Below are 72,089 nucleotides of genomic sequence, written 5' to 3' on the forward strand. Positions count from 1 at the left end.
GTCTCTGCCATTTTTTTTTTAATTTTTTTTTTATTTTTAAACTTTACATAATTGTATTAGTTTTGCCAAATATCAAAATGAATCCACCACAGGTATACATGTGTTCCCCATCCTGAACCCTCCTCCCTCCTCCCTCCCCATACCATCCCTCTGGGTCGTCCCAGTGCACTAGCCCCAAGCATCCAGTATCGTGCATTGAACCTGGACTGGCATCTCGTTTCATACATGATATTTTACATGTTTCAATGCCATTCTCCCAAATCTTCCCACCCTCTCCCTCTCCCACAGAGTCCATAAGACTGTTCTATACATCAGTGTCTCTTTTGCTGTCTAGTACACAGGATTATTGTTACCATCTTTCTAAATTCCATATATATGCGTTAGTATTCTGTATTGGTGTTTTTCTTTCTGGCTTACTTCACTCTGTATAATAGGCTCCAGTTTCATCCACCTCATTAGAACTGATTCAAATGTACAGCTCAACTCCACAAAAATAAATGACCCAATTAAAAAAATGTCTCTGCTTTTTAATATGTTGTCTGGGTTGGTCATAACTTTCCTTCCAAGGAGATAGCATCTTTTAATTTCATGGCTGCAGTCACCATCTTGCAGTGATTTTGGAGCCCATAAAATCAAAGTCTGTCACTGTTTCCCCATCTTTTTGCCATGAAGTGATGGAACCAGATGCCATGATTTTAGTTTACTGAATGTTGAGTTTTAAGCCAACTTTTCCACTCTCCTCTTTCACTTTCATCAAGAGGCTCTTAAGATTCTTTACCAACTGAGCTACAGAGACATGTGGACTAGAGCCTAGCGAAGTCATCTAGCAAATAGGGAAGAGCAGCAAATCAAGCCCCAGAAGAAGAGAAGGTGAATCAGTATCCAGAGTTGCTACACTATATTACCTAAAATGTCAAGTTTTAAACAAAAACTACAAGACACAGAAAACTATGATCCATATACTGGAAAAAAATCAGACAACAGAAACTGCCTGTTAGAGGGACCAGATACTGGATTTGAAGACAAGGCATCAAAGCAGCAAATATAAACATATTTAAAGAACAGAAAGAATCACACCTAAAAAATTAGGGAAGTTATGATGACAATATCTCATCAAGTAGAGAATGTCAATAAAGAGATAGAAATTATATTTTAAGAAAGAAAAAAATAAATATTCTGATATTTGAAAATAGAACTGAAATTTAAAATTTTACTTCTAGGGGCTTAATGACAGATATGAACCAACAGATGAATGATTCAATGAATTTGAAAATATAACAATTACAAACATATGAATGTAACAACTGGGCCCTGAAACACATGAAGCAGAAAATAACCAAAATCAAGGGGAGATAGATTATTCCACAATAATAGCTGTAAACTCCAATATTCCACTATGAATAATGCATACATCAGTTAATCAGGTCAACAAAGAAATAAAAGATGTGACAAACACTATAAATCAACGAGGTCTAATACAAGAATACTCCACCACCTGCAGCAGATTACACATTTTTTTCAAGTACACAAGGAATATTCTCCTAATTAGATCATTTCCACCTCATGAGAAGAGTTGACTCATTGGAAAAGTCTCTCTGATGCTGGGAGGGATTGGGGGCAGGAGGAGAAGGGGACGACAGAGGATGAGATGGCTGGATGGCATCACTGACTTGATGGACGTGAGTCTGAGTGAACTCTGGGAGTTGGTGATGGACAGGGAGGACTGGCATGCTGCGATTCATGGGGTTGCAAATAGTAGGACACGACTGAGTGACTGAACTGAACTGACTGATAAGGACATGAAACAAACTTCAATAAGTTTGTGTTGTTGTCACTGTTGTTTAGTTGCTAAGTCGTGTCTGACTCTTTTGTGATCCCATGGACTGTAGCCCACTAGGCTCCTCTTTCCATGGAATTTCCCAGGCAAGAATACTGGAATGGGTTGCCACTTCCCTCTCCAGGGGATCTTCCCAACCCAGGGATCAAACCTATGTCTCCTGCATTAGCAGGTAGAGTCTTTACCACTGAGTCACCAGGGAAGCCCAAGAGGCTTGAAATCATACATAGTAAGTTTTCCAGACAAAATAGAGTAAAATAACAGAAAAAATGAAGAATTCAGTAATATATGGATATTAAACTACACAATCTTAAATAACCAGTGAGTCAAAAAAGAGATCAAACAGGAAATTATAAATACTTTGAGATGAATGAAAATGAAAAACCAACATGGCAGAACTTAGAGAGTGCAGCTGAAACAATGCTTGGAGGAGATTTCATAGTTGGGAATACCTATATTAAACAAAGATTTCAAACCAGTAACATGATATTTCACACTGAAATAGTAATAAAAGCAAACTAAATCTAAAGCAACCAGAAGAGGGATATAGTAAAGATTAGAATGGAAAATATTGATCTAGAAAATAGAAAATTAACAAAACAAAAACTTGTTTTTTTAAAAAATATGAACAAACTGATAAATCTCTAGATAGCTTGTCCAAAAATATATGGAAGATAATTAAATAAGTAAAATCATATGTGAAAGAGGAAACTTTATTACTGAGCTTTCAGAAATGAAACAATTACATGGAAATATCATGAACAGTTTTATGCTCCCAAGATTAGATAACTTAGATAAAATGAACAAATTAATAAACTATCAAAATTGAATCAGGAAGAAATAGAAAGTCTGAATAGATCTATAATTCATAAAGAAATTCAAGTACCAATAAAAAGTATTTCTACCAAAAAACCCAAAGCAAAAGAACATGCAGACCCAAATGATTTCACTAATAAATCATGCCAGGTATCTAAGAATTAATATCAATTCTTCACAAACTCTTCTAAAAACAGAAAAATACACTTTTAAATTCATTCCATGATGCCAGTATTATTCTGATACCAAGTCAGAAAAAGACACAACAATATAATAAAATTACGTGCCAATATATATTATGAATATAGATGCAAAAATCACCCACAAAATAAAAGCAAAGTGAACCCAGCAATTATATGAAAAGTATACACCAAGAACAAGTGAAATTTATCTTAGGAAGAAATATTGGCTCAATATCAGTTGATATAATAATTAATATAGCAAGCCATATCAATAGTATAAAGAAAGATTATTTCAATAGATTTAGAAAAGTATTTGAGAAAAATGAATGCCATTTCATAGTATAATAAAAACACTCAAACTAGAAAGAGAAAGAAATTTCCAACCTGGTAAAAAGTCATCTGTGAAAATTCTAACTAGTACCATACTTAATGATGAGAGACTGAAAAATTTCCTGCTAAGATTAGGTATAAGACAAGGATATCTGCTCTCATCACTTCAACTTTTTACCAGAGGTTCTAACTAGAGCAATTAGGTAAGAAAATACACTATTCAAAAACAAGGAAATGAGGGCTACAAAGATGGTTCAACATCCACAATGTGATTCACTACACTAACACAGTGAAGAATAAAAACCATGTGATCATTTCAATAGATACAGAAAAAGTATTTGACAAAATTCAATGTCCTTTCATGATACAGACTCTGAACAACCTGGATACAAAGGGAACATACCTGTCATAGCAAAGGCCATATACAACAAGACTACAGCTGTCATACTCAACAGTGAAAAGCTTTTCCTTTAAACTCAGGAAAATTACAAGGATGCTCACTCTTGCCACTTTTATTCAATATAGTACTGGGAGTCCTAGGCAGGGCAATTAAGTAAGAGAGAGAAATAAAGGACATCTAGGTCAGAAGGAAGTGAAACTGTCTCTATTTTCAAATGACATGATCTTATATACAGGAAATTTTAAGACCCCACCAAAAATGTGATACATAATAAACACATTAAGTAAAATTGCAGGTTAAAAAACCATATACAAAAATCAGTTGCATTTCTGTACACTGATAATGATTTATCAGAAAGAGAAAACAATCTCATTTACAATAGCATCAGAAGGAATAACTCACCTGGGAATAAATTTAACCAAAGAGGTGAAAGACCTGTACACTGAAAACAAGACATTGATGAAAGAAATTAAAAGCCACAAATAAATGAAAAGGTATTCTATGTTCATGAATTGAAAGAATTAATATTGTAAAAATGTCCATTCTACCCAGAGAGATCTACAGATTCAATGCAATTCCTATCAGAATTCCAATGGTGCTTTTCACAGAAATAGAAAAAAAAAAAAAACAATGCTAAAACCTGTAGGAAGCACAAAAGATCTCAAATAGGCAAAGCAGTTTTAAGAAAGAAGAACAAAACTAGAGGCATCACACTTTCTGATTTCAAACCATATTACAAAGCTATACTAATCAAAATGGTATAGTATTGGCACAAAAACACACACATTGAACAGAACACAGACCTCAGAAATAAACCCATGTATACATGGTCCATCAGTTTACTACAAATGAGCCAAGAGTATACAGTGGGGAAATAAGTATCTTTTCAATAAATGGTTTTGGAAAAACTAGACAGCCACATGCAAAAGAATGAAATTGGATGCCTATGCTGCTGCTGCTGCTAAGTCGCTTCAGTCATGTCTGACTCTGTGCGACCCCATAGACAGCAGCCCACCAGGATCCCCCATCCCTGGGATTCTCCAGGCAAGAACACTGGAGTGGGTTGCCATATCATACACCAAAAACAAAAATCAATTCAAAATGCACTGATATTTGAACGTATGACTTAAAACCACAAAACTCCTAGAAGAAAACATAGTGGGTGAGATCCTTGACATCAGGTTGGCAATGATATTTTGGATTTGACATCAAAAGCGCAAGTGACAAAAGCAAAAATCTTAGACTCGGTGCAGTCAAATAAATAAATACTGGGGAAAAAATCTTAAAAAAAAAAAAAGCAAAAGTCAGTAAGTGAGATTATATCAATGTAAAAAATTTCTGCACAACAAAAGAAACAATTAACAAAATGTGAAGGCAACTTATGAAACAGGAGAAAATAGTTGTTAAATCAAATATCTGATAAGGGGTAAAAGTAAAAAAGTATACCAGGAATTCCTACAGCTCTCTAACAAGAGAAATAAGCAATTCAATTTAAAAATGAGCAGACAAACTTAATAGACATTTCCCCAAAGAAGACATGCACATGGCCAACAGATAATCGAAAAAATTCTCAACACTGCTAATCATTCAGGAAATGCAAATCAAAACCACAATGAGATATCACTTCATACCTGTTAGAATGGCCATCATCAACAAGACAATCAATAATAAGGTAAACCTATGGCTGATTCATGTTGATGTTTGGCAGAAACCAACACAATACTGTAAAGCAAGTGAGTCAGTTCAGTTCAGTCACTTAGTCGTGCCCGACCCTTGGCGACCCCATGAACTGCAGCACGGGGGCCTCTCTGTCCATCACCAACTCCTGGGAGTTTACTCAAACTCATGTCCATTGAGTTGGTGATGCCATCCAACCATCTCATCCTCTGTCATCCCCTTCTCCTCCCACCTTCAATCTTTCCCAGCATCAGGGTCTTCTCAAATGAGTCAGTTCTTTGTATCAGGTGGCCAAAGTATTGGAGTTTTAGCTTCAGCATCAGTCCTTCCAATGAATATTCAAGACTGCTTTCCTTTAGGTTGGATCTCACAGTCCAAGTGACTGTCAAGAGTCTTCTTCAAGACCACAGTTCAAAAGCATCAATTTTCAATGCTCAGCTTTCTTTACGGTTCAAGTCTCCATACATTACTACTGGAAAAACCATAGCTTTGACTAGATGGACCTTTGTTGGCAAAGTAATGTCTCTGCTTTTTATTATGCTGTCTAGGTTGGTCATAACTTTTCTTCCAAGGAGCAAATGTCTTTTAATTTCATGGCTGCAGTCACCATCTGCAGTGATTTTGGAGCCCCCCAAAACAAAGTCTGTCACTATTTCCACTGTTTCTCCACCTATTTGCCATGAAGTGATGGGACTAGACCGGAGAAGGCAATAGCAACCCACTCCAGTACTCTTGCCTGGAAAATCCCATGGGTGGAGGAGCCTGGTAGGCTCCAGTCCATGGGGTCGCTAAGAGTCGGACACGACTGAGCGGCTTCACTTTCACTTTTCACTTTAATGCATTGAAGAAGGCAATGGCAACCCACTCCAGTGTTCTTGCCTGGAGAATCCCAGGGACGGGGGAGCCTGGTGGGCTGCCATCTATGGGGTCGCACAGAGTCGGACACGACTGAAGCGACTTAGCAGCAGCAGCAGATGGGACCAGATGCCATGATCTTAGTTTTCTGAATGTTGAGTTTTAAGCCAGCTTTTTCACTCTCCTCTTTCAACTTCATCAAGAGGCTCTTTAGTTCTTCTTTGCTTTCTTCCATAAGGGTGGTGTCATCTGCATATCAGAAGGGATTGATATTTCTCCCGGCTATCTTGATTCCAGCTTGTGCTTCACCAACCCAGCATTTCTCATGATGTACTCTGCATATAAGATAAATAAGCAGGGTGACAATATACAGCAATTATCTTGCAATTAAAAATAAATTTTAAAAAAGACAAGCAATAGCAAGTGTTGACGAGGATATGGAGAAAAGGGAACCTTTGTGCACTGTTAGTAAGAAAGCAAATTAGTGCAGTCACTATGGGAAACAGTACGGAGATTCCTCCAAAAATTAAAAACATAACTACTATATGTTGAACAATCCTACTTCTGGATATCTATCCAAAGGACAGGAAAACAGAATCTTGATGTGGTATTTGCACTCCCATCTTCACTGCAATATTATTCACGTAGCCAAGATACATAAACAACCTAAGGTTCTGTCTATGGATGAATAGATAAAGGTGATGTAGAGTGTGTGCATATATATATGTGTGTGCTCAGTGGGGTCTGACTCTTTGTGACCCCATGAACTGCAGCCCACCAGGATCTTCTGTCCATGGAATTTTCCAGACAGGAATACTGGAGTGGGTTCTCATTTCCTCCTCAAGGGAGTCTTTCTGACCCAGGGATTGAACCCATGTCTCTTGCAGCTCCTGCATTGCAGGCAGATTCTTTACCACTGAGCCATCGGGGAAGCTGTGTATATATATGTATGTGTGTGTATATATATATATATATATATGTATATATATATATATGTATATATATATATATATGTATATATATAAACACACACACACACACACAGAATATTATTCAGCCACAAGAGAGAAAGACATCTTGCTGTTTACAACAACATGGATGGAACTTGAGAGTATTTCAGTTCAGTTTGGTTCAGTAACTCAGTTATGTCTGACTCTTTGTGATCCCATGGACTGCAGCATGCCAGGCTTCCCTGCCCATCACAAACTCCTGGAGCTTGTTCAAACTCATGTCCATTGAGTCAGTGATGCCATCCAAACATCTCATCCTCTGTCATCCCCTTCTCCTCCTGCCTTCAGTATTTCCCAGCATCAGGGTCTTTTCCAATGAGTTAGTTCTTCACATCAGGTGGCCAAAGTATTGGAGTTTCAGCTTCAGCATTGGTCCTTCCAATGAATATTCAGGACTGATTTCCTATAGGATGGACTGGTTGGATCTCTTTGCAGTCCAAGGGACTCTCAAGAGTCTTCTCCAACACCACAGTTCAAAAGCATCAATTCTGCAGTGCTCAGCTTTCTTTATGGTCCAACTCTCCCATCCATATATAACTACTAAAAAAACCATAGCTTTGACTAGATGGACCTTTGTTGGCAGAGTAATGTCTCTGTTTTTTAATACACTGCCTGGGTTGGTCATAGCTTTTCTTCCAAGGAGCAAGCTTCTTTTAATTTCATGGCTGCAGTCACCATCTGCAGTGATTTTGGAGCTCAAGAAAATGAAGTCTGTCACTGTTTCCATTGTTTCCCCATCTATTTGCCATGAAGTGATGGGACCAGGTGCCATGATCTTCATTTTTTGAATGTTGAGTTTTAAGCCAGCTTTTTCAATTTCCTCTTTCACCCTCACCAAGGGGTTCTTTAGTTCCTCTTCACTGTCTGCCATAAGAGTGGTATCATCTGTATATTTGAGGTTATTGATATTTCTCCCAGTGATCTTGATTCCAGCTTGTGATTCATCCAGCCTGGCATTTCGCATGATGTACTCTGCATATAAGTCAAATAAGCAGGGTGACAATATACAGCCTTGACATACTCCTTTCCCAATTTGAAACCAGTCCGTTGTTCCACATCCAGTTCTAACTGTTGCTCCTTGCTTTCTCAGGAGGCATGTATGGTGGTCTGGTAGTCTCATCTCTTTCAAAATTTTCCACAGTTGTTTGTGATCCACACAGTCAAAGGTTTTAGTGTCATCAATGAAGCAGAAGTACATGTTTTTCTGGAATTCTGTTGTTTTTTCTATGATCCAATGGGTGTTGGAAATTTGATCTCTAGTTCCTCTGCTTTTTCTAAATCCAGCTTCAACATGTGGAAGTTCATGGTTCATGCACTGTTGAAGCCTCGCTTGGAGAATTTTCAGCATTACTTTGCTAGCATGTGCGATGAGTGCAAATGTGTGCAGTTGAGAGCATTTACTAAGTGAAATAAGTCAGACAGAGAACCAAAAATACTATATGGTATCACTTTTTAATGTGCAATTTAAAAAGGTCAAATTCCTTGAAATGGAGAGTAGAATGGTGGTTACTAAGGGCTGGTAGAGGGGGGAGGTGGGAGAAATTTGAAGATGTTGGTCAAAGAGTACAAACCTCCAGGGAGAAGATGAGTAGGTACACACACAGTGATTCTAGTGCAATTTGGTATTACCTACTTGAACATTTTCTTGGCAAAACTCTATTAGTCTTTGTGCTGCTTATTCCGTATTCCAAGGCCAAATTTGCCTGTTACTCCAGGTGTTTCTTGACTTCCTACTTTTGCATTCCAGTCCCCTATAATGAAAAGGACATCTTTTTTTGGGTGTTAGTTCTAAAAGGTCTTTTAGGTCTTCAGAGAACCGTTCAACTTCAGCTTCTTCAGCGTTACTGGTTGGGGCATAGACTTGGATTACTGTGATATTGAATGGTTTGGCTTGGAAATGAACAGAGATCATTCTGTCGTTTTTGAGATTGCATCCAAGTACTGCATTACAGACTCTTTTGTTGACCATGATGGCTACTCCATTTCTTCTGAGGGATTCTTGCCTGCAGTAGTAGATATAATGGTCATCTGAGTTAAATTCACCCATTCCAGTCCATTTGAGCTTGCTGATTCCTAGAATGTCGACATTCACTCTTGCCATCTCGTTTGACCACTTCCAATTTGCCCTGATTCATGGACCTGACATTCCAGGTTCCTATGCAATATTGCTCTTTACAGCATTGGACCTTGCTTCTATCACCAGTCACATCCATAGCTGGGTATTCTTTTTGCTTTGGCTCCATCCCTTCATTCTTTCTGGAGTTATTTCTCCACTGATCTCCAGTAGCATATTGGGCACCTACTGACCTGGGGAGTTCCTCTTTCAGTATCCTGTCATTTTGCCTTTTCATACTGTTCATGGGGTTCTCAAGGCAAGAATACTGAAGTGGTTTGCCATTCCTTTCTCCAGTGGACCATATTCTGTCCTATCTCTCCACCATGACCCGCCCATCTTGGGTTGCCCCACAGACATGGTTTAGTTTCATTGAGTTAGACAAGGCTGTGGTCCTACTGCGATTAGATTGACTAGTTTTCTGTGAGTATGGTTTCAGTGTGTCTGCCCTCTGATGCCCTCTTGCAACACCTACCACCTTACTTGGGTTTCTCTTGCCTTGGGCATGGGTTATCTCTCCACGGCTGCTCCAGCAAAGTGCAGCCATCGCTCCTTACCTTGGACGAGGGGTGTCTCCTCACCATGGGCCTTCCTGACCTTCAATGTGGGATAGCTCCTCTAGGCCCTCCTGCACCCGCACAGCCATGGCTCTCTGGACGTGGGGTTGGTCCTCCCAGCCACCGCTCCTGATCTCAGACTCGGGGTAGGTCCTCTTGGCTGCCCCCCCTGACCTCGGATGCAGGGTAGCTCCTCTCGGCCGTTCCTGCGCCATCACAGCCTGGCACTCTTGGCTGCTGCCCCTGACCTCGGATTTGGGGTAACTCCTCTTGGCCCCCGACCTTCGGGCATGGGGTCCTCTCGGCTTCTGCCCCTGACCTCAGACATGGGGTAGCTCCTCTCTGCCGCACTTAGTGAGCCAGTCGCAGCCGCCTGCGCTTAGTGTGCTGGTCGCAGCCGTCTGGTCATAACAAACACCCTCTTCCAACAACACAAGAGAAGACTCTACACATGGACATCACCAGATGGTCAACACCAAAATCAGATTGATTATATTCTTTGCAGCCAAAGAGGGAGAAGCTCTAGACAGTCAGCAAAAACAAGACCAGGAGCTGACTGTGGCTCAGACCATGAACTCCTTATTGCCAAATTCAGACTTAAATTGAAGAAAGTAGGGAAAACCACGAGACCATTCAGGTATGACCTAAATCAAATCCCTTATGATTATACAGTGGAAGCGAGAAATAGATTTAAGGGACTAGATCTGATAGACAGAGTGCCTGATGAACTATGGAATGAGGTTCGTGACATTGTACAGGAGACAGGGATCAAGACCATCCCCATGGAAAAGAAATGCAAAAAAGCAAAATGGCTGTCTGAGGAGGCCTTACAAAGAGTTGTGAAAAGAAGAGAAGCGAAAAGCAAAGGAGAAAAGGAAAGACATATGCATCTGAATGCAGAGTTCCAAAGAATACCAAGAAGAGATAAGAAAGCCTTCCTCAGCAATCAATGCAAAGAAATAGAGGAAAACAACACAATGGGAAAGACTAGAGATCTCTTTTAAAAAATTAGAGATACCAAGGGAATATTTCATGCAAAGATGGGCTCGATAAAGGACAGAAATGGTATGGACCTAACAGAAGCAGAAGATATTAAGAAGAGATGGCAAGAATATACAGAAGAACTGTACAAAAAAGATCTTCACAACCCAGATAATCACGATGGTGTGATCACTCACCTAGAGCCAGACATCCTGGAATATGAATTCAAATAGGCCTTAGAAAGCATCATTACGAACAAAGCTAGTGGAGGTGATGGAATTCCAGTTGAGCTATTTCAAATCCTGAAAGATGATGCTATGAAAGTGCTGCACTCAATATGCCAGCAAATTTGGAAAACTCAGCAATGGCTACAGGACTGGAAAATGTCAGTTTTCATTCCAATCCCAAAGAAAGGCAATGCCAAAGAAAGCTCAAACTACTGCACAATTGCACTCATCTCACACGTTAGTAAAGTAATGCTCAAAATTCTCCAAGCCAGGCTTCAGCAATACATGAACTGTGAACTTTCAGATGTTCAAGCTGGTTTTAGAAAAGGCAGAGGAACCAGAGATCAAATTGCCAACATCCACTGGATCATGGAAAAAGCAAGAAAGTTCCAGAAAAACATCTATTTCTGCTTTACTGACTATGCCAAAGCCTTTGACTGTGTGGATCACAATCAACTGTGGAAAATTCTGAAAGAGATGGGAATACCAGACCACCTGATCTGCCTCTTGAGAAATTTGTATGCAGGTCAGGAAGCAACAGTTAGAACTGGACATGGAACAACAGACTGGTTCCAAATAGGAAAAGGAGTACGTCAAGGCTGTATATTGTCACTGTGGTTATTTAACTTCTATGCAGAGTACATCATGAGAAACGCTGGACTGGAAGAAACACAAGCTGGAATCAAGATTGCTGGGAGAAATATCAATAACCCCATATATGCAGATGACACCACCCTTATGGCAGAAAGTGAAGAGGAACTAAAAAGCCCCTTGATGAAAGTGAAAGAGGAGAGTGAAAAAGTTGGCTTAAAGCTCAACATTCAGAAAACGAAGATCATGGCATCTGGTCCCATCACTTCACAGGAAATGGATGGGGAAACAGTGGACACAGTGTCAGACTTTATTTTTTGGGGCTCCAAAATCACTGCAGATGGTGACTGCAGCCATGAAATTAAAAGACACTTACTCCTTGGAAAGAAAGTTATGACCAACCTAGATAGCATATTGAAAAGCAGAGACATTACTTTGCCATAAAAGTTTCATCTAGTCAAAGCTATGGTTTTTCCTGTGGTCATATATGGATGTGAGAGTTGGACTGTGAAGAAGGCTGAGTGCCGAAGAATTGATGCTTTTGAACTGTGGTGTTGGAGAAGACTCTTGAGAGTCCCTTGGACTGCAAAGAGATCCAACCAGTCCATTCTGAAGGAGATCAGCCCTGGGATTTCTTTGGAAGGAATGATGCTAAAGCTGAAACTCCAGTACTTTGGCCACCTCATGCAAAGAGTTGACTCATTGGAAAAGACTCTGATGCTGGGAGGGATTGGGGGCAGGAGGAGAAGGGGATGACAGAGGATGAGATAGCTGGATGGCATCACTGACTAGATGGACGTGAGTCTGGGTGAACTCCGGAAGTTGGTGATGGACAGGGAGGCCTGGCGTGCTGGGATTCATGGGGCCGCAAAGAGTCAGACACGACTGAGCGACTGAACTGAACTGAACTGAACTTGAACATTGCCAAGATAGTACATCTCACCACCAAAAAGAAATGGTAATTATGTGAAGTGATGCAAATATTAGCTAATGTTGTGATGGTAATCATTTTGCAATATATAAGCATATCAAATCAATACATCATGGCTTTTAAATGTAGATGATATTACATTCAATTATGTCTCAATAAACCTAGAAGGTGATGTTCCTGGCAGGTAGAACCACTTTTGTGGCATTATTCACTCAAAAATTCCTGTCCTGGGTTAGGAGACACTCAAGGGGCCATTTTATTTAAAAATACCTAAAAAGCAAGAGACAACTGGAGATAAGATTATTGGTCAAAAGTTGGAAATAAAAAGAGATCTCAGAAACCTAAAATGCTCTTCCTCACTGATGTTATAGCCCCTGTTGGGGACAAGATGCTGGTGTCACAGGAACCTTTGGAAAACATTACCATAGCCCAGAGCTATGGGATAGGATGTTCTTAGTTGCTCAGTCATGTCCGACTCTTTGTGACCCCACGAACTGCAGCCCTCCAGGTTGCTGTGTCTGTGAGGATTCTCCAGGTAAGAATACTGGAGTAGGTTGCCATGCCCTCTTCCAGGAACCTCCCCATACCAAGGATTGAACCCAGGTTTCCTGCATTGCAGGCAGATTCTTTACTGACTGAGCTAACCAGGGAAGCCCAAGAAGACTGGAGTGGGTAGCTTATCTCTTCTCCAGGGTATCTTCCTGACCCAGGGTCTCCTGCATTGCAGGCAGATTCTTTACCAGCTGAGCTACCAGGGAATCAGCATCGGATAGGATATGCAGGGACAATACTGCATACCCACCGGTTCACTGGTTAATGTTGCTGTCTCTTTAAGTCATCACCACTGGGCCCTCCCCTCTCTGAGCTTCTTGAGCTCTGAGTGGCACAGAGACTTCCTCATTGGTGGGGAGGAAACCAGTCACTGCACCCATAGCCAAGGGCAGGCAGCAGATCAGGAGCTTCTTGGATCTAACGTTAGAGCCTGTCACCAATTCTGCAGGAAAGGTGAGTGTAAGGGAAAGGGAGTCAGTCCGGGAGTAGGACCTGTGGGGAACAGGAAGAGCCCATGTGAAACTGACTAGCGAGCATGTGCATTCTAGTAAGTATGAGAAAGGAAAGCAAGACCTAGAAACAGTAACTTCACATGCATAGGTTAGTAAGGATGTTTTGAGTGTCAAATAGAGTAAGTTCAGAAGTGGTAAGCATCACTCTCCAGCTCTTGTTGCACATGCTCCTATTGTTGTTTAGTCATTCAGTCATGTCTAACTCTTTGCAACCCCTGGACTGTAGCCAACCAGTCTCCTCTGTCCTCTACTATCTCCCAGAGTTTGCTCAAAATTCATGTTCCTTGAATCAGTGATGCTACATGATGCATATACTCTTGAAAGTGAAAGTGAAGTCACACAGTCATGTCCGACTCTTTGGGACCCCATGGACTGTATCCCACCAGGCTCCTCCATCCATGAAATTTTCCAGGAAGGAGTACTGGAGTGGGTTGCCATTTCCTTCTCTAGGCACATACTCTTATGTGGGACTAAATTCTCTCTCTTTCTCTGTATGTGTGCATGCTCAGTCACTTTTGTTCGACTCTTTATGACCCCCTGGACTGTAGCACACCAGGCTCTGTCCATGGAATTTTCCAGGCAAGAATACTGGAATGGGTTGCCATTTCCTACTTCAGGGGATCCTCCTGACCCAGGAATCAAGCCCACGTCTCTTGTGACTCCTGCATTGGCAGCAAGATTCTTTACCACTGAGCCACCTGGGAAGCCCCTATCCTTCCCTAGTCCCCTAGTAAATAAGAAGGGCGATTGCTAGAACTACTGCAGACACCAAAACACATTTTCAAAGTCAACAAACACACCCCAAAAGCATATTCAGCGCAGGCAAAAGGTACTGCTGGGGAGTTATAAGGAAAGCTAACCTCAGAACAAGTTACAAAGTGAAAATTCTGCAATTCTCCTAAAACCTCCACTCTCCTTAACACTATCCACAATAGTGCAGGAAACAACTAAGGTTATGAACTTGGCCTTCACCCCTTGCCCTGCAGGGACTCTTGAATATCTTCTCCCCAAGTCAAACTGGGTACTTTGCGGGCTGCTGTACCATGTTAATTTCCTCATCGCAACTGTGTACTGAGGGATGGGACTAGGATAACTGATTGAAAAACTCAAGTCATGGGCTGAATGATTAAAAATAATTTGGCATGGAGGGGAACTTAATATTTTTAAGTACAGATGTAGGAATATAAATCTAAGAAATACACATTTTTATATACTGTGAATCACCACAATGGCATTTCTGCAGCCATAAAATAAAGATTGGAGCAATATGGCAAGTGTGTATAACATTAAGAAAAAACACAGATTGTGAATAGTGTATGTGATTGCGTTGCAGCTACATAAAAATGCACATTGCACATGGACAATAAGATCAAAGGAACTATAGAAAATAAAAAGTATTGCAAAAGATAAAAATACATACATTTTTAACAATCTCCTAAATAATTCCAAAAGATGTCAGGTTCAATGAGTACTGGACTAGCTAAATAAAACTTGACTCCTTGAAATTTTAAAAGAAAGGATTGTACAAGTTTTACTTTTTCCAATAACTGTATACCTTTGTAACCCCAGATTTTAGCTGTTAAGAACCTCAGAAGAACTTTCCAAATTCCATTTCAAACTTTGCAGGAAGTTCCAAACAGCATACCCAAGAGTTTTGTGGATTTCCTGTAGCACACATTCTCATTTCCACCTTTGAAGGGGACACCTTGCTTCAGGTAAAGTCTTCTTCTTGGTTGTGAATCTTGTAGCTCTTTCTTCATTTCACCTCTGGTGTCAATTAAGGGAGCCTGTTGATTTCTAGATACAACATAACTAATCACATCAAGGGATTTGCCCCTGGGACAAACTTTACTGAAAGCTTTGGAGGGTGGGGGGTGCAGGAGAGATACTGTAGAAATGCAAACAGCTTTGGCTTGAGTTTAGACAAAACTGCCCTCTGAGTTCTTTGAGACGGGTTACTGAGCCAGCCTCTCTTTGCTTTTCCTTTGTTGTTGGAGCCAATGGGGGAGAACACAGCTATCTGTAAGAACACAGCTATCTGTAAGAGGTAGAGTTTGAAATGGACGGTAAAGCAGACAGGACTCAGGCAGAAATGTGGGGTGGGATGAAGGGTCCTAGGAGGGAAAGCACGAGGTGGGTTGGGAAAGGTGCTGAAATCTGTGTCTGGAGTGGCTGACTGGTGGGGTGGGGGTGGGCGGGGATTCACTGGAAATGAGGCTGGAGAAGTAGGCTGAGGAGAGACTGTGCTCTCTTGTTCAGGTGCTCACGGGATCAGGCAAACTTGATCACAGAATGTTTAATTGTATTAAATAATGTTTGAATGAGTATAATCACTTTACTTTGAGAAACCTCAAATTTGAGTTTTGAGAAGCCTCAGATATGAGGGCAAGAGGATAAAGAGGGGGAGGGGAGCATCCCAGTCTCTCTAGCACACAGATCGTACTTAGACTTATTTGTTTACTTATTTTTAATTGACATACAGTTGACTTAAAATATTATAGTACTTTCAAGTGTACAACATAGTGATTTGACATTTTTTATAGGTTATGCTTCATGTAAAGTTAATATAAAATATTAACTATATTTTTTGTACATTACATTTTTGTATCTTTTATTTCTTGGCCACACCCTGTGACTTCTGGGATTTAGTTCCCCAAACAGGGTTCAAATCCTTGCCCTTGGCAGTGAAATCTCCAACTACTGGACTGCCAGGGAATTCCTTATCTTAATTTTATACCTAATAGTTTTTACCTCTTAATCCTTTTCTCCGATCTTGCCTCCCCCTTCAGCCCTGTCCTCAGTGGTAACCACTAATTCATTCTTTGTACTGGTGAGTCTGTTTCTCTTTTGTTATATTCAACTTTTTTTTTTTTTTTTCAGATTGTGAAAACATACAGCATTTTTTCTTTCATATGACTTATTTCAATAAGCATAATACGACTTATTGCAATAAGTATGACCTATTTCAGTAAATGTAATACCCTCTAGGTCCATGCATGTTGTTGCAAATGGAAAGATTTCATCCTTTTTTATGGCTGAGGATTATTCCATTATATATATATATATATCAAAAAAAGAGAGAATCAAAAATGAAAGTGTTAATCACTCAGTCGTGTCCAACTCTTTAGGATCCCATGGACTGTAGCCCACCAGGCTTCTCTGTCCATGGAATTCTCCAGGCAAGGACACTGGTGTGGGTAGCCTTTCCCTTCTCCAGGGGGATCCTCAACCCAGGGATTAAACCCAGGTCTCCTGCACTGCAGGCAAATTCTTTACTGTCTGAACACCAGGGAAGCCAATACACATGTATATATAAAACACCTTCTTTACCCAATCATCTATTGATGGACATTTAGGTTGCTTTCCTATCTTGGTTATTATCAATAATGCTGCTATGAATATTGGAGTGCATACATCTTTCTGAAGTAGTGTTTTCGTTTCCTTTGGATATATACCCAGAGGTAAAACTGCTAGATCATATGAAGTTCTATTTTTAATTTTTCAAGGAACCACCACACTGTTTTCTACCATTACTGTAGCAACTGACATTCCCACTATCAGTGCACTAGGGATCCCTTTTCTCTATATCCTTGCCAACATGTGTTATTTCTTGTTTTCTGATGACAGCCATTCTGACAGCGGTGCCCCATGCCTCTTGTACCCAAATATCTGTTTTCTTCCTCAAGTTAGGAAACTTTTCAATTATAATTTCACCAAACACATTTTTGACCCACTTCTCTCTCGTCTCTACCTATAACGTGAATGTTAGTACACTTGATGTTGTCCTGGAGGACCCATAAACTATCATCCATTTTTTAAACGTGTTTTCTTGTTGCTGTTCTGGTTAGGTGATTTCCACTCTTCTGTCTTATGTGTTCTTCTGTGTCACCTCAGCTGGCCTGAATTCCTTCTAGCACGTTTTTCATTTCAGTTATCATAATCGTCAGCTCTGACTGGTTTTTATATTCTCTAGTTCTTTGCTGAAGTTTCCACTGTGTTTAGCTATTGTTTTCTCAAGTTCAGTTAGCATTTTCATTACTGTTGCTTTGGACTCTTTGGCAGGCAAATTATTTGTCTCTGTTATCTTGTTCTTTCATTTAAAATATAGGCCTCTGTTTCTCATTTTCTTTAACTTTCTCAGTCTGCTGCTATGAAGTTAGGTGAAACAGTCACCTATCCTGGTCTTGAAGGCATGTCCTTGCGTGGAAGTGTCCCTTTGCAGTGTGCATGTGCCTGGTGGCTTTGGTGGGAGAGCTGGACCAGAAGTGAGCGGTGACTGTGTCTTCTCCCAGGGTGTGCTGGCAGCCAACGCAGCGGTGGGAGGCAGGGCTGGAGTCGGAGGGGCGACAGCCAGAGCCAGGTGCCAGCCAGGGCTTCTCCTAGGCTCCATACCAGTTGCCACCCTATTGTGGGAGGAGTCAAAAGCCAAGTGGCAGGAGCGGGAGTCTTAAGGGAGCTTAATCTTCCCCCAGATTGATGACTGTCTTCACCTTGGCTGGGGTCATAGTCAGGGCCTGAGGGCTTGGGGCCTCACTTCTGAGCTGGTTTCATTTTTTCCTCAGTGTGTACCAAGGGGTACACACTGAGGCAGGATGGGGAACCAAAGAGTTGGAGCCAGACCACAGAGCTTTCTCTGCTCCTTCCCTGGTGCTCACCTACCCATTGGCAGTGGTGGCCTCTGCCTTTGAGGGGAGCAGTAAGGGATGGAATAAGATATCGGGTGCTGGGAGGTGCTCTGGGGGCAGTCCTGGCAGGCTGGCCAGAACACCAGGCAGTGTTCAGTCTACTGCCTCTGCACTGGGACTGGGGGCAAGCAAGCTGTACATGCTCTTCAAGACCAGGGTCTCAGTATCTTACAGCCCCCACAATAAGCCCTACTGATTTCCAGACCAGCTAAGGGGCTCGTCTTGACACAGAGTAAATGTTATCATCTCCCCTCTGCTCTTTGCATTTGGGGGCCCTGAGAAGACAAAGTCAAGCTTACCAGGTGCTCTCACAGCATCATCCCAACCCCAGACTAGGCTCCTCCAAATGTCTTTGCTGAACATTTCCTCCAATCTCTTTCCAATGCCCCAGGGAAGGCAGGAACTACGACCTTCTCACTGTAGGGTCACCAGCATTTTAGACCTGGCCTGACAGACTGTAAGCAGTTACATCTATTTGATAAATGAGTGAATGAACAAATTGTATCTGGGACTCTTTCAGGTAATCATGGGAGGACGGAAGGTGGCAAGAGATGAAGAAAATGCCTATGGTAAGAACACGTCTCAATGCATATTTGCCCCCAGGTGTGAACCCTGGATGGTAGGGGGATGGGCTAATTCAAGACTGAACAAGAGAAGCCAAGAGGTGACTTGATGCTGGGGTGAAGCAGCAAGAGCCCTGGGGATGGCACTTCATCTGGATCTTTACCCCCACCCTGCTGTGAGATATCAAGTTCTTTGACTAACCTGTATCTCCATTTCCAAAATAAAATGAATAAACAGAAGTGGATGTAGAGGGCATCAAGTCGTGTATTAGAGGGAACATGGTTCACCAGGTAGAAGATGTTAGGGAACAAGGATGGAGGGCTACACAAGTGTCTTATTAGGCAGCAGGTTTAAGAGTCAAGAGAGGAGGAGGAGGGAGGCAGGAAGGTAAGGAAGAGAGTTGATCTCATCTTATTTTCTGACAGTGTCCTATGAGGACAGTGCTACAGTATTGATTGCGTTTGTGTAGAAGAGGTTTAACACTTAGATTAAGCAGCTCCCCAGGGTTACAAGGCTGGTAGAGGACAGGTCTATGATTCAAACCCCGGCTATGGGACTCCAGATAGCCCTCTCGGCTGGGCCCACTGCCCCACCCCTTTCCCCAGTGGGAGGGCAGCAGGGAAAAGAAGGACCAGCTTCGCATAGCCTGGATGACAGATCATATCAGACGAAGTAATGGCCTGTATTACAAAGGCGCATCCTCTAGAAAGAGGTTCAGCAGCTGCTGGAGCACCTATAGGCGCACGTGTGACGCCAAAGAGAGGAGAAACAGACGGATAGAGACCCCCTTGGAGTGCCCAAATCTCACACCAGGTCACTCAGTAGAGGGAAAGTGAAAGTCGCTGTCATGTCTGACTCTTTGTGACCCCATGGATGATACAGTCCATGGAATTCTACAGGCCAGAATACTGGAGTGGGTAGCCTTTCCCTTCTCCAGGGGATTTTTCCAAACCAGGGATCCAACCCAGGTCTCCAGCACTGCAGGTAGATTCTTTACCAGCTGAGCCACAAGGGAAACCAGTAAAGGGTTGGTCCCAAAGACAACCGTGGAAGCGCTCTGTTCTCCTTTGCTCACAAAGCGTCCAGGAGACCCAGGAACCGGGACACGTTGCTCTCAGGTTCCGAAGCTTACAGACCACCGTTGCCCACAGGTTTCCAGGAGTTCAGGTCCGCCCTGCAGGAGCGCCGGCTGCGCCTCCTCCTGGCCGGGAGGTCGGGGACCGGGAAGAGCGCCACGGGCAACAGCATCCTCCAGCGGAAGCACTTCCTCTCCAGGCTCGCGACCACAGCGGTGACCAGGGCCTGCGCCACGGGGAGCTGCTGCTGGGCCTCGTGGGACGTGGAAGTCCTCGACACCCCGGACCTCTTCAGCCCTGAGGTCGCCCAGGCAGACCCGGGTTTCAAGGAGAGAGGCCGCTGCTACCTGCTGTCGGCCCCGGGGCCCCACGCCGTGCTCCTGGTGACCCAGCTCGGCCGCTTCACCGCCCAGGACCTGCAGGCCTGGCGCGGGGTGAAGGCGCTCTTCGGGGCGGGCATCGCGGCGCGCGCCGTCGTGGTCTTCACCCGCAGGGAGGACCTGGACGGGGGCTCGCTGCAGCAGTACGTGCGCGACACCGACAACCGCGCGCTCCGGGAGCTGGTGGCCGAGTGCGGGGGCCGCTGCTGCGCCTTCGACAACCGAGCGGCTGACGGGGAGCGGGAGGCGCAGGTCAGGGAGCTGATGGGGCTGGTGGAGGAGCTGGTGAGGGACCACGGCGGCGCCCCCTACACCAACGACGTGTACCGCCTGGCGCAGACCCTGGGCGGGCTGAGTCCCGAGGAGAGGCTGCGCAGGGTGGCGGAGCGACTGGCCGCCCGAGCGCCGTCGTGGTCGGAGCGCTGGCCGCTGGCCGGGCTGTGGCGGTGGCCCAAAGCAGCGCCGGAGACCTGGTGTAAGCTGGGCCTGGTGGCCCTGCTGGGCGCCCTGTTCCTGCTGTACCTGCTCTGCAGGTAGCTGCCTGATGCCTTTGGTGGGTCAGCCCTGACACATTGTAAATAACACTTCGTCCCTTGCAGTGATAATCACGGTCATCTCAGGTGCGCTGCTGCTTCAGGGCACGCATTCCCTTCTTTTCTCCCTCACCTCGCCTAATCTACCAACCTCAGAGGCGTGCCAGGCAAATCTCCCACCTGAAACCTTCCTCTGTTACCTGGTGGTCCCTGAACTCCCCTTTCCTCAGAGCCCAACAGCCACTGTTAATTTTAGGTGTTTTCCACCTGACCTCAGACTGCCTTTGACTCCATCCTGTCACTGAACTGCTTTTACTCCTGAAAGCAGATGAGGACCATTTTCCCTCTCACCCCTGGACTCCCCGGTGAACCAAGGGCAGAACTGCCCCAGGGCAGAGTCTGAGTACATATTCATTTGTTTGAATTGAACTGAATGGAAGAAATAAATGTACTGGACAGTCACATTGTGTTGAAAGAAATCAGTATTTGCAGCTGTTTCTTCATCCACTTCATATACTCATTGAACACAGATGCTGCTGTCTCATTCCTGACCCCACTGGCAAACAACCATGCACCCACACACTCACTCAGGTGTGTGATGGCAAGGAGGGAAGACATTAGTGCAGACCTGGCCCTCTGTACCGGCAGGGGATTGTCGCCCCCCAGCAGCTTGAATGCAGATGTTTCTGCACGTCCAAAGAGACTGTCATTGGAGCCTTGGTTCCCTAGGGCCCATGGAGGTCCTTCAGAAAGTCTCCTCCCAAGGAGGGGTTTTCTCACTAGCTGACCAACTCACAGGGTAAGCAAGGGTATGGCTTTTCAATTCAGGGATAAATTTAAAGGTTTAAGCGGATTGGAGATTTTATTTTGTGTGAATCTCAAAAGGCAAATAGGTCTTTGTGGGCTGAGAACTGGTGATATGATCATGGAGTAGAGAGTCACCCCTGTGCCAGGCATGCCTGGGAGAATCAGGTGTCTGGCACAGGTAAGTGAGCCAGGTTAGCCTGTGTCATCAGTCCTAGGTGTGCCTCCCTATCTCTTTATTCACATTTGCTTTATCCCCAACACCACCGTCTTCACACACCAACAGAAGCCCATCTCTAATACAGCTTTGCACTTCCAGGTCTCTCCCTACAGTATCCTCTACCTATTGCCTACCAGCCAGAGATTCTCAGGCTACTGATGACCTCAGATCACTAAGTGAAAGTCGCTCAGTTGTGTCCGATTCTTTGTGACCCCATGGATTATAAAGCCCATGCAATTCTCCAGGCCACAATACTGGAGTGGGTAGCCTTTCTCTTCTCCAGGGCATCCTCCCAACCAGGGGTCAAACCCAGGTCTCCCACATTACCGGCAGATTCTTTACCAGCTGAACCACCAGGGAAGCCCTGAGATCACTAAAGAGATGTGTAAAAAGGAAAAATGATCTGCAACAACTGGGCCCACAAATCCTAAGAGGCCCTCAAATCCTGTGAGGGTTTGTGAGGCCCACAAACTCTGCATGGATGCCATTGCAAACACTAATAGGAACACCAATGCCCAATGCTGAGGCTTGAAATTTCCTCAGCTGCAAAGGTCATTTTGGTTTAAGGAGTTGTGTGCGGATCTCAGTAGAGGTCCTAATAGGGGATCTTGCTTTTTTTCTTGTTCACTTTTCGATACACTCTTAGAGTAAACAGAGAAATATTCTGCCATTGTCACTCCTCTGAGAAAAGGGATGGTGATTGGTGAAAATAAATGTGAAAAAAGGATGAAAATAGAATGACAAAGTGCCCCATGTGAACAATGGATAGTTTTAATCTATGACTCAAATAATGAGAAACATCTGATTCTTGCTTCTGCTTTGGGAAGGAATGAAGGCTAGGAAGTTCCTAAGTGACCCTGGTTGAGCTGATGGGCATGTGGGGAGGAACATGCCAGGGATCCCAGAGGGTAGGTAATTGCCTAGTTCAACACTAGAGAGCTGTCTGTATATATGTGGGATATACACAAGAGGATAAAGAATGCCATGAAGAATGTCTGTAACAAATTAATGGATAGAAACAACATATAGTGTTGGGACCACTGGATATTCACAAGCAAAGTAGTAAATTTGGATGCTTATCTTGCATGATATAAAACCATTAACTCAAAATGGATCCAAGACCTAAATATGAGTTAAAACTATAAAACTCTTAGAAGAAAACAAGTGCAAATCTTCATGACCATGTATCAGACAACAGTTTCTAATATATGACATCAAAAGCACCAAAGAAAAACAGGTGTTATATTTAATCAAAATTAAAAACCTTTTCTCATTAAGTAACACTATCTAGAAAGTGAAAACACAGCCTAAAGAATGGGAGAAAATATTTGCCAACCTGATAAAGATCTCATATCCAGAATATATAATGAACTCTTACAACTCTGCAACAAGAAGACAAATAATCCAATTTTTAAATGAGTGAAAGATTTGATTAGGAGTTTTTTCAAATAAGATACACAAATGGCCAATAAAAACATGAAAAAAAAATAATGAACATCATTTGTCATTGGGGAAATGCAAATCAAAACAAGATACCACTTCATACTCCCTGGGTTTTTTTAAAAGAGAAAAAATAACAAATACTGATGAGTATGTGGATAAATTTAACCCTTGTCCACTGCTGGTGGGAATGTAAAATGACACAACTGCTGTAGAAAACCGTTTGGCATTGCCTCAAAAAGTTAAACATAGATTACCATATGATGCAGTAATTTCACTTCCTGGGTATATATCCAAGAGGACTGACAACACATGTTCAGTCCAAACATTCTACACGAATGGTAAAGTATCATAGTGATGCTTTCTAAGGCCCGCTTGACTTCACATTCCAGGATGTCTGGCTCTATCTTGGTCGTGTAACTCTTTTTTGTATAGTTCTTCTGTGTATTCTTGCCACCTCTTCTTAATATCTTCTGCTTCTGTTAGGTCCATACCATTTCTGTCCTTTATCGAGCCCATCTTTGCATGAAATGTTCCCTTGGTATTTCTAATTTTCTTGAAGAGATCTCTAGTCCCATTATGTTGTTTTCCTCTATTTCTTTGCATTGATTGCTGAGGAAGGCTTTCTTATCTCTTCTTGCTATTCTTTGGAACTCTGCATTCAGATGCTTATATCTTTCCTTTTCTCCTTTGCTTTTTGCTTCTCTTCTTTTCACAGCTCTTTGTAAGGCCTCCCCAGACAGCCATTTTGCTTTTTTGCATTTATTTTCCATGGGGATGGTCTTGATCCCTGTCTCCTGTACAATGTCACGAACTTCCGTCCATAGTTCATCAGGCACTCTGTCTATCAGATCTAGTCCCTTAAATCTATTTCTCGCTTCCACTGTATAATCATAAGGGATTTGATTTAGGTCATACCCGAATGGTCTAGTGGTTTTCCCTACTTTCTTCAATTTCAGCCTGAATTTGGCAATAAGGAGTTCATGGTCTGAGCCACAGTCAGCTCCTGGTCTTGTTTTTGCTGACTGTCTAGAGCTTCTCCATCTTTGGCTGCAAAGAATATAATCAATCTGATTTTGGTGTTGACCATCTGGTGATGTCCATGTGTAGAGGCTTCTCTTGTGTTGTTGGAAGAGGGTGTTTGCTATGACCAGTGTTTCTCTTGGCCAAACTCTGTTAGCCTTTGCCCTGCTTCATTCCATACTCCAAGGCCAAATTTGCCTGTTACACCAGGGGTTTCTTGACTTCCTACTTTTGCATTTCAGTCTCCTATAATGAAAAGGGCATATTTTTTGGATGTTAGTTCTAAAAGGTCTTATAGGTCTTCATAGAACCATTCAACTTTAGCTTTTTCAGCATTACTGGTTGGAGCATAGACTTGGATTACCATGATATTGAATGGTTTGCCTTGGAAACGAACAGAGATCATTCTGTCATTTTTGAGATTGCATCCAAATACTGCATTTTGGACTCTTTTGTTGACCATGATGGCTACTCCATTTCTTCTAAGGAATTCCTGCCCACAGTCATAGATATAATGGTCATCTGAGTTAAATTCATCCATTCCAGTCCATTTCAGTTTGCTGATTCCTAGAATGTCGATGTTCACTCTTGCCATCTCCTGTTTGACCACTTCCAATTTGCCTTGATTCATGGACCTGACATTCCAGGTTCCTATGCAATATTGCTCTTTACAGCATCAGACCTTGCTTCTATCACCAGTCGCATCCACAACTGGGTATTGTTTTTGCTTTGGCCCCATCACTACATTCTTTCTGGAGTTATTTCTCCACTGATCTCCAATAACATATTTGGCACCTACTGACCCAGGGAGTTCCTCTTCCAGTATCCTATTGTTTTGCCTTTTCATACTGTTCATGGGGTTCTCAAGGAAAGAATACTGAAGTAGTTTGCCATTCCCTTCTCCAGTGGACCACATCCGTCAGACCTCACCACCATGACCGGTTCATCTTGGGTGGCCCCACATGGCATGGCTTAGTTTCACTGAGTTAAGACAAGGCTGTGGTCCATGTGATCAGATTGGATAGTAGTTTCCAGTCCGGTCACTTCATGGCAAATAGATGGAGAAAAAGTGGAAACAGTGGAAGACTTTATTCTTTTTTGGCTCCAAAATCACTGCAGATGGTGATTGCAGTCATGAAATTAAAAGACCCTTACTCCTTGGAAGAAAAGTTATGACCAACCTAGACAGCATAAAAAAAGCAGAGACATTCTGTAAGGCTGATTACTTTGCCAACAAAGGTCCGTCTAGTCAAGGCTATGGTTTTTCCAGTAGTCATGTATGGATGTGAGAGTTGGACTGTGAAGAAAGCTGAGCACCAAAGAATTGATTCTTTTGAACTGTGGTTTTGGAGAAGACTCTTGAGAGTCCCTTGGACTGCAAGGATATCCAACCAGTCCATCCTAAAGGAAATCAGTCCTGAATGTTCATTGAAAGGACTGATGTTGAAGGTGAAACTCCAATACTTTGGCCACATGATGCAAAGAGCTGACTCATTTGAAAAGACCATGATGCTGGGAAAGATTGAAGGCAGGAGGAGAAGGGGATGATAGAGGATGAGATGGTTGGATGGCATCACCGACTCAGTGGACATGAGTTTGAGCAAACTCCGGGAGTTGGTGATGGACAGGGAGGTCTGGCATGCTGCAGTCCATGGGGTCCCAAAGAGTCAGACACGACTGAGTGATTGAACGAAACTAAACTGAACATTAGCCTCTCTGTATCTTTATATTCAGCATGGGATTTCCTTTAGACAGCATGAAGGTAGGCCTTACTTTTTTGTTCCATCTGTCTTATACTTGAAAAATGTAGATAATTTACATCTACTATGATTACTTCTATGGCTGTGTTTGGGGCTTCCCTGATGTTTCAGCGGGTAAAGAATCTGCCTGCCAATGCAGGAGACATGGATTTGATTCCTGGGCTGGGAAGATCCCCTGGAGAAGGAAATGGCAACACACTGCAGTGTTCTTGCCTGGAGAATCTCTTGGATAGAGGAGCCTAGTGGGCTACAGTCCATGGGGTCACAGAAAAGTTGGACACAACTTAGTGGCTAAACAACAACAACAACAACAACAGTTGTGTTTAAATTCATCATCTTGCTATTTGTTTCTGTTTGTCCCATCTAATTTGTTCTTTTTTCCCCCCTTTTCTCTACTTTTTTTCTGGGTAATTTTAAAATTTTTATTTCTACTATTGCTTTATTATCTGTACCTCATTTTATTATTTTAGCGGTTGTTTCATAATTGCAATACGCACCTTTAACTTATCACATCCTACCTTCAGAGAATATTATAAAACTACTTCACACTGGAAGTTTTTTAAAATTAATTTTTACTGGAGCATAGTTTCTTTACAGTATTGTGTTAGTTACTGTTGTGTGGGTGTACATGCTAAGTCACTTCAGTCATGTCCAACTCTTTGCCACCTATAGACTGTAGCCTGCCAGGCTCCTCTGTGTGTGGGATTCTCCAGGCAAGAGTACTGGAATGGGTTGCCATGCCCTCCTCCAGGGGATCCTCTAGACCCAAGAATCGAACCCATGGCTGAACAATCATCCATTGACAGGGGAATACTGGATCCCACCAAAAAAAAAAGGTACCCCACACCCAAGGGCAAAGGAAAAGCCCTGGAAAGATGGTAGGAGGGGCGAAATTGTGTTTAGACTCAAATCTCATACCCGCCAGAGATGCTTGGAGGGCTCAAACAAAACCTCATGCTCACCAGGACCCATAGACCCCACAGATACTGGGCCAGATCTCTGTTTGAGTCTCTTGTGGAAGTACAGGACAGCAATGGCCTGTCACAGGGACAGGGGTTCTGAGTGCAGCTACCTGAGCCTGTGGCATAAGCCCTCTTGGAGGAGATCACCATTAACCCTGCCATAGAGCCATGGAGCAGATGACCTGAAAACTGCAGAACAATTATACCAAAGAAATTCTCATGCTATTAAGAAAGTTCTAGGGCCCACAACAGATTTCTCAACCTGGGTATCTGGCAAAGGGACTGAGAACTCACAGAGAAGTTGACTTTGGAGGCCAGTGGGATTTGATTACAGAACTTACACAGGACTGGGGAAATAGACTCTTGGAGGGCACAAACAAAACCTTGTGTGCACCAGGATCCAGGAGAAAGGAGCAGTGACTCCACAAGAGACTAACCCAAACTTGCCTGTGAGTGTCCAGGAATCTCTGGCAGAGGCATGGGTCTGTGGTGGCCTGCTGCAGGGTCGGGGGCAATGAGTGTGGCAGTGTGTGCATGAGACCTTTTGAAGTAGGTCACCATTATCTTCACTACCTCCACCATAGTTTGCTCTCAAGTCAAATACAGGGAGGGAACACATCCCCACCCATCAACAGAAAATTGGATTAAAGATTTACTGAGCATGGCCTGCCCATCAGAACAAGACCTAGTTTCCACCCCCACAGTCAGTCTCTCCCATCAGGAAGCTTCCATAAACCTCTTATCCTTATCCCTCAGAGGGCAGAGAGAATGAAATCCACAACCACAGAAAACTAAATAAACTGATCACATGGACCACAGCCTTGTCTAACCCAATGAAACTATGAACCATGCCATGTAGGGCCACCCAAGATTGATGGGTCATGGTGGAGACATCTGAAAAAATGTGGTCCACTGGAGAAGGGAATGGCAAACCACTTCCATATTCATGACTTGAGAACCCTATAAACAGTATGAAAAAGCAAAAAGATATGACACTGAAAAATGAATTCCCCAGGTCAATAGGCACCCAATATGCTACTGGAGAAGAGTGGAGAAATAACTCCAGAAAGAATGAAGAGATGGGGCCAAAGTGAAAACAATGCCCAGTTGTGGGTGTGAATGATGGTGGAAGTAAAGTCCAATACCATAAAGAGCAATACTGCATAGGAACCTGGAATATTAGGTGTATGAATCAAGGTAAATTAGAAGTGGTCAAATAGGAGATGGCAAGAGTGAACATCAACATTTTAGGAGTGAGTGAACTAAAATGGACTGGAATAGGTGAATTTAACTCAGATGACCATTATATCTACTACTGTGGCCAAGAATCCCTTAGAAAAAATGGAGTAGCCCTCATAGTAGACAAAAGAGTCCAAAATGTGATACTTGGGTGCATTCTCAAAAATGACGGAACGATCTCTGACTTTCCAAGGCAAACCATTCAGTATCACAGTAATCTAAGTCTATGCCCCAACCACTAATGCTGAAGAAGCTGAAGTTGAACGGTTCTATGAAGACCTACAAGACCTTCTAGAACTAACACACAAAAAAGATGTCCTTTTCATTGAGGGGACTGAAATGCAAAAGTAGGAAGTCAAGAAACACCTGGAGTAACAGGCAAATTTAGTCTTGGAGTACAGAACGAAGCAGGGCAAAGGCTAACAGAATTTTGACAAGAGAATGCATAGATCATAGCAAACACCATCTTCCAACAACACAAGAGAAGACTCTACACATGGACATCACCAGATGGTCAATATCAAAATCAGCTGGATTATATTTTTTGCAGCCAAATATGAAGAATCTCTATACAGACAGCAAAAACAAGACTGGGAGCTGACTGTGGCTCAGATAATGAACTCCTTATTGAAAAATTTTGACTTAAGTTGAAGAAAGTGGAGAAAACCACTAGACCATTCACGTATGACCTAAATTAAATTCCTTACGATTATACAGTGGAAGTGACAAATAGATTCAAGGGATTAGATTTAATAGAAGTATGGATGAAGGTTGGTGACATTGTACAGGAGACAGTGATCAAGACCATCCCCAAGAAAAAGAAATGCAAAAAGGCAGAATGGTTGTCTGAGGAGGCTTTACAAATAGCTGAGAAAAGAAGAGAAGTGAAAGGCAAATGAGAAAAGGAAAGATATACCTATTTGAATGCAGAGTTCCAAAGAATAGCAAGGAGAGATAAGAAAGCCTTCCTCGGTGATCAGTGCAAAGAAATAGAGGAAAAGAGTAGAATGGGAAAGACTAGAAATCTCTTCAAGAAAATTAGAGATACCAAGGGAATATTTCATGCAAAGATGAGCTCAATAAAGAACAGAAATGTTATGGACCTAACAGAAACAAAAGATATTAAGAAGACTTGGCAAGAATACACAGAACTATATAAAAAAGATCTTCATGACCTAGATAGCCATGATGATGTGATCACTCACCTAGAGCCAGACATCCTGGAATAAGAAGTCAAGTGGGCCTTAGAAAGCATCACTATGAACCAAGCTAGTGGAGGTGATGGAATTCCCATTGAGCTATTTGAAATTCTAAAAGATGATGCTGTGAAAGTGTTACACTCAATATGCCAGCAAATTTGGAAAACTCAGCGGTGGCCACAGGACTGGAAAAGGTCAGTTTTCATTCCAACCCCAAAGAAAGGCAATGCCAAAAAATGCTCAAACTACCACACAATTGCACTCATCTCACACGCTAGCAAAGTAATGCTCAAGATTCTCCAAGCCAGGCTTCAACAGTACATGAACTGTGAACTTCCAGATGTTCAGGCTCGTTTTAGAAAAGGCAGAGGAACCAGAGATCAAATTGCCTATATCTGCTGGGTCATAGAAAAAGCCAGAGAATTCCAGAAAAGCATCTACTTCTGCTTCATTGACTATGCTAAATCCTTTGACTGTATAGATCCGAACAAACCATGGAAAATTCTTCAAGAGATGGGAGTCCCAGATCACCTTACCTGCCTCCTGAGAACTCTGTATGCTGGTCAAGAAGCAATAGTTAGAACTGGACATGGAACAATAGACTGGTTCCAAATTGGGAAAGGAGTACATCAAGGCTGTGTATTTTCATTCTGCTTATTTAACTTATATGGTGAGTTTATCACAAGAAATGTTGGGCTGGAAGAAGCACAAGCTGGAATCAAGATTTCTGGGAGAAATATCAGTAACCCTAGATATGCAAATGACACAATCCTCATGGTAGAAAGCGAAGAGGAACTAAAGAGCCTCTTGATGAAAGTGAAAGAGGAGAGTGAGAAAGCTGGGTTAAACCTCACCATTCAAAAAACAAAGATCATGGCATCCAGTCCCATTACTTCATGGCAAATAGATGGGGAAACAATGGAAACAGTGACATACTTTCTTTTCTTGGACTCCAAAGTCACTGCAGATGGTGACTGAAGCCATGAAATTAAAAGATGCTTGCTCCTTGAAAGAAAAGCTATGAGCAACCTAGATAGCATATTAAAAAGCAGAGCCATTACTTTGCCGAAAAAGGTCCATCTAGTGAAAGCTATGGTTTTTCTAGTAGTCATGTATGGATGTGAGAGTTGGACTGTACAGAAAACCGAGAGCTGAAGAATTGATGCTTTTGAACTGTTGTGTTGGACAAGACTCTTGAGAGTCCCTTGGACTGCAAGGTGATCAAACCAGTCAGTCCTAAAGGAAATCAGTCCTGAATATTCATTGGAAGGACTGATGCTGAAGCTGAAACTCTAATCCTTTGGCCACCTGATGTGAAGAACTGACTCATTGGAACAGATCCTGATGCTGGAAAAGATTGAAGATGGGAGGAGAAGTGGATGACAGAGGATGAGATGGTTGGATGGCATCACCAACTCATGGACATGAGTTTGAGTAAGCTCTGTGAGTTGCTGATGGACAGAGAAGCCTGGCGTGCTGCAGTCCATGGGGTCACAAAGAGTCAGATGCGACTGAACGACTGAACTGAATTGAACTGAATGGAGCTTGAAAGGGCTTCCCTGATAGCACAGTTGGTAGAATCCACCTGGAATGCAGGAGACTCTGGTTCGATTCCTAGGTTGGGAAGTTCCACTGGAGAAGGGATAGGCTACCTACCCCAGTATTCTTGGGTTTCCCTGGTGGCTCAGCTAGTAAAGAATCCGCTGGCAATGTGGGAGACCTGGGTTCGATCCTGGGGTTGGGAAGATCCCCTGGAGAAGGGAAAGGCTACCCACTCCAGTATTCTTGCCTGGAGAATTCCATGGACTGTATAGTACATGTCGTCCCAAAGAGTGGGATATGACTGAACAACTTTCACTTTCACTATGGAGCTTAAAATAAAGACATTTATTACCTCCTAGTTCTGGGAGTTCAAACTCAAGATGCTGGCAGAGCCGTGCTCTCTGAAGAGTCTTAGGGAGGCTGCTTTCTGGCCTCTTCCAGGCTTCTGGGGCTGCCGGCAATCCTCAGCTTCTAGACGCATCACTGCAACCTCTTTCCTCTTGCATTTCACTATAAGCAGAAGGAGGAACCAGGCTGCACCTTCCACACTTTGCTTGGAAATCACTTCAGCTAAATGGTCAGGTTCATCAGTTACAAGTTCTACTTTCCACCCAACAGTAAAACAGGCAGTATCCCAAGGAAACAGCGAGCCATGTGTCTGACTTACTTCTTTCCTGAAGCGCCCTGTGATCTCTCACAGCTCCCAGGAGAGATGATCAGACACTGTGTCTGGCTTTCCGGGCAAGATTTAAGTCATTTACTATAACCCCAAACAACAAGTGTAATTTTGGGAAATTTTGCTGTGACTGCAGGCACATGGAGGAAAAGCTTCCAACCTGGAAAACCTAAACATTATGGGCAATATTTCTGTCTCTTTAAAAAAAAAAAAAAAGTGTCTTCACTAACCACACCCAATTTGCTTCCTGGCTCTGAGGTCTCAGATGCAGCAGTTAAAGCAAAAACAGGGGCTCAAACAGCTCTCTGGAAGAAACCGGACAGCTCATCAAATCCTTCAAAAGCAGGTGAGTCTGGCTGAGAAGAGGTTCCAGAGCACAGAGCTGTAGGGGCAGTAGGATATCTGGAGTTGGAGAGGGCGTGGATTCTGGCCTGAGAAGGGGCCACGTGCTGTGCAAGCAACTCCACCGAGAGGATGCTGCCAGAGCGGGAGTGGTGGAGGGTAGGGAGGGGAGTAATGGTGTTTGTTAGCATAATATCCACGCATCTCATTTTAACATGACAAACTTGCTGAATACTACACCTTCCATCCAGTTGTTGTTGGGATAGACATTGAGTACACTTGATAACCCAGACATGTCTCTTAAGAGGAAATGCGTTCCCAAGGCGGGTCTTTAGAGCTGGAAGGCAAATAGAGGCCACTTAGTCCTAATCTCTCTTTTTTAAAATTTAGTTTCTATTTTATATTGCAGTATAGTTGATTGTAAATCAACTACTTTTTTGGGGGTAAATGGTATTTGAAGACTGAAATCTGGCACTAAGAGTGCTTGTTGCTACTTGGCTCATTGTTTTTATGCCTTTTCAATGAAGTTCAAAACTATACAAACATACACAACCAAGAATAGGATTCCTGAAAATAATTTTTTGCAGGTCTTTCTGCGGGGAGAGTAGTGGGAGAAATTAAATACATCCCACTGGGGATGGACAAAGAAATGACCGCTTTGTCAGGTCTCTTGGAACGATTTTTTGTGTGGCTCATTCACAACACAAAATACAATTAGGCTCGTTTGCTTCATTTGCTTTTGATTTTCACTAGTATTTTGAAACATAACTTTTCTGTATAATTGTTTAAACTATTTATATGGCTTTAAGATCAAATCTGTGAAATGTAAGTATATCCCAACAAGTCTAGTTCCCAGCATCTATCCCCGTGCCCTCCTTCCTCTTTTTCCCATCCCCATCTAAGTAACTTATTATTTGTTTAGTTTTCAGATTATTCTGCCATTGCTTGTACAGATGAATGAAAAACACATATATTACATTTATACATGTAGGTCACATTCCTCCTTGTTAGAGAAATGCTCATAAACTGTACATTATTTTCTTCACTTTGCTTTTTTTTTGCTTAATCATGTATTCTACAGATGTCTCCATACTGGGATATAGAGATATACTTCATTCCTTCTTACAGTTGGCTAGTACTTCACTGTGTGAATATACTTTAGTTAATTCAATCAGGTCCCTAATGATGGTCATTTGATAAGTTTTTGGTCTTTTGAGGTTTCAAACAGTGGTGCAGTTAACAGCCTTCTGCATAATTTTCTTCTTCTTCTTCTTCTTTTTTTTTTATCGGTGTACCTTTGGGATAAGTCCTAAAACTGTGATTGATAATCAAAGAGTAAATGCTTAGGTACCGTTGCAATTTCTTGCTAACTTCTCCTCTGGTTCTTTTAGACTGTTTTTCTCTTCCCAATAGTCATGCAGGAGAGGACCTGTCTTCCTTAATCTTTTTGTTTTTAAATAGTTATCTATCTATTTGCCTGCATTGGGTCTTAGTTGCAGCATGCGGGATCTTTGTTGCCTCTTGTGGGATCTTTCCTTGGGACACACGGACTCTCTGGTTGTGGTGTGATTAGCTGCTCCATGGCATGTGGGATCTTAGTTCCCCAACCAGGGGTAGAACCTTCATCCTCAGCATTTCAAGGCGGATTCTTAACCACTGGACCATCAGGGAGTCCCTCCCCTATACCGTTTACCTATAGATTATGCCAACAAAGTTGAATTTTGCCAAACCTGTATGTGAGAAATAGTGTCATAGTATTACTTTAATTAATTAATTAATTTAATGGTTTTTTATGTTTTGATATGTTTTTCTATGAGTGAATGTTAATATCTTTTCATATATTCAAAGGATTTTTACATTTTTTCATGAACTTGTTCATTCATATCTCTTATCTCATTTTCTATTGAGTTATTGGTCTTTTGTTTCTCTACTTTTAGATATTGTTTGTTTTCTAAAATATTTTTATTGAAGTATAGTCAATTTACTATAATTGCAGCAAAGTGATTTAGTTTTATATATATGTATACATTTCTGGTTCTTTTCCATTATAGTTATTACAAGATTTTTAATATAGTTCCCTTTTCAGTTCAGTTCAGTCACTCAGTTGTGTCTGACTCTTTGTGACCCCATGAATTGCAGCACGCCAGGCCTCCCTGTCCATCACCAACTCCCGCAGTTCACTCAAACTCATGTCCATGGAGTCAGTGATGCCATCCAGCCATCTCATCCTCTGTCGTCCCCTTCTCCTCCTGCCCCCAGTCCCTCCCAGCATCAGGGTCTTTCCCAATGAGTGAACTCTTCGCATGAGGTGGCCAAAGTATTGGAGTTTCAGCTTTAGCATCAGTCCTTCCACAGACACCCAGGACTGATCTCCTTTAGAATGGACTGGTTGGATAGTTCCTTTTTACTATACAGTAAATCCTTGTTACTTATGTATTTGATATATAGTGGTGAGTGAAAGTCACTCAGTCGTGTCTGACTCATTGTGACCCCATGAACTGCAGCACGCCAGGCTTCCCTGTCCATCACCAACTTCCGGAGTCTACCCAAACCCATGTCCATCCAGTCAGTGATGCCATCCAGCCATCTTATTCTCTGTCATCCCCTTCTCCTCTGGCTCTCAATCTTTCCCAGCATCAGGGTCTTTTCAAATGAGTTAGCTCTTTGCATCAGGTGGCCAAAGTATTGGAGTTTCAGCTTCAACATCAGTCCTTCAGATGAACACCTAAGACTGATCTCCTTTAGGATGGACTGGTTGGATCTCTTTGCAGTCCAAGGGATTCTCAATAGTCTTCTCCAACACCACAGTTCAAAAGCATCAATTCTTCAGTGCTCAGCTTTCTTTATAGTCCAACTCTTACATCCATACATGACCACTGGAAAAACCGTAGCCTTGACTAGACAGACCTTTGTCGGCAAAGTAATGTCTCTGCTTTTTAATATGCTGTCTAGGTTGGTCATAACTTTCCTTCCAAGGAGTAAGCGTCTTTTAATTTCATGGCTGCAGTCACCATCTGCAGTGATTTTGGAGCCCAGAAATAAAGTCAGCCGTGGTCTCCACTGTTTCCCCATCTATTTCTCATGAAGTGATGGGACCAGATGCCATGATCTTCGTTTTCTGAATGTTGAGCTTTAAGCCAACTTTTTCACTCTCCTCTTTCACTTTCATCAAGAGGCTCTTTAGTTCTTCTTCACTTTCTGCCATAAGGGTGGTATCATCTGCATATCTGAGGTTATTGATATTTCTCCCAGCAATCTTGATTCCAGCTTGTGCTTCTTCTAGCCCAGCATTTCTCACGATGTACTCTGCATATAAGTTAAATAAGCAGGGTGACAATACACAGCCTTGACATACTCCTTTTCTTATTTGGAACCAGTCTGTTGTTCCACATCCAGTTCTAACTGTTGCTTCCTGACCTGCATACCGATTTCTCAAAAGGCAGATCAGGTGGTCTGATATTCCCATCTCTTTCAGAATTTTCCACAGTTGATTGTGATCCACACAGTCAAAGGCTTTGGCATAGTCAATAAAGCAGAAATAGATGTTTTTCTGGAACTCTCTTGCTTCTTCCATGAACCAGTGGATGTTGGCAATTTGATCTCTGGTTCCTCTGCTTTTTCTAAAACCAGCTTGAACATCTGGAAGTTCACAGTTCGTGTATTGCTGAAGCCTGGCTTGGAGAATTTTGAGCATTACTTTACTAGCGTGTGAGATGAGTGCAATTGTGCGGTAGTTTGAGCATTCTTTGGCATTGCCTTTCTTTGGGATTGGAATGAAAACTGACCTTTTCCAGTCCTGTGGCCACTGTTGAGGTTTCCAAATTTGCTTGCATATTGAGTGCATCACTTTCACAGTGTCATCTTTCAGGATCTGAAATAGCTCAACTGGAATTCCATCACCTCCACTAGCTTTGTAGTGATGCTTTCTAAGGCCCACTTGACTTCATATTCCAGGATATCTGGCTCCAGGTGAGTGATCACACCATCGTGATTATCTGGGTCATGAAGAACTTTTTTGTGCAATTCTTCTGTAATCCATGGAATTTTCCAGGCCAGAATACTAGAGTGGGTAGCCTTTCCCTTCTCTAGGGGATCTTCCTAACCCACGGATAGATCCCAGGTCTCCCACATTGCAGGCGGATTCTTATCCGCTGAGCCACAAGGAATATATAGTGGTATGTATCCATAAATTTGATACTCTTAATTTATCCCTTTTCCCAGTACCCTTGCCTGGAGAATCCCATGGACAGAGGAGCCTGATAGGCTTTAGTCCATGGGGTCATTGAGAGTCAGACACGACTGAGCAGCTTCACTTTCACTTTTCACTTTCATGCTTTAGAGAAGGACATGGCAACCCACTCCAGTGTTCTTGCCAGGAGGATCCCAGGGATGGGGGAGCCTGGTGGACTGCTGTTTATGCGGTCGCACAGAGTCAGACACGACTGAAGTGACTTAGCAGCAGCAGCTGACTTTGCTATTTGGTAATCATAAGTTTGTTTTCTGTGTTAGTGAGTCTGTTCCTGTTTTGTAAATAAGGTAATTTATTTTTTTAGATTCCACATATAAATTGTACCATATAATATTTGTTTTTTTCTGACTGACTTACTTCACTTAATGTGAAAACATCTCGTTTTATCCATGTTGCTGCAAATGGCATTATTTCATTCTCTTTTATGGCTGAGTAATATACGATTGTACATACAAACCAGAGTTCTTTACACATTCATCTGTAGACGAACAATTAGTTTGTTTGCACGTCTGGGCTATTGTAAATAGTGCTGCATGTATCTTTTCAAATTAGAGCTTTATCTGGATAATATGCCCAGGAGTTGGATTGCTGGATCATATGGCAACTCTATTTCTAAATTCTTGAGGATCTTCCATACTGTTCTTCATAGAGGCTATACCAATTTATGTATCCACCAACAGTGGAGGAGGATTCCCTTTTCTTCACACTCTCTTCAGCATTATTTGTAGACTTTCTGATGGTGGCAATTCTGACTGCTGTGAGGTGATACACCAAGGTATTTTTGACTGCATTTCCTGAGTAGTTACTAATGCTGAGCATCTTTTAATGTGCTTATTGACCACTTGTACATATATTATTTGTATAAAAGGGAAATGACCCTTCTTTTATAAAAGTAGGAAAATTTTTTCCTCTGGTTTGACATTTGTGTTTTAATTTGTATATTCCCACAATATCTGTTTGATTTTTATGTAATCAAATTTAGGAGTCTCTTTCCTTACTCTAGACTTCCCTGTGGCTCAGCTCATAAAGAATCCACCTCCAACGTGGGATTGGGTTCAATCCCTGGGTTGGGAAGATAACCTGGAGAAGGGAAAGGCTACCCACTCCAGTATTCTGGCGTGGAAAATTCCATGGGTGGTATAGTCCATGGGATCACAAAGTGTGGTACATGACTAAGTGATTTTCACACAACCTTACTCTATTCCAAATCTTATAAATATTTTACCTATACCTAGGTTACAAAGATTTACTCATGTTTCTTCTATTATTTATATGGATTAAATTTTTCTACATTTAAATTTCTAATCTATTTGGAAGTTGAACAGCAAGAAGAAATGGACACAGTTTTATTTTTTCTATATGGTTGTCTCAATGTTCCTTATTAGTCCATCTTTCTTTGCATTGATGTGAGATGCTACCTTACTGAATATAAATGTAGCATAATGTAAATGATTTGAATATAATTGAATATTGTGTGATCAACTTGGCCTATATTTGAATTTTCTGTTTTTGTTTCACTGTTCTGTCTATCCATGCATCAATATCATACTGCTTTAATTATAGAAACTGTTATATTCTACTATCTGGCAAAGCTAGTCTTACCTCATTTTTTTTTTTTTTTTTTTGGCTTGTTTGCCCAGGCTAATTATTTTTCCTTCATCCAAATAAATTTTATAATCAACTGTTTTAGTTGCTGAGTTCCCTAGGTGGCTCAATGGCAAAGAATCCACCTGCCAATGCAGGAGGCTCGGGTTTGATCCCTGGATCTGTAAGATCCTCTGGAGAAGAAAATGACAAACCACTCTAGTATTCTTGCCTGGGTAATGCCACGGACAGAGGAGCCAGGCAGGCTATAAAAAATGGGGTCACAAAAGAGTTTGACACAACTTAGTGCCCAAAAAACAATCTTAGTTGCATGGAAAAAAAAGTGATAACAAAATTTTTAATTTTATATATACATACAATCGTGTTAAAGAAGAATCAATTAATTTAAATTTGATGAACTTCTTTAAACATGAATCAGGATTGAATTTGGCCAAATGACTCTTCTGCACCTACTTTTCTTCTTAATCTCTTGATGGGATGTATTGTACAATGAAAATCCTCATGTTGAATCACCCTAGTATATTTGACAATCGTACTTACTCATGTGATGCTGCTTTTCGCATCTAATAATGTATTTAGGACTTTTGTATCAATATTTACACATGAGACATGTCTATAGCTTTATTTATTGTGAAATCTTTGTTAGCTTTGAAATCAACATTACACTTGCTTCATAAAAAAAACTGAAAATTTTCCTTTATTGCTATGTGATCAGGAATAGTTTGAGTAGCACTGAGATTATCAGGTCTTTAAAGGTTTCAGTGAGTTCCCTATGAAACTATCAGGACCTGACATTTTTGTGGAGATACTCTTAACTACTTGGTTATTTCTTCAATAACAATTGAACTGTTTAAATTTTCTGTCGCTACCGGGGTCAATATGCATAAGCAAATATTAGAAACTATCAGTGAGGAAAAGAAGAAGAAGAAGAAGAAGAAGAAGAAGAAGAAGAAAGAGATGGAAAAGGTTCCTACTTACCTAAATTGACCCTTTCCCCCCTCCCTCCTTTTCTTAGGTGGTGTGGGTGCCTGCGCGCCAGAGTCTCTTGATATAAACATGGCTGCCATTCCAAACAGCACTCTGAGGATCGTGCTGGTCGGGAAGACCGGAAGTGGGAAAAGTGCAACTGCAAACACCATCCTCGGGGAAAAAGTATTCAAGTCTAGGATTGCTGCGGAAGCTGTTACCAAAACTTGTCAGAAAGCGGTCCGGGAATGGAAGGGGAGAGAGCTTCTTGTTGTTGACACCCCAGGGCTCTTTGACACCAAGGACAGCCTGAACACCACCTGCAGGGAAATCAGCCAATGTGTCCTCGCCTCCTGTCCCGGGCCTCACGCCATCGTCTTGGTCCTGAGGCTGGGCCGTTACACACAGGAAGAGCAGCAAACCGTGGCGTTGGTCAAGAATCTGTTTGGGAAAGCAGCCATGAAGTATATGATCATCTTATTCACTCGCAGAGATGAACTGGAGGACCAGAGCCTGAGCGACTTTTTGAAGTATGCAGATGTAAACCTACGAAGCCTCCTCCAGGAATGTGGAGACCGCTGCTGTGCCATCAGTAACAGCATGAACACAGAGCAGGCTGAGAAGGAAGCTCAGGTGCAGGAGCTGGTGGAGCTGATAGACAAGATGGTGCAGAACAACCAAGGGGCTTACTTTTCTGACCCCATTTACAAGGACATAGACCAAAAGCTGAGACAGCAGGAGGAACACTTGAAGAAAGTCTATGTTGATGAATTACAAAACAAAATTAAACTAGTAGAAAAGGAATATGCCCATAAACAACCAGCAGAAAAGGAGAAACAAATAATGTTGCTAATGCAGAAGCATGAGGAACGAATGAAAAATATAAGGGGAGAAGCTGAGATGAATATATTTCAAGTTGCATTCAACATGATTAGAAATACACTTTCACACATATGGCACATGTTCTGGTAGTACAAAGTTTATTTTTACTCCTCATTTTACTATAACTTGTTAATACGGTAGTTTATAGTTTCCAAGGATGGTTAAAACAATATTTTCTGACTTCTTACAATCTGACTTCCTCTTATGATCTCTCTCCCTTGCACTATGCGTCTATGTCCCTAACCTTGAAATTGGAGGGATTTTGTGACTGCTTTGAGAAATAGTAGGTGGTTGAAGGAACACCATATGACTTCTAAGATTAGATAGGGAAAATGCCTCCTTGCTCTTCCACATTGGTTACCCTTGGAATTTGCCCACCCTGTTGTGAGGAAGCCTGAGTAGAAGCCCAAGTCGCCCCCATGAAGAGAACCTGAAGTCACTGCTGCACTCCCCTGGCTGATATTTCATCTGCCATCTAGAATCAGCTTGATGGCCTTGCAAGTGAGGCAACATAGAGTGGATTCTTCAGCTGCCAACTGATGAAACTGCAAAAAGCAAGGATGAGCCATCCCCACGGGGTCCTACCCAAATTGCAGATTCATGAGAAAAATAAATGATTGCTATTCTTTTAAACCACTATGTTTTGGGATGATTTGTTATGCAGTGAGGACTGCATGCAAGCAGGCTAAGTTGTTTCAATCCTGTCCTACTCTTTGCAACCCTATGGACTGTAGCCCACCAGGCTCCTCTGTCCGTGGGATTCTCCAGGCAAGAATATTGGAGTGGGTTGCCATGCCACCTTCCAGGGGATCTTCCTGAACCAGGGGTCAAACCCACATCACTTACATCTCACACATTGATAGGGGGATTCTTTACCACTAGCATCATCTGGGAAACCCATGCAGTAAGAGTTAACCAGAATTAAATAACTTTCCAGCTCATTCCCCAGCACTCCTGGTTCCCACCTGTCCTTCCACACAATGCCAATAAATTTAAGAGTTTATGAAATTGACATAACCAGGTAATGATCCATTTTGTAGAGTTCAAAGATTCAATTTGGGAAAATTCCAATGAGAAACCTTGCCTATGTTAAGTGTAGGCTCCACTGATGTAATAATTGATGTATTATTTGAATCCACACCTATGAGAACTTTGTTTGTGAAGCATGGGCTTCTCTGGCACCATTATTCTATGGTTCATGGAGATGTGGAAGTTGGCAAATTCTCTTGTTTTATTCTCTCCTCTTTTTGCTATTAAATGTATCTCTTTTTTTGCTATCAATGCCATCTAAGTATAGTACAGATTAACATGACTGTTATTCTATACATAAATATTTTATATGTCATTTTATTTAAATTAATTATTATAACAACCTTATAGAAAAGATGACAGTGAGTCTCAGGATTATAAGTAATTTGACTAGAGCCATCTGAATTCTTGCCTAGAGATCAATAGAGCTGAATTTTGATTCATATCTGCTGGCTTTTAAAGTTAAAGCTCTTTCAAAGGCACTAGTTCGATCTTTTTAGACATCTTAATTTTTTTAATTGGAAGAAATTGCTCTCCAGTATTATGTTGGTTCCTTCCATATTTCAACATGAATCAGTGATAGGTACACATATGTCCCCTCCCTCTTGAACCCCCTTTCCACCCCTGTTGGTTGTCACAGAGCACAACCTAGGGATTTGAGATCTCTGCATCAAACAGCACATTTGCTAATGGAAAGTTAATTGACAGGAGCTCTCCCAAAGGCCTCCATATAAACACTAAGACCCAGGCCCACCCAAAGACCTGAAACCTCCAGTCCTGGACACTTCATGCCAAACCATTTGCAAAACAGAAACACAACCCTGACCAGGAGCAGAAGGACTGCCCAAAGCCATATTGTTGGGGTCCAGCCCAGGTGGATCCAGGGAAATTCGAAGGAGAGATGGCATTGGTGAATACACTGGCTTTAATTAAATATTAATTAGAGATATAAAGAGTAATAGAATGAGGATAGCTCAGCAGGAAAATTCAGGGAGAAAAGAGGCTGAGTAGCTTGGTTTACACGGGAAACCAGTAAGACTTCAAGACAAGAAGCTTGCACCACTTACGTAGGCCGCAGGCGTCCTTCTGTTCTCCCAAAGGAGAGGAGACACTGAGGCCTCCCCGGTCAGATCTTAGAAGCCCAGGCAAAATTAGTAAGCTTGGCGGGCTCTGCGCTCCAGATGGAAACTCAACCAGAGTTTGAGAGAGAGAATGACATGGGGAGACCAGTCTTTCGAGGAACTGATCCCATTTTTTATTTTTCCAGGGCCTGTTTTTATACACTGAGATGTTATACAAAAGTCACGCAGGGTCAGCAGTCCTGACTTTTATTAAAGTCAGGTGCTTCATACAAATGTATACAGAGGTCCTAGGGGTGTTACATCATCTTCTGGCCAGGGGGCCTGCTGACAATTTATGATCCTCTCCTTGTGACAGCGGTCAGTGAACCAGAACACTTATTTCTCCAGGGGTGATTATTCTTAAAACAGATGCCACCTTCCGAAGGTACCAGATAAAGTTACATTCCTATAGGGTGAGGGTGTAGTGGGTTTTAATTAAGAAAAGAATTTACTTAGCTTAAGGTCCAACGTGATTAATATCAAAGGTTAATACTTTTTTCTTCTGTATATTCATTAATGTGTATAAGGGCAGGGGATGTGGAGACTTAGCAGCAAACATTGGCTCAACAAATGAAAAACCCTTCACCAATACAATTTCTAATCAGCCCACTATACTTACACTAAGAGTTTTCTAACTTCTCTAAAGAACCTATTTTTAGAAGGTTTAAAGCATCTCATGCCTCTCATGGTTGGGAGGCTGTGAGCAATCACATGTGGCCGGACAAGCCTGTCAGGCAGGCTAGAGAACCTTCAGAGGAGTTTGTAGGTTGAAACACTCCTATCACGCCCAGGAATTACTATTAACTGGAGCTGTAAGTTAACTCTTTTTCTGAAAGAGTTGGTGGGGGACAGCCCCTCGTCAAGTCAGAGGTGTAGGTGAGAGCACAAAGTAGTAAAGTAGGCAGACTCTGGTTATGGGGGTAGATGCTCGAGAATTTCCAGGGAGACTCCTGAGCCTCGATCCCGCCTTTGTGTATGTTGAGCCTCCTTCCTCATGACCTTTGCCACGGGCAGAGCACCTCTTGCTGGCCCCCAACACCATATCAAGCCCATAGACACCCGAACACACACTGCTAGACACAGCACTGCCTTTCAGAGAGACAAAGTCCAGTTCCATCCACCAGAGCAGAGGCACAAGTCCTTCAAACTAGGAAACTTTCACAAGACACTGGTCCAACCCCACCAATGGGCTCTCTCCCTCTTTTAAAGTACTGTCCAAACTTCAAGTGCTCCTAACTGTAAAATAAAAACCTCTTTTCTATCAAATAGTTTTCGTTTGCCCCTGCACATCCACACTTCACCCCCCCTCTCCCCTTCAGTCTAACTCATTGCCTGGGAGACTGATCTGCATGGACTACATCAGTGGGATCTCTTGCTATCGGTCCTCTGCTTGGTTTCTGCCAAAGGAAATCCAAGCAGGAGATCTCTTGAAGGTAGAAAAGCAAGATCAGTATATCTGTTCTCATGCCTCTCTCCCTTCAGGGTCATCTCTGAGTAGTTGCTACCCTACTTTGAAGGTTATAGCTCCTCTTCTTGAGATCTCTCCACCCAACTCTCCTTCTGGATTCCGCCTTTTGTTCACCACTTAGGTTACTGATACAATTTCCTCACTATTACTGGACCTCTCCCTTGTCGTTTCCAAACCTTGTATCCATCTCTCATAGGAAGCCTCTTCACTAGACTCAGCTTCAAGTATATCACTATAGACCATCTTATTTTCTGCTAGAATCCTGGTGGATACCTCTTATGATACCTACTTCTTTTTCTATTTGAAAGCATTCCCTGATTTTTATTGTTTTTGTTTTCAATACCCTGACAGCAGGAAAGTCTCACGTGACTGTTGAAATCTCTGGGAAAATTTTACCCACGTAGACTATGACATTGGCAGTGAGCACATTAAAGGTTCTCTCTTGCTAAAATCATTACAAAATTTCAGTGATAGAGAGATGAGTTTATATTAAAATAAATATGGCAGATAACTCAAACTCAAATATCTGGAATTTTACAGCTGTCCTTTGTTTTGTCTGTGAAAGTGACAGAGTGTTTACTGCATCCATGAAACTTAAGGACACAGGGATTGGAGATTAAATCTCGAGAAAATAACATCTCAAATACCTGCTCATTCTAAGGTTCATCACAAATACTATGAATGGAGTAAGACAACATGGAAGAAAAGTCTGTTGTGAGAAACATTCATAGTATATGTGAAATAACACTGTGGGCCCCAACTGCTATTTGCTATAAAAGAATCTTATGTTTATAGTTAGTTCCTTGTGAGTGATTCATCAGTGCTACATTATCTCTAGAGAGTGAACAATCATGCACTGCCCAGACATATTTCCTTTATAAACCATTTGGATGATATTTTCTCTCAGGGATTTGCAGAAGCATTATGAAGTCAGTTAGCTTGTGTGTTTCTAGGCTTGTGTTAGGACCTAATGAAGATGCAACTTAAAGGAGTTGATTTCTTTTCTCTCAAACCTATGTTCTATTATTGAAGGTAAAACATACTCAGAAGAAAAATGAGTAATTGAAGTGAATCATATAGGTATCATCTTTTCCTTGATGCATGAATTCTTGACCATTAGATTATCTTCACTTTCATCATATCCCAGTTTTCTCTGAAGGTGGTTCTGAACCCTGAGGTCTCAGGAAGTTCCCGCAGTCACTGTGTGTACTATTCCTATGGTTGAAATATGCCACAGCCATGATCTGTAGTTGGGGAAAGTAGGATTCATAGGAGAAGACTTGAGGAAGAATTCCAGGTTTGAGGTCTACTCTGAAGGATGTATAGGATGTGTGCATGTGGATGATGGGATGATAAACCCCTTTCTTTGCAGAAAGAGGAAAGTTAGGGTCTGGAGGTGAGACCATCAGGGTAGACTCAGAAGTGACAGCCTTCAATTAGGTTTGTGACAAGGTGAGTATCAGAGTCAAAGGGAGGGTCTGACATTAAAATTTTGAACTGAAGGTTATGTGAGAGGCTTAGGGTGAATGTGGCAGGATAATAACAATAAATATTCATTTCAACTGACTCAGTACTGACAATATCCCCACATTCCAGTCTTACATACTAAAAGATTTGTGTATATTGTCACCCTGCTTATTTAACTTATATGCAGAGTACATCATGAGAAACGCTGGACTGGAAGAAGCACAAGCTGGAATCAAGATTGCTGGGAGAGATATCAATAACCTCAGATATGCAGATGACACCACCCTTATGGCAGAAAGTGAAGAGGAACTAAAAAGTCTTTTGATGAAAGTGAAAGTGGAGAGTGAGAAAGTTGGCTTAAAGCTCAACATTCAGAAAACAAAGATCATGGCATCCAGTCCCATCACTTCATGGGAAATGGATGGGGAAACAGTGGAAACAGTGTCAGACTTTATTTTTCTGGGTTCCAAAATCTCTACAGAAGGTGACTGCAGCCATGAAATTAAAAGACGCTTACTCCTTGGAAGGAAAGTTATGACCAACCTAGAAAGCATATTCAAAAGCAGAGATATTACTTTGCCAACAAAGGTTTGTCTAGTCAAGGCTATGATTTTTCCTGTGGTCATGTATGGATGTGAGAGTTGGACTGTGAAGAAGCCTGAGTGCCAAAGAATTGATGCTTTTGAACTGTGGTGTTGGAGAAGACTCTTGAGAGTCCCTTGGACTGCAAGGAGATCCAACCAGTCCATTCTGAAGGAGATCAGCCCTGGGATTTATTTGGAAGGAATGATGCTAAAACTGAAACTCCAGTACTTTGGACTCTGATGCTGGGAGGGATTGGGGGCAGGAGGAGAAGGGGACGACAGAGGATGAGATGGCTGGATGGCATCACTGACTCGATGGACGTGAGTCTGAGTGAACTCTGGGACTTGGTGATGGACAGGGAGGCTTGGCGTGCTGGGATTCATGGGGTCGCAAAGAGTCGGACACGACTGAGTGGAAGCAGGTGGTGATCAGTTCTGTGAGGTGTAGTTGTTCAAATAATTCAGTAGATATTCGAAGAGTTCAAGAGGAAAGTGAAAGTGAAAATTGCTCAGTTGTGTCCAAGTCTTTGCGACTTCATGGACTGTAGTCCATGGAATTCTCCAGGCCAGAATACTGGAGTGGGTAGCCTTTCCCTTCTCCAGGGGATCTTCCTGACCCAGGAATTGAACAGGGGTGTCCTTGCATAGCAGGAAGATTCTTTACCAATTGAGCTATGAAGAAAGGGCTTTGTAAAAGAGGACAGTTTGATTGGAAGGACAACAACCTTCAGGGTTGGCAAATTTGGGGGGTTTATGCCTAGAGTAGTGGCTCCCCTAGTCAAGAGGGTGATCTCTCTGTAACCATGGCATTTCATAAGGGAGGCTTCACGGGGAATCCTCTTGTGCTCTACCTAATAGGACAAGAGTTCTCTCTTACCTCACACCAATAAGGTGGCACCCTGTGTCTTGGTGCTGCCTGAGGACATGAGTACTGCAGGGTAAGATTCCTGGGGGGACAAGACCAGTGTCCTCTGGAGTGAAACTTTAGAGCCAGATGCTCTTGGGTGAAATATAAAAGATGTTGCCATGTGCCAGAGGATAATGATTGAGGAGGCTGATTTGAAGCAACCATAGCTTTCACTGACTGTGGGACCCAAGTGTGTTCTTCCCACAAGTCAGCTGTAGGCCACACAGGATGGAGCCAGCCAAAGCTGGCTTAAAGGGGACTTGACTGGAAGTCTACCAGGGATCCCAACTCTGCCAGGAACTGGAGTTGAAATGACCAGCTGGAGGGCAGATAGCAGTCAGCAGTTGGACATGTAATGGTAGATTTCCAGGGGAGGCTATCTGCCGAGTCATTAATGGAGCTCCATGAGGAAAAGAGCCACTAAGTGTGTCTCCATTCCCCAAAGACCAGATTGCACCGGACTTGTCTTCAGTGGTTTCTTTTCTGTCCTCCAACCAAGGAGGAGTCAGAAGCAAGGCCAGTGGCTGGAGGAGGAGGAGGTGAGGGCAGGGGTGCAGATGGAAGCAGCCCTGTCCACACTGCTCGGCCTTCAGCAGAAGCTGGCAAAAGCCATGGGAAGGAGAGGCTTTACCCTTCAAAGAAATTCAGCTTGATTATTGGGTTGGAAGCTTTAATTACACAATGGATGAGCAGGGATTGGAGAGAGTTTCTGCTTAGGATAGCAGCTATCCAAGATTTCCTTCATGAGACACTAATGGAGCCAACATGATGGGTCTGTAGGAGAAAAGAATAAATGTCTTCCTTCTTTGTGATGTCTTTCTTACTTAATGCAGGGCTTAGATATAGATCACCTCGTTTGCTGTGGAGGAGAGCACACTACAGAAGAACCCAAGATCTTCCCCTTCTATTCCTGAAATAGTGGCATTGGGTGCTCTGAGTGGTGTAGCAGGAGTCCAGAGAAGCACTGTGCTCCTTAAGATTATAGGAAGAAGTTTGAGGTGGCCACGTCCCTCTCACAGACTGGTAATTATATGTAAATCCCACAGTCAGAACAGTCATAGAGGTGGAGTAGAGCCTGCATGTGTGAAATGGTAGAAGTGTCCCTCAGAGCCCTGATCCTTATGTACTCAAGATCAGTCAAAGACCAGCCTTGACCAGCTAAGCATCCATGCGGTGGAGTCTTCACGTCCTTGTGACTGAATAGAAAACAGGTGAGTGGAGACTCTCACAACAAGTGTAGGGGATAACTCTGGCAAACGCTTTCACTGTCCTTAGAGATCATGACTTGACCTCATGAGAATGACTTTAGTTTTTGACAGAGTCTCAGTCTGGTGAATAAAGTCAATGACCAAGCTTGAATACATGTTTTGGTTGAAAATAAAAAGAAGCTACAAATCACAGACTTGTTTTCTGTCCACTGTGGCGTTTAAGTTCAAAGATGACTCCACCAGAGGTGTTCCAGAGATGTTGAGTAATGAGCCCTCAAGGTTAAGGAAGCATGTCTGAAATGTAGCAGTCATTTGTAAAATGCTGTGTACAGAACCAATGAACAACCAAACGTTTGTCACAATCATAATCTGTTGAATGTAGACTCAAAATTACATATTCCTGGAAGATAGCACATACAGACGACCCTGATGACTTCACCCAGCAAGTCTTGAATGGTAGCCAACAAAGCCTGTCCTTACTGAACATTGACATGTCTCCATTGAGAAAAGCTGGCCTCAAAATTACCACGTCTGTTAGTTCAGACAGAATGAAAACCACAATCACAAAACAGTAATCAAACTGATCACATGGATCCAAGCCTTGTCTAATGCAATGAAACTATGAGCCATGCCGTGTAGGGCCACCCAAGATGAATGGGTCATGGTGGAGAATTCTGACAAAGTGTGGTCCACTGGAGGGGCTTTCCTGATAGCTCAGTTGGTAGAGAATCTGCCTGCAATGCAGGTGACCCATGTTCTATTCTTGAGTCGGGAAGATCCACTGGAGAATACCCACTCTGGTATTCTTGGGCTTCCCTTGTGAATCAGCTAGTTCACTGGAGAAATGAATGGCAAACATTTCAATATTGCCTTGAGAATCCTATGAACAGTATGAAAAGTAAAAATGATATGACACTGAACAATGAACTCCTAAGGTCGGTAGAAACCCAATATGCTACTGGAGAAGAGTGGAGAAATACCTCAGAAAAGAATGAAGAAGCTGAGCCAAAGCAAAAACAGTATCCAGGTGTGGATGTGACTGGTGATGGAAGTAAAGTTCGATGCTGTGAAGTACAATATTGCATAGGAACCTGTAATGTTAGGTCCATGCATCAAGGTAAATTAGAAGTGGTCAAACAGGAGATGGCAAGAGTGAACATCAGCATTTTAGGAATTGGTGAACTAATATGGACTGGAATGGGCAGGTTTAATTCAGATAGCCTTTGCACCTACTACTGTGGGGAAGAAATGGACTAATCCTCATAGTCAACAAAAGAGCCTGAGATGCAGTACGTGGGAGCAGTCTCAAAAATGACACAATGATCTCTGTTCGTTTCCAAGGCAAACCATTCATTATCACAGCAATCCAAGTGTATGCCAAAACCACTAATGCTGAAGAAGCTGAAGTTAAATGGTTCAATGAAGACCTAGAAGACTTTCTAGAACTAACAGCAAAAAAAGATGTCCTTTTCATTGTAGGGGACTGGAATGAAAAAGGAGGAAGTCAAGAGATACCTGGAGTAACAGGCAAGTTTGTCCTTAGAGTACAAAATGAATTAGGGCAAAGCCTAGCAGAGTTTTGCCAAGAGAATGCACTGGTCATAGCAACCACCATCTTCCAACAACACAAGAGAGGACTCTTCACATGGACATCACCAGAAGGTCAACACCAAAATCAGGTTGTTATATTTTTTGGCAGCCAAAGATGGAGAAACTCTATACAATCAGCAAAAACAAGACTTGGAGGTGACTGTGGCCCAGATCATGAACTCTTTATTGCCAAATTCAGATTTAAATTGAAGAAAGTAGGGAAAACCACTAGACCATTCAGGTATGACCTAAATCAAATCCCTTATGATTATACAGTGGAAGTGACAAATAGATTCAAGGGATTAGATCTGACAGAGAGAGTGCCTGAAGAACTATGGACGGGGGTTCATAACATTTGTACAGGAGGCTGTGATCAAGACCATCCCCAAGAAAAAGAAAAGCAAAAAGGCAAAATGGTTGTCTGAGGAAGCCTTACAAATAGCTAAGAAAAGAAGAGAAACTAAAGGCAAAGGGGAAAAGGAAAGATATATCCATCTGAATGCAGAGTTCCAAGGAATAGCAAGGAGTGACAAGAAAGCCTTTCTAAGTGGTCAATGCAAAGAAAGAGAGGAAGCTAATAGAATGGGAAAGTCTAGAAATCTCTTCAAGACAACTAGAGATACCAAGCAAATATTTCATGCAAAGAAGGGCACAATAAAAGACAGAAATGATATGGATCTAACAGAAGCAGAAGATTTTAAGAAGAGGTGGCAAGAATACATAGAAGAACTATACAAAAAAAAAAAAAAAATCTTCATGACCCAAATAACCATGATGGAGTAATCAATCACCTAAAGCCAGACATTGTGGAATGTGAAGTCAAGTGGGCCTTAGGAAGCATCGCTAAGAACAAATCTCATGCAGGTGATGAAATTCCAGCTGAGTTATTTTAAATTGATTCTATCAAACTGCTGCACTCAGTATGCCAACAAATTTGGAAAACTCAGCAGTGCCATAGGACTGGAAAAGGTCGGTTTTCATTTCAATCCCAAAGAAAGGCAATGCCAAAGATGTTCAAACTACCACACAATGGCACTCACCTCACATGCTAGCAAAGTAATGCTCAAGATTCTCCAAGCTAGGCTTCAACAATTCATCAACTGAGAGCTTCTAGATGTTCAAGTGGATTTAGCGAAGCCAGAGGAACCAGAGATCAAATTGCCAACTTCCACTGGATCATAGAAAAAGCAAGAGAATTCCTGAGGAACATCTGCTTCATTGACTATGCTAAAGACTTTGACTGTGTGGATCACAACTAACCATGGCAAATTCTTCAAGAGATGGGAATACCAGACCATCTTACTTGCCTCCTGAGGAATCTGTATGCAGATCAAGAAGTAACAGGTAGAACCGGCATGGAACAACGGACTGTTTCCAAATTGGGAAAGGAGCATGTCAAGGCTGTATGTTGTCACGCTGCTTATTTAACTTCTATGCAAAATACATCATGCAAAATGCCAGGTTGGACGAATTACAAGCTGGAGTCAAGATGGCAGGGAGAAATATCAATAACTTCAGGTATGCAGAAAACACTATCTGAATGCCAGAAAGTAAAGAAGAACTATGGAGTCTCTTGATGAAAGTGAAAGAGGAGAGTGAGAAAGCTGGGTCAAACCTCAACATTCAAAAAATGAAGCTCATGGCATCCAGTCCCATCACTTCATGGCAAATAGATGTGGAAACAATGGAGATAGTGACAGACTTTCTTTTCTTGGACTCCAAAGTCAATGCAGATAGTGACAGCAGCCATGAAAGTAAAAGACGCTTGCTCCTTGGAAGAAAAGCTATGACGAACCTAGACAAAATATTGAAAATCAGAGAGACATCATTTTGCCTACAAAATCTGTCTAGTCAAAGCTATGGTTTTTCTAGTAGTCCTGTATGGATGTGAGAGTTGGACCATAAAGAAGGCTGAGCACCAAAGAATGTATGCTTTTGAACTGTGGTGTTGGAGAAGACTCTTGAGAGTCCCTTGGATTGCAAAGAGATCAAACCAGTCAATCCTAAAGGCAATCAATCCTGCATATTCATTTGAAGAACTGATGCTGAAGTTGAAGCTCAAATATTACCACCTGATGAGAAGAACTGACTGACTAGAAAAGACTGTGATGCTGGGAAAGATTGAGGGCAGGACGAGAAGGGGACAACAGAGGATGAGATGGTTGGAAGGCATCACCGACTTGATGGACATGAGTTTGAGCAAGCTCCAGGAGATAGTGAAGGACAGGGAAGCCTGGCGTGCTGCAGTTCATGGGGTCGCAGAGTCAGAGATGACTGAGTAACTGAACTGAACTGAAAAAGTGGCCTTGGACATGGTCACTTCCTCCCTAGGAAGCATTGGCACCATTATCCAAACAGAATATAGTGTGTTCCTACTGATGAAACTGTTAAGGTGTCCTCTTTATTAAGTCACACGAGGGCACAGTGAACACCCTGAGGGATCCCAGCCCCTATGTGTGGGACGTTGTAAATCCAAGATTCAGGTCATAGGATTTTCGGCAGAAAAAGTTGTCATTCCGTTGGGAATCACTGACTTCACCCATGTTCTCTCACATGTGACTCTATTGTTGCTGTGGCATCTGCCTGCATTGCAGCCAGGGAGCCACCAGAGCAGCCGTCTCCATGCTGGTGAAAGGCCAGGGAGAGGGGAGCCTGTGAGATCGCGAGAGCTGGTCACGGGGTTGAGAGGTGGTCCAGCAAACTGCACCCATGCAATCGAGGACTCCCCAGCCTTGTCCTAGAAATGTGCCTTCTGCTTGCCTTCCCCACTTCCAGAAGCCCCTCTAAGGATGCAGCCTCAGGTAGAAACTGATACTGTCTGGATCATATAAGTGATTGAACCCACTTAAGGCCTCTCTATCTTTCAGATTCAGAATCTTTCAGATTCTGGCAGACAGGTGTGAAGAACTGCTTTTCTTGGGGCTGCCCAAGACAAGCATCTTGAGTCAGTCCCCTGTGTATTAAACCTGCCAGCTTGCAGCCTGGAGTGGTATGTTTCACCATCAGGTTTCAGATGAAACCTGGATAGATCCCAATGAAGCTGCAAATCAACGTACATTTTTAAAAATCAGTCTTATCTATATTTATAAACAATGTTTGTTGGAATATCTAGGGAAATCATTCTCAAATATTTTTTGCTTGTGTAACAGCATTCTTATTATCTAAATCCCTTCTGAACCTGGGCTGCATTCTCTGGGATATGGAATGAACAAGTTGCCACGTTGCAGAATAGGACTTGGTAGGTGTTTGCTTTCCACACTGTTGAAGTTTCACCTGCCTTCCCGCTCTGGGTCCTCTCTACCATGCTCCCTGAGTTCTTATTCTTACATAGGGGAATGTCTTCTGTAATGATTCTTTATTTTATCAATTATTCCTTTTCTGTTTGTTGTTTTTCCCTTCAAGGAGCACTGATAGGTCTGGAGAAGCAGGGATCTTTATCTGCTATCATGTGCTAATATATCCAGTTGGCTAGAACAGCACTTGGCATGAAATAGGCTCTCACTAGACACTGAAAGGCCTATTTCATTTGATATATTGTTTGTGTTTGTTTAGAATTGTATTGCTGTATTTTGCCTTTACTTCTGCTTTCAAACTACCTCTAGTTTCATATTTTAGATTCAGATTACTTCTGTAATCCACTTAAAAAAACATTTATTTTTGTAACTGAAGTCTGTGCTGTGTTTATCATAATTATAATCTGTAATCTATTTGGATACATTCATAATTTTATTTTCTGCTGTCTACATGTCCAACCTCTTTCATAATTTGTGTTTTCTTTCTTCTTTGTATCTTAATTTGGATTATCTGGCTATTTTTTTCACTTCTAAATTTTTCCTTTACTTGTATGGAAATTTTTAATGTTCCTTCAATTTTTAAAGGTTACAAATCTCTTACAATTATAACAAAATATTGGCTTTATTCCCTATATAACATATATTCTTAATTTGTCAAAGTTTAAAGGTAATTCTATGTTTTCATCTCATGTTTTCATCTCTCTGTTATACAACAAATACTTTAGAATATTTTAGTCTTTATTCCCACCCGCCACCCCTATCTCTACATTATTGCTGTTGTGTATTTTAATTTTCTTATTTTTTTCCTTTTTAAGCCCTGGTGATTTAGTCTGTAAGTCGAATCCAGCTCTTATGATCCCATGAACTATAGCCCACCAGGATCCTCTGCCCATAAGGTTTCCCAGGCAAGAATATTGGAATGGATTGTCATTTCCTTCTCCGGGGGATCTACTCGACTCAAGGATTGAACCTGGGACTCCTGCATTACAGTCGATTCTTTACCAACTGAGCCACCAGGAAAGCCCTAGAAGTTATTAATAGTATCTCTTCTTTTTTTCTTTCTTTCTGCTTCTTTTCCACATATGATTTACCATCTGGGATTACTTTTCTCTTGCTCAAGTACACTCTTACAAATTCTAGATAAGTTTTGCTGGTGGTAAGACTCTCAGTCTGTATTGTCTGAAATGTGTTTCTTTTGCCTTATTTCTGATTCCTGTTTTCCCTGGGTATAGAATTTTAAGTTGACTGTTATTTTCTTTGACCACACTGAAAGCCTGCTTCTACTGTTTTGTGGCTTCCTTTGTCATTACTAAGAAATCAGCCCAGTTCCTTTCTTTTTTCAAAGGTCATCTGTCTGTTCATTCTGGTGCATTTCTTTCCCCACAGTTTCACTGCTATACATTAAGGAGTGAATTCTTTCCTAATGAAATTCTTTGGTATTAGATTTCTTGAATGTGTTAATTGCTGAATTTCATCAGCTCAGGAAAAAAAAAAATCCAACCATTATTACTTTACAGTCTTCCTCTAGCCTATTCTCTCTCTCTCTTTTTCTATAAGCATCTTTTGCTCCTTAAACTTCATTCCGATCTTTTCTTTTTCAAATCTCTCATCCATTTCACTGACTAGAAGTTACTGACCCCTATGTCACCCTTCACTGAGGGCGTGTCCCTTTGGACTTAGTGATACAGGTTCCTCTACTAGCTACCCGCCCCCTCCCACCTTGAATCCCCCTTTGCCTTGACTATGATTTCCATGTCAATGTGGCTTCCAGAAGTAAAGTTTCAATTCTCCAGAGCTGGTAAAGTATCCTCAGAGGGACAGCCTGCTGTTGCACTCTACTTGTCACCCACTTAGTTCTGGTCTGAGAATGCTTATTACTTGCCTACTCACATATGCTTTTAAGAAAAGGTATCTAATGTTTTCGGCATTTTTAGTTGATTTCAGTGGGAGGATGATTAATCTAGATATCTGAAAGAGAAATTTATTTTCCCTTGGTTAGTTTTTTCATGTTTTTGTTTGCTGAGTTAATGGCCCCCTTAGGGTTAATTTTTCTGTTTATCTTTGTCTCTTGCATCTCTCCATCATATTACAGTTTGTCCTCAAATGGCAGTTCTCCCTGTTTACCTTTTCAAATTTTGGAATAAATCATTAGAAAACCTGGAAGTTTCACCTGTGAGTGAGGGTTCTGAGTGCAGGTCTCATCTGAGGTAACTGCGGGACAGGCTGTTATGGAGAGGGAACCCAAAATGCCCAAATGTGGAGGATTTTCTCTGGAGATGCTCTAATCATAGGGCCGAATCCTTCAGTTATGCACTCGGGAAGACAGACCTTGAAGTGTGAGCCTCTGAAGAGGGGGACGTGAGGAGACAGTTGGGCCAGCAGTCTCATGGTCACATCCTCAACGAATCCTCAGCCCCACCCCTTCGCAGCTGAAATGTCTGAAGCCCACCTCCCCACGGTGCTTCTGTGTCCTCCATGGATACCTCAGCGATAGCCTCTCTGGGCCCATGCTGACTGTGAATGTTTGGCCCCAGTGCTCTTTCCAGAAATTGTTGCATGCTCTTGTATCTGATATGTATGCTCCTAAGTTCGCTGTGACATCCCAGTTTTATTAGGGATTTCAAAAAGAAAATGTCTGTGGTCTATAATTGATCTCAATCCATTTTCCAGAATGGTTGGCATATGACTAGTTTGCTAAATTGATGCTGAAATCTCTGATCTCCTGTTACATAGAAATAAAGTGCAGTAAGAGAGAATGTGCAAACTACTCTTACATACTGAAAGGTTGTTGTTGAATCACGCGAATACACCGGGATTCTTGGCCCCCGGAGGAGAAGAATTCAATCCGGGGCCAGAGACGAGGCTTGATCGCCCAGAGCTTTTGTGTAATAAAGTTTTATTAAAGTATAAAGGAGATACAGAAAGCTTCTGACATAGGCATCAGAAGGGGGCAGAAAGAGTACCCCCCTGCTAGTCTTCAGCTGGATGTTATATAGTCACTAGCAGTCTGTTAATGAAAGAAAGGAATGTCTTAAAATTCAGAATGGCACCAGGCCCCTCACCCATAAGATGCATTTTGGGATAATCTTGGCGCCAAATGGTTTATCCTGGGCCATAAAATGATTAACTTGAATCTTGAAGAAGGGCAGACCACCATACAAATAGTTTCATTTACATAGATTAGGAGAACAATATCTGAGTATAACATACTGGTTTGTCAAGTAGGTTCTGGGCCAAGAGGCAGAACTGACTTGGGGACAGAGTTTGGGGTAAAGGCATAAAACATTTCCATAAGAAAAAGGCATTGGTTATCTCTAGGGGAAACCAGGTGTCATTATGGCAACACAGTATTTTAAGAGAAGCCTCCCTTTAAATTTGTATAGAGAAGGAAAAAAATATTGTTAGTTTGTTTTCTCCTGCCGCTTAAGAGAGATAAAAAATGTCTGACACTTGCAGGTTATTTCCTCCATTTGGAGACCCCTGGCCTTCCTGCCTGTTACCCTCTCAATCAATACTTATACACAGAATTATTTGTGGTCATCTACAACTTGGAGGTAAAGACTTTCTAATACTAATTTCAAATTTTTATTACTTCAAAATAGGCAAAGAGAAATAAAATTGGCTTCTTAAGTTTTCTATTATGTTCAGGCTTTTAAAACTCCATCCTCAGGAAGGCAGAAGAACCTGCATCCACTGATCGCACTGGTTCTTTCACTCAGCTCACGACAGAGCTGCGACTGCCTCAGTCAGGCCTCCTCAGCAAGTCTGAGTCCACTGTGAGCATCACCCCACGAAGAGGAGGGAAGGGGACCTTGGTCAGGCCAAAGGTGAAGGAGGTGAGGCAGGAAGGAAATGGGTGTGTGTACATGTGAATGTATAACAGCCACTCTTGTTATTGTGAGAAGATTCTGAGAAATGGGTCAACCACAAACTTCTTGGGGACTGTGCTGTAATGTGCGTGAAAATCATCCTCTGGTCTCTTTATCACAGAATTTCTAGCAAATAGGTACAGATATTTTTACATGCATGAGAAGATAGTCTGTGGGCTGAAAAACAACAGGAAATGAAAAATACAAAACCAGCAAATGCTTAAAAGAGCAGAAACTATTGAAAGTAAAACTGCAAAGCCTTTGAAGCTTTGAGCTTCAAGACGTGCAAAAATAGGTCCTAACTCTGCATTAGAAGAGATCCAAATTAACATCTTAAAAGGGCCTGGAGACAAGGTAGTTTGACAACTTAGACGAATTTTACAATCAATCTCTTACATTTGACTTTTCAACTTTATTGAATTTCAATTTGCATGAAATAAAAATTCATGCATTTTCCAGGAGATTCAATAATCAATCAAAAATATTTCTAAGTCTTGGTATTTCCCATTAGCTTATATATGTGTATACATGTTGCATTGAGTATGCGTTTTATTTTATTTTATTATTTTTGCCTTTTGATCCCATTCACCCATTTCTCCCACTTCCACTATCAATCCCGACCGCTGGCAACCACCAATATGTTCTCTACATCTATGAGTTTGGCGTTTGTTTTGTTTACATTCCACATACAAATTTGTTTGCACAGACTTTGTTTTTCTGTTACACTTATTTCACTTACCATAATGCCCTCCCATCTATCCATGTTGTCAAAGGGGCAAGATTTCCTTCTCTCTTATGGCTGAATACCATTCGTGTGTGTATGTGTGTGTGTACACTAAATTTTTTATCCATTCATCCATGACTGACACGGAAGTTGTCTCCATATCTTGACTATTGTAAATAATGCTGCAATGAACGTGGGGGCACAAACATCTTTACTTGTTAGTATTTTCATCTTCTTTAGATAAATACCCAGAGCTGAGATTTCTGGATCATATGGAGCTCTATTTTAGACTTTTGAGGAGCCTCCATGTTTTTTGCAGTGGCTGCACTTTTTTGTATTCTATTGTCAGGCGAGTGTATGTTCCTCCGTTCTGTCTCGTCAAAACAAGGATTTGAAGTGACGGACATTAAAGCCCTCGGCAACAGCTCTCCGGTGTTGGACAGAGCGTATTATAGCTCTCAGGTCTTGAACAGACTGTGTTGTAGCTCTTAGATAAATCAATGTTACAGCTCCGTGTTACACGTTTATTTTATTTAGAAAATAACAGGAGAATCCATCCTCCAGGGGTGAGGGCAGTTCATTTCAGTTCAGTTCAGTCGCTCAGTCGTGTCTGACTCTTTGCAACCCCATGAATCGCAGCACTTCAGGCCTCCCTTCCCATCACCAACTCCCGGAGTTCACTGAGACTCATGTCCATCGAGTCAGTGATGCCATCCAGCCATCTCATCCTCTGTCGTCCCCTTTTCCCTCTGCTCCCAATCCCTCCCATCATCAGTCTTTTCCAATGAGTCAACTCTTCTCATCAAGTGGCCAAAGTACTGGAGTTTCAGCTTTAGCATCATTCCTTCCAAAGAAATTCCAGGGCTGATTTCCTTCAGAATGGACTGGTTGGATCTCCTTGCAGTCCAAGGGACTCTCAAGAGTCTTCTTCAAAACCACAGTTCAAAAGCATCAATTCCTCAGTGCTCATCTTTCTTCACAGTCCAACTCTCACATCCATACGTGACCGCTGGAAAAACCATAGGCTTGACTAGATGAACCTTTGTTGGCAAAGTAATGTCTCTGCTTTTGAATATGCTATCTAGGTTAGTCATAACTTTCCTTCCAAGGAGTAAGCGTCTTTTAATTTCATGGCTGCAGTCACCATCTGCAGTGATTTTGGAGCCCCAAAAAACAAAGTCTGACACTGTTTCCACTGTTTTCCCATCTATTTCCCATGAAGTGATGGGAAAAGATGCCATGATCTTCATTTTCTGCATGTTGAGTTTTAAGCCAACTTTTTCACTCTCCTCTTTCACCTTCATCAAGAGGTTTTTTAGTTCCTCTTCACTTTCTGCCTGGGTGGTGTCATCTGCATATCTGAGGTTATTGATATTTCTCTCGGCAATCTTGATTCCAGCTTTTGCTTCTTCCAGTCCAGCGTTTCTCATGATGTAATCTGTATATAAGTTAAATAAGTAAGGTGACGATATACAGCCTTGACGTACTCCTTTTCCTATTGGAACCAGTCTGTTGTTCCATGTCCAGTTCTAACTGTTGCTTCCTGATCTGCATACAGGTTTCTCAAGAGGCAGGTCAGGGGGTCTGGTATTCCCATCTCTTTTAGAATTTTCTACAGTTTATTGTGATCCACACAGTCAAAGGCTTTGGCATAGTCAGTAAAGCACAAATAGATGTTTTTCTGGAACTCTCTTGCTTTTTCGATGATCCAGCAGATGTTGGCAATTCGATCTCTGGTTCCTCTGCCTTTTCTAAAACCAGCCTGAACATTGGAAGTTCACAGTTCACATATTGCTGAAGCCTGGCTTGGAGAATTTTGAGCATTACTTTACTAGCATGTGAGATGAGTGCAATTGTGCGGTAGTTTGAGCATTCTTTGGCATTGCCTTTCTTTGGGATTGGAATGAAAACTGACCTTTTCCAGTTGTGGCCTCTGCTGAGTCTTTCAAATTTGCTGGCATATTGAGTGCAGCACTTTTACAGCATCATCTTTCAGGATTTGAAATAGCTCAACTGGAATTCCATCACCTCCACTAGCTTTGTTCATAGTGATGCTTTCTAAGGCCCACTTGACTTCACATTCCAGGATATCTGGCTCTAGGTGAGTGATCACGACCCAAAGATGCAAACCAGTGCGCAGGAGAAAGAGAGATTGAGAGAGAGCCCTTTGGCTCCTCCTTTGGCTCCTCTTTTTATATATTTTTTCCTCCCCTGTGTCTGCCCTATGTAAATTGGGCTAGCCAGGAGTGCTGTTTGTTCTACCTGAGGTCCTCACTCAGGTCTCCAGACCCTCCTTTGATCTGCCTTTGTTCTATTTTCATGGACTTTTCCCTTCCTTGTCTTTTAGCCACCGCCATTTTGGACTCCTGTTTCCTATTCTAACCACCTAACATTCCCCCCTCAAGAGACGGAAGGCCCAACTCTTTGGGAATAGGGACGCCGAGGTCTTTCTGGCTACTTCCTGCTGAACTGGGATGGCGAGGGCATTGGGCCTCTGCCTCTTGCTAGTCTAAGGCCTCAGAGTCCTTATAGAGGTGTCCATCTAAGGGTGAGTGATATTTTCCTTTGGCCGGCTCTAGTTTTATATCTTTGTTGAACTGGCACTGCATGTTGTAGCTTGTTGACCTGGTCAGAGACAACCAGGTTAGACAATAGATAATACATGGAACAATCACAACCAACATCAATATGGCATAACAAGGACTAGTAGGGGCATTAGCCAATTTCATATTCCCATCGCCAGGATGGCTCAAGTCCCTCCTTGTTCAGGGATCAGAAGATATGTCTCCTGCCGGTTTTGGAGTACAGTCTCTACCAAGCTGTGTTGTCTCTTTGGAGCTATCCTGAGAAATCTTATTTCCAGAAACTAGATTTTGGGGTGTTTATTAGAATGGCACTCATTGGTAGTTCTGAATAGGTATCTGAGATCTCCCAGGGGCTCACAGGTGTATTGAGTGTCCTCTTCTGTTTTCTTTCATGGCTTAACTCATGAGTAGTGAATCCAGAAGTCATGTCCTGGTACCTTGACTGCTGTAGGGGTGGAAAGTATTACAGGGTAGGGGCCCTTCCATGTGGGCTGGAGTTGAGCCTTTGGGGACCCATCTTACTAGACTTACTAGATCCATCTTTCATTTCTCTCTTGGGTAGGTCCCCTGTCGTTGGATGGGCTGAGCCAGCTGGGATCTTCGAGCTCCTTGGGGGTTGTTTAATTGGAAAGTGGGAAAAGCGGAGACCACTTGCCTTATGGTTGTTTGGAGGCCTGTTCCTCTGAAGGACCTTTCTAGTAATTTTTGGAGGGCCTTTTCTCCTAAATGAGTGGTGGCATGTAAGGAGTTAACCAACTTCCATTGGAGGTTCCCAGGCAGAAAAAGGAGTCCCTCCTTTTGGAACCACCCCATATGATCTTCTTGAAAGTCCTCACTCTTAGCTATAAGAGTCTCGCCTTCAGGATATGAAGGAGTTTCTGGCAGATTAGTCTGTGGAACTAGGGTGGCAACCCCTATTAGGTCATTGTTCTGTAATGTTGCTCTCTTAGCTGCCTGATCAGCTGCTTGGTTCCTTCGTGCCACTTCCGTACTCCCTTTTTGGTGTCCTTTACAGTGGGAGACTGAAACCTCAGTGGGCAGATGGACTGCCTCCAAGAGTCTAAGAATTTGCTCCCCATATTTGATTGGGGACCTTCGGGTGGTCAAGTGGCCCCTTTCTTTCCAAACAGCAGCAGGTGCATGTAGCACCAGAAAGGCATATTTGGAGTCAGTGTAAATGGCTATTCTTTTTCCTTTTTCCAGTTCTAAAGCTTGAGTCAGGGCTATGAGCTGAGCTAATTGGGTTGAAGTACCTGGTGGCAGAGGCTTAGCCTCTATGATCTCAAAATTGGAGACTACTGCATATCCAGCTCTTCTTTTTCCATCTAAGATAAAGCTGTTTCCATCAGAGTACCAGATTTCCTCAGGATTGGTCAGAGGATCTTCTGACAATCCCTCTTGGGGTTTTGTCCAGTAGTCCAAGGTTTCTAGACAAGAGTGGAAGGGGAGAGAGCCCTCAGGGGTAGACAGGAGGGTGGCTGGGTTAAGAACCTCACAAGGGGATATAGTGAGGCCTGGATTTTCCATCAGCATTACTTGATATCTGAGGATTCTTTGATCAGACATCCATAAATGGCCTCTCATATGTAGGAGTTGTTTTACTTGGTGGCTGGTAAAAATAGTTAGTTTGCCCCCCAAGGAGAGTTTTAAAGCATATTCTATCATGACTGCAATAGTTGCAAGATTTCGAAGGCAGTTGCCAGCCTCAGGTGGTTGGATCGAGCCTCTTGCATAAGTAAGCTACAGGCTGGGGCTCAGATCCCAACCTTTGAATTAACACTCCCAAGGCTATTCCCTCTCTTTCGTGGACATAAAGTTGGAATGCTTTTTCTGGGTCTGGCAACCTTAAGGCAGGTGCTTGAGTTAAGGCTTGTTTTAGTGTAGCCTCTGCCTTCTTTTGAGGAGTTCCCCACATCAATGGGATTGAATCATCTCGTCCCTTTAAGCTTTCATATAAGGGCTGGGCAATTAGACCATAGTTGGGTATCCAGATTCTACAATACCCAGTTAGCCCCAGTAAAGCTCGCAGTTGTTTTCGAGTCATGGGGGAGGGCAACTGTACCTGATCAGAAGACAGCCTCCTGGACCCGATGTAATCTGAACTCCCAGGTAAGTGACCTTTGTCTCCACCATCTGTGCCTTAGCACGGGAGACTTTATATCTCCTTTTTGCCAAAATGTTTAGAACGTGAATTGCATGTTGTTGGGCATTTTTCTCATCTGGAGAGCAGATTAGTAGGTCATCTACGTATTGTAATATTTTCCCATTATGTTCCAGGTCCCAGATCTAGGAGATCCCGGCTAAGGGCCTGTCCAAACAAGTGGGAGCTATCTCTGAACACCTGAGGTAATATTGTCCAAGTCATCTGTTGGTGTTTTTCTCCTGGGGCCTCCCACTCAAAGGCAAAAAGATATTGGGATTTTTTATCCAGTGGTATACAAAAAAAAAAAAAAAAAAAAAGCATCTTTGAGATCCAAGACTGTAAACCACTTGGCACTGGGTGGGATTTCTCCCAAGATTACATAGGGATTGGGTACTGTGTGTTGGAGGGGGACTACAGCTGCATTTATGATCCAGAGATTTTGAACCATTTACCAGGTTCCATCCTTTTTCTTTACTGAGAGGATTGGGGTATTACATGGTGAATTGGTGGGGACCCATAGCCCACAACAAAGATTTTATTTATTAAAGGCTGTAGTCCCTCCCAAGCCTCTCTTTTGAGGGGATATTGTTTCCGGTTAGGAAACCGAATGGGATCTCGGAGGACAATGATGACTGGTTCAGCTTGGTGGGCTCGTCCAGGAATCCCCTGGTCCCACATCTGGGGGCTAATTTTGTCCTCCCATAGTTTTTGGTCCCTCTCTATTGGAGAAGGTGTAATGGGATTTTCAGTAGTAACCAGGAGCTGTAGGGCTCTAGGGGCTGAAAAGCTTCCCATCACAAGGGTGGTCTCCTGTTTAGTGAGTGTATCTCTTTCCATTAAGGGAGTAGGACACTCAGGGACCACCAGAAACTGGCGGGAAAATATTTGTCCATCCCAGCAACAGAGAAGTCCTCAAGTGAATCTTTTGGTAATTGTTTTTCCTGGAGCACCCAAACTAGTACAGATATGGGAGGAGAAGGCTCCCGAGTAGGAAGTCAGGACAGAGTAGCAGTCCCTGTGTCAACCAAGAAATTCTTGGACCTATCTGCCTCATCCAATTGTGCCCTTGGCTCCATCCTCATGGTGGTTATCTGTGACAGGTGGGCTGGCTGAGGTGGACTGCTTCAGTCCTGTTGAACCATCATGAGGGAAGGCTTGGTGCTTGACCTTGAGGCTCTTGGGTCCCCAGGGCAAAGTGCCACCCAATGTCCCAGTTGATGGCATTTGTAGCAAGCCGTTTGAGGAGACTTGTCACGGCTTGGACACTCTTTGGCCTAATGCCCCATCTGCCTACAGACTAGGCATTTGCTTCGTGCCTTGTCCTTTAAGGACTCAGGGTTTGAAATAGGGCTTCCGTGTAGGGCGGCCAGCATCTGGGCATGCCTTGTCTCTTTCCTTCTCTCCCTCTCCTGGGCCTTGGCCTCCTTCTCCTGTTCTCTGTTATAAAAGGTATTGGTGGACCATCTCATCTGTCTGGACCATCTCATCTAAAGGAGAAGCAGGGTCCTGCTGCTAATCTGATGCACACTAGGACAGGAATTTGTCCTTTAAAATCACCTGTCCCTCGTAAGAGTCTAAGTCCAGATTGGTAAACTTTTGGAGGGCTTCTTTTAGCCTTTCCAGAAAGGCAATGGGGTTCTCATTGGGCTCTCGAGTTATTGCTGAGACTGGGCATAGTCCCACAAGTAATAGGCTTCCTTCTATTTCCATGGGTGGACTTTCTTAGGGGTGAGTCATTCTGAAGCTTATCCTACCCAGTACTGTTGCAACCTGAGAGCCAGGCATCCCCAGGTCAGGGTGAAGATCCCCAGGCAGGCTGAGGCATGACAGCCTCCTGGAGATCAAATCCCCGGACAGGTCAAGGCTCGAGGTCCTCCCGAGAATTGGGTTCCTGGGCAGGTCGAGGTGTGACGACCTCCTGGGACCCCTGGACTGGCAGATCCCTGAGCAGGTTTAGGTGTGACAACCTTTCGAGGACCAGACCCCTAGGCAGGTCAAGGCAGGTTGACCTCCTGGGACCCCCAGGCTGGAGTTGGGCATCTCCAAGGTCTCCAGCATGACCAGTGCTGGGTAGGATTAAGAGGTTGTGATTTTAACTCATTGCCAGTTTGTTCACGACAGATGGGAATAGATATCATGATGTAAAGCAATCCAAGCCTGTGCCCTGAGACTGGGAAACAGTGAAACAGTCACAAGCCTTGTCCTCTTACTGTTCTAAGGGATTTAAGTCATTGATTTCTTCCCCTAGTCCTCCTTAAGAGCAGGTTAGGGTGTCTCCACAGGTAAATATTTCGTTGTCATAGACCCACGTTAGGTAATAACGGAAGTAGTGACAAATGAGTGGGTTATCTGGCCCTGTTAGGGACATGAAGGTATTTTAATAATAGGCTGGGTGGAGCAACATTGCCTACAAGGGGGCAGGGTCCTGATTGTAGGAGTTAGTCATTGGCTTAAGAACAAATTTGTCAAGAGGCAACAGACCAAATGTTCCGTAAAAGTGGAGTGGAGATTTGATCCAGGGGTATTATTGTAAATTTAGGAGAATGGTGGTAAGGGTTTGAGCCCAAACGGCCTGCAGGGCTAACTCCCAAAGTGGCAAACATTATCCCTGGAAGTCCAATTGCCTTTGAAGGGATGCCAACTGATGGACTTATAGCAGGCATTGTGTGCCTGTCCCCCACCCTAGGGGGTTCACTGAGAGATGCTGATGTTGCACATGTTGTAGGAAACATGGAAGATGAAGGCTTGAATATCTAGATGGATTGGATATTATACAGTATTTCCCTTCCAAGGGCCAGCTATTTTCTGGTTGTCCCTCCAGAAGATTGTAGAGGTGACATTGTGGGCCTGGATGGGGCTTAGGAAACGAGCATGAAACAGGAGGGAAGGGGGCAGGGCACGACCTTTGAAAGAAGCACATAGCACAGGGACATAATGTAAATCGATTAAAATCAACTGGGTCCAAGATGACAAGTCAAATTCAAGTAAACCTTAATCCCCAATCTGTAAGCCAAAAGACACACCCAGAGCTCCAAGGCACTGTCAAAAGATGGAGGAGGGGGTGATTCCCCAATGGTTGGGATGATCCTCCCCCTCATCAGCACATGAATTCATTTTGGCTAGCAAAACCTAGCCAGGCAGCATTCCATGGCCAGAGCCCTTGTCCTCAGCAATGGCCCACACCCTGAAGACTGCGCTTCTCTCTGAATCCTAACAAATCCACCTCTTACTTATCGCTTTGTCTCTCACTGAATTTTTGCAATGAGACATCAGAGCCCGAGCTTCCTTAGGTCCTGAAGCCAGGCATTCTGGGTTTTGGCCAGGCTCAAGTCTCAGGAGAGATCTGAAGGACAGGAGGAAAAAGCAGTGGGAAAACCATGCCAAGGAATCCCCTTCATAGCCTGCTGAAAATTCTGCTAAATATCTCAAATCTGACTGGTGCTCACAGTTTTCATTGGCCTGATCCTTGGCACAAAGAAGAGTAAGGACAGAAGAACCCCCACTGGCTTGGGTAACAGCTACTGGGGCCCAGCAGATAGTGCCTTTGGGACGTACCAAAGAGTAGCCTCTCGAGAGTCCCTCAATTGTGCCCACTGCTGCCCATCTGTTCACGGGGGGTTTGAGGAAACAAGAAACTAGAGATTGTAAAGGAAATGAGATTTCATTAGGCATATGTCCCTACAGCCATAGGAGCGAGGACCTCCTACCTTAACCGGAGGTCTTCTGGAATCTGAGACTGAGCTGCGTGAGCTTTCTGCTGAGTTCGTTTTTCTCTGTCCCAGTTTCCAGCACGATGGGCCTCTTGTCAGTTCCCTTGAGCTTAGGTTTCTTACTGTTCTGCTTCTACTGTGGGAGCTTTTGCTGAGTTGGGCTCCTGCTGTGCTTGGCCTCCACCTTCCTGGGGCCACACGGAGGTTCTTTCAGCCAGGGTAAATCCGAGTCATGGCACCATAGATATCAGGTGAGTGTATGCTCCTCAGTTCTGTCTCATCACAACAAAGATTTGAAGTGACAGACATTAAAGTCCTCAGCTCGTCACAGCTCTCGGGTCTTGGGCAGACTGTGTTATAGCTCTCAGGTATCTAACAGACCGTGTTGTAGCTCTTAGACAAATCAGTGTTACAGCTCCGTGTTACACCTCTATTGTATTTAGAAAATAGCAGGAAAATCCATCATCCAGGCGTGAGGGCATGTCAACCCAAAGATGCGAGCCAACAGGTGGGAGAAAGAGATAGAGAGAGCGAGAGCGAGAGAGAGCCCTTTGGCTCCTCTTTTCATTTGTTTTTTTCCTCCCCGTGGGCGTGCCCTATATAAACTGGGCTAGACAGGAATGTTGTTTGTTCTACCTGAGGTCCTCACTCAGGTCCTTGGACGTTCCTTTGACCTTGCTTTGTTCTATTTTCATGGGCTTTCCCCTTCCTTGTCTTTTAGCCACCTCCATTTTGGACTCCTATTTCCTATTCTAACTACCTAACACTATCAATAGTACATGAGGTTCCCTTTTCTCCACTTCCTCACAACATTTGTTGTTTCTTGGCTTTTTGATGTAGTCATTGTAAGGTAAAGGAACTAGAGAAGGCAAGGTTCGGAGAAAGAATGAGACTGATACTCTACAGAAACAGATCACCTTTAATAAGGCGAGAAGGTGCAACAGTCAGACCAGGGGAACTGCTGCACTAAGTCAAGAAGAGAGTGGTATATATGGAAAACATATGTATGCAGAGATATATTGTTTTGAGGGGGTCTGTTTTTCCTCAAGATTGCTTTTGATTAGTTCACTTTCAACAACTGGGGCAAGGAATTCCTGAGACGGGCCACAGACTGGGATCGGCTAGGAGCTGAACGTAACCAATCTTCATGTTCATTCCTTTCTTCAGGTAGAAAGTTCTTTATTCTGTATAAAATGGTGGGGAGGACCTAGAGGGGAGTTTTAACTCTAGGTTATTTTGAGCCAGGTAGCTTTCCTTCATTCCAGACCCTAAGGAATATACAGAAAGAGAAAGAGAGATGGGCGTTGTCAATGTTCAGGGCTTCTTTGTGCTAAATGAGGGGCCGGGGCTTGTGGTCTGGGAGGAAGGAAGTCTAAGGCCCATAATGTTGATTTTCTATCCTAGCTGCCAGGGTCTCAAACAGAAGAACAGTCTTGACTTGATCTAGAGAAATGGCTCAAATTCAGTCCTGGAGGAATCCCTGGAAAGATTAAAGAAACAAGGTCCAAACGTAAATAGGAGGATAATGAACATGAATGGTCCAAGAAGGGGCAAAACCCAAGGCATCCAGTTCCAATCCGCCAACCATGACTGCCAGAGGTGGCTTAATCTCTGGCCAATTTGATAGGCTCGATCTGTAGGGTTTTTTTGCAGCTTCCTGGACAACACCTGACTGGTTGGCATAGAAGCAGCAGCATTCATCCAGAGAAAGGCAGAAACCTCCCATTTCTACAGTGAGTAGATCTCATCCCCTTCTATTTTGTAACACTAGAGCCGCCAAGGAATCGAGTTGATTTTGAACAGTTATTAGACATTGGGGCATTTCCTGGAGGCTGTCTGATACGTCTTTAGATAGTGCCTGATAGTTTTGGATGGAGGTGGTTAGGCTGGCAGTTCCGGTTCCAATTCCAGCCGCTATTCCTGACTGTGTGGATCACAACAAACTGTACACAATTCTGAAAGAGATGGGAATACCAGACTACCTAACCTGCCTCTTGAGAAATTTGTATGCAGGTCAGGAAGCAACAGTTAGAACTGGACATGGAACAACAAACTGGTTCCAAATAGGAAAAGGAGTACGTCAAGGCTGTATATTGTCACCCTGCTTATTTAACTTCTATGCAGAGTACATCATGAGAAACGCTAGGCTGGAAGAAGCACAAGCTGGAATCAAGATTGCCGGGAGAAATATCAATAACCTCAGATATGCAAATGACACCACCCTCATGGCAGAAAGTGAAGAGGAACTAAAAAGCCTCTTGATGAAAGTGAAAGAGGACAGTGAAAGAGTTGGCTTAAAGCTCAACATTCAGAAAATGAAGATCATGGCATCTGGTCCATCACTTCATGGGAAATAGATGGGGAAACAGTGTCAGACTTTATTTTTTGGGGGCTCCAAAATCACTGCAGATGGTGACTTCAGCCATGAAACTAAAAAGCATTTACTCCTTGGAAGGAAAGTTATGATCAACCTAGATAGCATATTGAAAAGCAGAGAGATTACTTTGCCAACAGAGGGCCGTCTAGTCAAGGCTATGGTTTTTCCAGTGGTCATGTATGGATGTGAGAGTTGGACTGTGAAGAAAGCTGAGTGCCAAAGAATTGATGCTTTTGAACTGTGGTGTTGGAGAAGACTCTTGAGAGTCTCTTGGACTGCAAGGAGATCCAACCAGTCCATTCTGAAGGAGATCAGCCCTGGGATTTCTTTGGAAGGAATGATGCTAAAGCTGAAACTCCAGTACTTTGGCCACCTCATGCGAAGAGTTGACTCATTGGAGAAGACTCTGATGCTGGGAGGGATTGGAGGCAGGAGGAGAAGGGGGCGACAGAGGATGAGATGGCTGGATGGCATCACCGACCTTGAGGCCTTGTGCAATATTTTGGCTGATTTGGGTCATTTCATTAATCTATGTGTCTGTTTTTGCTCCAATACCATACTGTCTTGATTACTGTTGATATTGTTTTGATTACAGACAGCATAATTCCTCCCACTTTGTTCTTTCTCAAAATTGTTTTGACTTCTCAAAATCTTTTGTGTTTCCATACAAAAATTTTAAATTATTTCTTCTAGTTCTTTAAAAATGCCATTGGTAATTTGATAGGGATTGCATTGAATCTGTAAATCACCTTAGGTAGTATGGTCATTTTATCAATGTTAATTCTTCCAATTTAAGAACGTGATATGTCTTTCTATCTCTTTGTGTTGTCTTCAATTTCCTTCATCAATGTGGTATAGTTTTCGGAGTCCAGGTCTTTCATCTCCTTTAGGTAGACTTGCTGCTGCTGCTAAGTCTTTTCAGTTGTGTCCGACTCTGTGCGACCCCATAGACGGCAGCCCACTAGGCTTCCCTGTCCCTGGGATTCTCCAGGCAAGAACACTGGAGTGGGTTGCCATTTCCTTCTCCAATGCATGAAAGTGAAAAGTCAAAGTGAAGTCTTACCCCTAGGTATTTATTTCTTTTTTATGAAAAGATAAATGGGATTGTTTCCTTAATTTCTCTTTTTGATAGTTCTTTGTTAGTGTATAGAAATGCAACAGATTTCTCTGTATTAATTTTGTATCCTGCACTTCACTGACCTCCCTGATGAGCTCTAGTAGTTTTCTTTAGGATTTCCTATATATAGTATCACGTCATTTGCAAACAGTGACAGGTTTACTTCTCCCTTTCTGATGTAGATTCCTTTTATTTCTTTTTCTTTTCTGATTACTGTGGCTAGGACTTCCAAAACTATGTTCAGCCAAAGTGGCAAGAGTGGGCATTATCAACTTGCTCCTGATCCTAGACTGAGTGCTTTCAGCTTTTGACTGTTGACTATGATGTTTGCTATGGGTTTGTCATTGTTGTTATTTAGTCACTAAGTCATATCCAACTCTTCTGGGACCCGGTGGACTGTAGCTGCCAGGCTCTTCTGTCTGTGGGACTTCCCAGGCAAGAACACCTGGAGTCGGTAGCCATTCCCTTCTCCAAGGGATCTTCCCCACCCAGAGATTGAACCCACATCTCTTGCACTGGCAGGTGGCTTCTTTCCCACTGAGCCACCAGGAAAGCCATGGGTTTGTCATATATGGCCTTTATTGTGTTGAGGTAGACATTACTTTGTCAACAAAGGTCCATCTAGTCAAGGCTATGGTTTTTTCAGTGGTCATGTATGGATGTGAGAGTTGGACTATAAAGAACGCTGAGCCCCGAAGAATTGATGCTTTTGCACTGTGGTGTTGGAGAAGACTCTTGAGAGTCCCTTGGACTGCAAGGAGATCCAACCAGTCCATCCTAAAGGAAATAAGTCCTGAATATTCATTGGAAGGACTGATGTTGAAGCTGAAACTCCAATATTTGGCCACCTGATGCAAAGAGCTGACTCATTTGAAAAGACCCCGATGCTGGGAAAGATTGAAGGTGGGAGGAGAAGGGGATGACAGAGGATGAGATGGTTGGATGGCATCACCGACTCAATGGACACAGTTTTGGGTGGACTCCAGGAGTTGGTGCTGGGCAGGGAGAGCTGGTGTGCTGCGGTTCATAGGGTTGCAAAGAGTTGGACACAACTGAGTGACTGAACTGAACTGAACTGAACTGATGTTCCCTTTATGTCCACTTCCTGGAGATTTTTTATTATAAATGGATGCTGAATTTTATCAAAAAGTTTTTCTACATCTATTGAGATAATTGAATTTTTTTTTTATTCTTCAATTTGTTAACATGGCATATCACACTGGTTTGCAGAAATCGAAAAATCCTCATATCCGTAGGATGAATCCACCTGATCCCGGTATATGACCCTTTTAATGTATTATTTGATTTGGTTTGCTAATTTTTTTAATTTTACTATTCATAAGACTGAAGAGAAAGAGCAAATATTGGCTACAAACAGTGAACAAAAGACAAATACAAAGAGCAGCTAACATTTCTGAATTTCTAGACTTAAGTTCTAAAAGGATGTCAACACTCAGGACACTATGACATGGAATCATGATGTCAATCACCTCAAAACAGAAATCTAGCTCATGAGAAACTGCTTTGCTTTAATAACAGAAAGGCATTTTTCATGATGGGCAGAGCTCTCCCCAAAGAGAAGCAACACTTGCAATTTATGGAGCCAACAAAAAAGATATTTTAAAAGTGTCCCACTCCTTAATCAGCTATACTCCAATACAAAATATAAAAAAAATTTTTTTAAGTCTCCCCCTCTAATAGGTGCTCTACTCATAAGTTTTGCTTTTCATGAATACTTTAACGTTTTAGAATGTTGTTGTTGTTCAGTCACTAAGTGGTGTCTGACCCTTTCCAACCCTATGGACTGCAGCATGCCAGGCTTCCCTGTCCATCACCAACTCCTGGAGCTTGCTCAAACTCATGTCCAACGAGTTGGTGATGCCATCCAACCATCTCATCCTCTTCCCCTTCTCCTCTTGCTTTCAATCTTTCCCAGCATCAGGGTCTTTCTCAATGAGTTAGCTCTTTGCATCAGGTGGCCAAAGTATTGGACCTTCAGCCTCAGTATCAATCCCTCTCATAACTATTTAGAATTGATTTCCTTTAGGATTGACTTGTTTGATCTCCTTGCAGTCCAAGGAACTCTCAAGAGTCTTCTCTAACACCACAGTTCAAAAACATCAGTTCTTTGGCACTCAGCCATTTTTATGGTCCAACTCTCACATCCATACATGACTACTGGAAAAACCAGTAGTCATTTTAGAATGTAGGAGTGGGTTAAAATTGATGTTGCATTTTTGCTATTTTTATCTCATTTGTTTAAAATAGTGTGCTATTTATTTTCACATAAACTAGTCTCCTAGTCCTAGCTTTGGAAAATCTGTTTATTTTCTTCACCCATAAAAGCCCAGATACAGAACTTTAAGCTTTCAATGTTGGGCATACTTGCTTTTGAAAAGGAAATCTTGCTATGCCACAACCTGTGATCAGCTATCATAAATAATTCACCCACAGAATCTGGGTTGTATGAATGTGATGCTTCTAAATCCTCTTACATAATAGTTTTAGAGGATTCAAAGAGCCTGCAATGCAGGAGGCCTGAGTTCAATCCCTGGGTTGGGAAGACATCCTAGAGAAGGGCATGGCAACCCACTCCAGTATTCTTGCCTGGAGAATTCCATGGACAGAGGAGCCTGGCGGGCTACAGTCCATGGGGTCGCAAAAGGTTGGACATGATTGAGTGACTTTCATTTTCACCTTGTTTCATAGAGTTGAAAGCTGTCACTGTCATCAGTATTCTTTGTATATCAATAGGGTGCATGGCAGTAAGCTTTCACTCTGTTTTCACTAAAAACATCTGTAGATTAATTATTGATGTTCTTTGGGAAGCAGACTACACTTATGTTCATTCTTTTCCATTGGTTACAATAAATTTTTCTTGCTGAGTAAATAAAGACGACCAGCAGCTTCTCAATATGCAAAAGACTGTCAATTCCCAGTTGACCCTTGCTAAAATATCATGGGAAGGAAAAAACAACTCACTGCTAAATAAATAAATTCTTAAGGGAAGCTGTCAATCATGCCTTTTTGCAATCTATCCTGAACAATTTGCTTCAGGCTCATTTAAAAGGCTACATATGGGCTTCCCTGGTGGCTCAGTGGTAAAGAATCCTCCTGCCAATACAAGAGACACAGGTTCCATCCCTAGTCTGGGAGGATCTCACATACTGCAGAGCAAC

The 72,089-nt window shown here is 42.6% G+C and overlaps 2 protein-coding genes across 4 annotated transcripts; both read left to right on the plus strand.

The window, feature by feature from the left end:
* Window positions 1–13,412: 13,412 nt before the first annotated feature.
* On the plus strand, window positions 13,413–21,288 carry LOC113891018 (GTPase IMAP family member 1-like). 3 transcript variants are annotated; one of them, XM_027538637.1, is made up of 4 exons: window positions 13,413–13,512; window positions 15,198–15,286; window positions 18,777–18,825; window positions 19,972–21,288. In XM_027538637.1, exons 3-4 carry the CDS (start codon window positions 18,783–18,785, stop codon window positions 20,811–20,813), a joined length of 885 nt encoding a protein of 294 aa, XP_027394438.1. In that variant the 5' UTR covers window positions 13,413–13,512; window positions 15,198–15,286; window positions 18,777–18,782; the 3' UTR covers window positions 20,814–21,288. The 3 variants fall into 3 exon arrangements, with proteins under 3 accessions (XP_027394438.1, XP_027394439.1, XP_027394440.1); XM_027538638.1 differs by having other exon boundaries at window positions 13,417–13,512; window positions 15,141–15,286; XM_027538639.1 differs by lacking the exon at window positions 15,198–15,286 and having other exon boundaries at window positions 13,417–13,512.
* A 10,632-nt stretch (window positions 21,289–31,920) lies between these two features.
* LOC113891019 (GTPase IMAP family member 7-like) lies at window positions 31,921–40,354 on the plus strand. The gene is made up of 2 exons (XM_027538640.1): window positions 31,921–32,020; window positions 38,886–40,354. The coding sequence occupies exon 2, from the start codon at window positions 38,927–38,929 to the stop codon at window positions 39,806–39,808; it is 882 nt and encodes a 293-aa protein (XP_027394441.1). The 5' UTR covers window positions 31,921–32,020; window positions 38,886–38,926; the 3' UTR covers window positions 39,809–40,354.
* The last annotated feature ends 31,735 nt before the right edge of the window (window positions 40,355–72,089 follow it).

This window comes from Bos indicus x Bos taurus, chromosome 4 (assembly GCF_003369695.1).
Source record: "Bos indicus x Bos taurus breed Angus x Brahman F1 hybrid chromosome 4, Bos_hybrid_MaternalHap_v2.0, whole genome shotgun sequence".
Classification (NCBI taxonomy): Eukaryota; Metazoa; Chordata; class Mammalia; order Artiodactyla; family Bovidae; genus Bos; species Bos indicus x Bos taurus.

Excerpts from the sequence above, each read along its gene's own strand:
- LOC113891018 (XM_027538637.1), top strand. The coding sequence starts at position 18,783 with ATGGGAGGACGGAAGGTGGCAAGAGATGAAGAAAATGCCTATG. Across the intron at positions 18,826-19,971 it reads AGATGAAGAAAATGCCTATG|GTTTCCAGGAGTTCAGGTCC; the intron begins GTAAGAACACGT and ends CGTTGCCCACAG.
- LOC113891019 (XM_027538640.1), top strand. The coding sequence starts at position 38,927 with ATGGCTGCCATTCCAAACAGCACTCTGAGGATCGTGCTGGTCGGGAAG.